The 64,362-nt window shown below is 43.5% G+C and overlaps 1 protein-coding gene across 3 annotated transcripts; it reads right to left on the reverse strand.

The window, feature by feature from the left end:
• Positions 1 to 2,403: 2,403 nt before the first annotated feature.
• Positions 2,404 to 48,764, reverse strand: sepsecs (Sep (O-phosphoserine) tRNA:Sec (selenocysteine) tRNA synthase). 3 transcript variants are annotated; one of them, XM_014207463.2, is made up of 12 exons: positions 48,491 to 48,764; positions 48,138 to 48,262; positions 44,069 to 44,223; positions 43,822 to 43,940; positions 39,493 to 39,651; positions 36,692 to 36,845; positions 36,343 to 36,445; positions 34,865 to 34,994; positions 33,344 to 33,435; positions 7,899 to 7,992; positions 7,064 to 7,154; positions 2,404 to 3,137 (listed from the first exon to the last, which is right to left on the reverse strand). In XM_014207463.2, the coding sequence occupies exons 2-12, from the start codon at positions 48,249 to 48,251 to the stop codon at positions 2,894 to 2,896; spliced, it is 1,455 nt and encodes a 484-aa protein (XP_014062938.1). In that variant the 5' UTR covers positions 48,252 to 48,262; positions 48,491 to 48,764; the 3' UTR covers positions 2,404 to 2,893. The 3 variants fall into 3 exon arrangements, with proteins under 3 accessions (XP_014062938.1, XP_014062940.1, XP_014062939.1); XM_014207465.2 differs by having other exon boundaries at positions 7,865 to 7,992; XM_014207464.2 differs by having other exon boundaries at positions 48,676 to 48,750.
• Positions 48,765 to 64,362: the final 15,598 nt, after the last annotated feature.

Below are 64,362 nucleotides of genomic sequence, written 5' to 3' on the forward strand. Positions count from 1 at the left end.
GTCTTCCTTGTAACGCACAGCGTTGAGATTGCCTGCAATGACAACAAGCTCAGTCCGATGATGCTGTTACATACCGCTCCAAATCAATCCCGCTCCAGAGTACAGGCCTCGGTCTAACGCTCATTCCTTCAACGATAAACGTGAATCCGACCATCACCCCCGGTGAGACAAAACCGTTACTCGTTAGTGAAGAGCACTTTTTGCCAGTCCTGTCTGGTCCAGCGACGGTGGGTTTGTGCCCATAGGCAACGTTGTTGCCGGTGATGTCTGGTGAGGACCTGCCTTACAACAGGCCTACAAGCCCTCAGTCTAGCCTCTCTCAGCCTATTGTGGACAGTCTGAGCACTGATGGAGGGATTGTGCGTTCCTGGTGTAACTCAGGCAGTTGTTGTTGCCATCCTGTACCTGTCCTGCAGGAGTGATGTTCGGATCCTGTGCAGGTGTTGTTACACATGGTCTGCCACTGCGAGGACAATCAGCTGTCCGTCCTGTCTCCCTGTAGCGCTGTCTTAGGCGTCTCACAGTACTGACATCGCAATATATTGCCCTGGCCACATCTGCAGTCCTCATGCCTCATTGCAGCATGCCTAAGGCACGTTCACGCAGATGAGCAGGGACCCTGGGCATCTTTCTTTTGGCGTTTTTCAGAGTCATTAGATAGGCCTCTTGAGTGTCCTAAGTTTTCATAACTGTGACCTTAATTGCCTACCGTCTGTAAGCTGTTAGTGTCTTAACGTCCGTTCCACAGGTGCATGTTTATTAATTGTTTATGGTTCATTGAATAAGCATGGGAAACAGTGTTTAAACCCTTTACAATGAAGATCTGTGTAGTAACTTGGATTGTTACGAATTTTCTTTGAAAGACAGGGTCCTGAAAAAGAGACGTTTCTTTTTTTTTGCTGAGTTTATATATACAAACGTATGTGGACACCCCTTCAAATGTGTGCATTCAGCTATTTCAGCTACACCCGTTGCTGACAGGTGTATAAAATCAAGCACACAGCCATGTAATCTCCATAGACAAACATTGGCAATAGATTGGCCTTATAGCACCGTCATAGCATGCCACCTTTTCAAGAAGTCAGTTTGTCAAATTTCTGCCCTGCTAGAGCTGCACCGGTCAAGTGTAAGTGCTGTTATTGTGAAGTGGAAACGTCTAGGAGCAACAGCGGCTCAGCCGCGAAGTGGTAGGCCACACAAGTTCACAGAACGGGACCGCCGAGTGCTGAAGTGTGTAGTGCGTAAAAAACGTCTGTCCTCGGTTGCAACACTCACTACCGAGTTCCAAACTGCCTCTGGAAGCAACATCAGCACAAGAACTGTTCGTCTGGTTTTCATGGCCGAGCAGCCGTACACAAGCCTAAGATCACCATATGCAATGCCAAGCGTCAGCTGGAGTGGTGTAAAGCTGGCGGCAATTGGACTCTGGAGCAGTGGAAATGCCTTCTCTGGAGTGATGAATCACGCTTCTCCGTCTGGCAGTCCGACTGATGAATCTGGGTTTGGCGGATGCCAGGAGAACGCTACCTGCCCCAATGCAAGTGCCAACTGTAAAGTTTGGTGGAGGAGGAATAATGGTCTGGGGCTGTTTTTCATGGTTCGGGCTAGGTCTCTTAGTTCCAGTGAAGGGAAATCTTAATGCTACAGCATACAATGACATTCTAGATGATTCTGTGCTTCCAACTTTGTGGCAACAGTTTGGGGAAGGCCTTTTCCTGTTTCAGCATGACAATGCCGCCGTGCACAAAGCAAAGTCCATACATTAACGATTTGTCGAGATCAGTTTAGAAGAACTTGACTGGCCTGCACAAAGCCTTGACCTCAACCCCATTGAACACCCATGGGATGAATTGGAATGCCGACTGCGAGCCAGGCCTAATCACTCATCAGTGCCCGACCTCACTAATGCTCTTGTGGTTGAATGAAAGCAAGTCCCTTCAGCAATGTTCCAACAACTAGTGGAAGTCTTCCCATAAAAGTGGAGGCTGTTATAGCAGAAAAGGGGGACCAACTCCATATTAATGCCCATGATTTTGGAATGAGATGTTCGACAAGCAGGTATCCCACATACTTTTGGTTACTTAGTGCAAGTATTCACACCCAAGTCGATACGTTAGAATCACTTTTGGCAGCGATTACAGCTGAGTCTTTCTGGGTAAGTATTTAGGTTTGCCCTAACAAAGGGGTTAAACTTATTGGCTCAACCCTTTCATTTTTTATTAAATTTGTAAAATTGTCTAAAACATAATTCCACTTTGACATTATGGGGTACTGTGTGTAGACCAGTGACAAAAAATGTACATCCATTTTAAATTCATGCTGTAACAAGAAAATGTGGAAAAAGTCAAGGGGTGTGAATACTTTCTGAAGGTACTGTATACAGACCACACTATTGCCTCAATGTCATTATGATCAGTGGTGTCTTTAGTGAATGCAACCAATTCATACAGACATTGGATAAATTATCAGTGTAAATCTGTACAAGCAAATAGCATTAGTCACACAGAACTTGCTTTCCACAGTGCCGCTGGAATGCAGTATTGTCGTGTTAATAATGGTGACATTTTAGAAGACCTATACTTCCATGGACCAAGAATCATTATTTCAGGTTTAAGCTCATATACAGTGTCTTCACACCACAGGTGTCACATTTATTTGCTCCTGAACTTACTTAGATATGCCACAGCAAGAGGTGTGAAGACCTATGCAATTAATAAATCTTTGTTTTTTATTCATTTGAAAAGACTCCTGTAATTGTAATCCTTTTTAAGGTTAACATTTAAGGCAGCAAAATGTGACAACTGTGAAAGGAAGGGGTTTGAAGATTTTCACTAGGCATAAAATGTTACTATCTGAAAAAGTACATGAGCACTTTTTCCCTACATCTTTTTCTTCACTCTCCAGCATGGTCCTCCTGGCCTGTGAGAGGCAATGGTGAACCACTTCTTGTACTGCTTTCCTTCCTGAGGCTCTTCAGGCACTTGTCCAGTCTTTTGATGCACAGTGTCACGTCATCCCGTGTGATGCCAACAGCCGAGGCGGCGTTGAGATAGGGGTGTGGGTACGCCTCCGAGTGGGACATGAAGCCACAGAACATGTGACCGCTCACCATCTGTTTGTTACCAAGGGCAACCACCCTGAAAACAGACATTACCATTACCACACCTTCTGCATGCAGCAATTGTCTTGAAACAAGCAAGTTTAAAAATGCTGCTTGGAAGAAACGCCCACAAAAGAGAAAGGGATAGCAAATGTATCCCATACTACAAAATTGCTTCCTGTTTGAACGAACATGCAAAGCTCATTAATATCTGAAAAGGGGAAAATGTTATTTCAGCTGTACTAGGCTATACGATTATTGTATGACAGATTCATTTCTTTAAAACATTGAAAATGAATGTGTTCACTTCCAGGAAAATAGGAGGTAACCCTGTGGTAATAGGACAAGGTGCTTTGACACTTGGAAGAAAAAAAAAATTCACAGCTGAAAGACCAAATTAATAATTTATGAGGATGTTTAAAAATATGTCCACCTTCCTTTTGTCTTCCTTGCCTCATCACAAACTATTAGGTGGGACCAGAATAAAAAAGAAAATGCATAAAAAGTTGCAATTGAATGTACTCTTGATAAACTCAACTTCATTCCTCCTTATCCAGGAACTGTATTCTAAACACATACAGTTGAAGTCAGAAGTTTACATACACTTAAGTTGGAGTCATTTAAACTAGTTTTTCAACCACTCCACAAATTTCTTGTTAACAAACTATAGTTTTGGCAAGTCGGTTAGGACATCTACTTTGTGCATGACAAGTAATTTTTCCAACAATTGTTTACAGACAGATTATTTCACTTATAATTCACTGTATCACAATTCTAGTGGGTCAGAGGTTTACATACACTAAGTTGACTCTACCTTTAAACAGCTTGGAATATTCCAGAAAATGATGTCATGGCTTTAGAAGCTTCTGATAGGCTAATTGACATCATTTGAGTCAATTGGAGGTGTACCTGTGGATGCATTTCAAGGCCTACCTTCAAACTCATTGCTTGACATCATGGGAAAATCTAAAGAAATCAGCCAAGACCTCAGAAAAATAATTGTAAACCTTCACAAGTCTGGCTCATCCTTGGGAGCAATTTACAAACGCCTGAAGGTACCACGTTCATCTGTACAAACAATAGTACGCAAGTATAAACACCATGGGACCACGCAGCTGTCATACCGCTCAGGAAGGAGACGCGTTCTGTCTCCTAGATATGATCGTACTTTGGTGCGAAAAGTGCAAATCAATCCCAGAACAACAGCAAAGGACCTTGTGAAGATGCTGGAGGAAACAGGTACAAAAGTATCTATATCCACAGTAAAACGAGTCCTATATCGACATAACCTGAAAGGCCGCTCAGCAAGGAAGAAACCACTGCTCCAAAACCGCCATAAAAAAAGCCAGACTACGGTTTGCAACTGCACATGGGGAAAAATATCGTACTTTTTGGAGAAATGTCCTCTGGTCTGATGAAACAAAAATATAACTGTTTGGCCATAATGACCATTGTTATGTTTGGAGGAAAAAGGGGGAGGCTTGCAAGCCGAACAACACCATCCCAACTGTGAAGCACGGGGGTGGCAGCATCATGTTGTGGGGGTGCTTTGCTGCAAGAGGGTCTGGCGCACTTCACAAAATAGATGGAAACATGAGGCGGGAAAATGATGTGGATATATTGAAGTAACATCTCAAGACATCAGTCAGGAAGTTAAAGCTTGGTCGCAAATGGGTCTTCCAAATGCACAATGACCCCAAGCATACTTCCAAAGTTGTGGAAGGGAATTTTTACTAGGATTAAATGTCATGAATTGTGAAAAACTAAGTTTAAATGTATTTGGCTAAGGTGTATGTAAACTTCCGACATCAACTGTATCAATCAGGATTTAGACAGGGACATAGTACCATCTCAGCTGCTTTCTTTGTTGATAATGTTATTGCATGCTCTTTAGATAATTATTTTTTTTTAAAAACATTTAAATAAAACAATTGTACTGTGGACTTTACTGCGTAGATTGTCCTCTAGTGGTACAATAACTACCTCTACGGATAGATCTTAATGTATAGTTGCTGCCATTTACTTTATGTTTGTATTCTTATATTTCATTATATCTTATTGTTGTTGCATTGTCGAGAAGGAACTTGCCTGTATACCATGCACATTCCATACGACTAATAACATTTGAAACTTCACTATTCCTAGAGGTCACAAAAGGTGTTCCTCAGGGGTCCATTTTAGGGACAGTTCTGTCCACGTTTTATATTACCGATATTGGTTCCTTAATGAAGAACTGTAAGCAACACTTTTATGCTGATGACACTGTGCTTCACTCTTCTGCCCCCTCTGTAAACCAGGATATATTTTACAAAGCTCTCCTGCAGAAACTACCATACTACCTCACATCGCTCATGACATACAGGAGAAATACCTCACTCGCGCCCATGAATGGCAATTTCTTTTAAACCCTTTTGTCCCTACTGACCTAGGTAAACCGGCTTTTAGTTTTTACATGCCCATAACTGGAATGTATTCAAAAATACCCTAAAATCAGACTCCCAAGTGTTTTTTGGTCACTTCAAGACATTAGTAAGAGACATGTTGAGGATTGTATTTTCTTTATTAATTTACAAATATGGCTGTTGTCTTGGTTTACTTGGACTGTTCTATCTACCAGTACTTGTTATTTTTATTTATATGCATTTTGTATGTTGTATTTTAAACTTGACAAAGTCTGGAAAACGGCACAAGTCCTCCCCCTACACAAAGATCCTTCTGACTTGGATAACTACCGTCCAATTTCCCTCGCCAACTCTCAGCTTATAACTTTTTTACCTTCTCATTCTATTCTTAATGAGCACCAATCTGGTTTTATCGCTGTTTCAGCGGCTACACTTGTCTTAAATGATGTGCTATAAAAATCATTGTGCAGCCTTATTTATTGACCTGTCAAAGGCGTTTGATACAGTTGACCATTTCATACTTGTTCAAAGGTTGTCTGAAATAGGCCTAGATCAGGCATCTTGCAATTGGTTCAAAAACAATCTAATGGACAGGACACAATGTGTGCTTACTGACGGTATCAAATGCAGTTTCCTCAATATTATAAAAGGTGTGCCGCAGGGGTCGATTTTGGCGATTTATATAAATAATATTAGTCTATCTGTTAAAACCTGTAACATTAATCTCTACCCGGATGATACAGTTATTTACTCCTGTGCCCACTCAGTGCAGCAGGCCATTCATGACCATCATGGTTTTGACTCAAAAAAAGAAATAATTGCATACTAATCTTAAACTAGTTCTAAATCCTAATAAAGCCACATTTATGTTGTCTCTAGGTGTTGTAATATTGACCCTGACGACATGTGTATTTGCACATTAAAGGGAGCCCAAATTGAGTAAGTTCTCCATTATAAGTAGTTCGGTATTTGGATTTACATTGAAAAACTGACTAAAAAAGCACAGAATTAAGATTGGTTTCTTTTATAGAAATAAATCCTGCCTCACTTTGGAAAGTAGAAGGAAGATTGTTCAAGCAATGCTTCTCCCAGTACTTGATTATGGTGATATAATCTACATGCATGCGGCAGCCTCTGTTTTAAAACCTTTAGACTCATTCTATCACTCAGCACTGCGTTTTATCACTGGGGACAATTTTCTTACACATCACTGCATTTTGTATAGTTCTGTTGGCTGGGAGTCTCTGACTACCAGAAGGGCCCCGCACTGGCTACTTTTTGTATACAAAGAGGTTCTTCAGAGACTCCCCCCACTACCTCAACTCACATATTAAATTGTCCCGCTGGTCTCCACTGAGCTGGGGAAAAAAACTTTGTTTGGCACAGCGGTCTAAGGCACTGCATGTCAGTGCTAGAGGCGTCACTACAGACCCTAGTTCGATTCCAGGCTGTATCACAACCGGCCGTGATTAGGAGTCCCATAGGGCGGCACACAATTGGCCCAGTGTCACCCGGGTTAGGACCTCATTGTAAATAAGAATTTGCCTAGTTAAATAATTACCTGGCCCCAGACACCTGCCTGGTGAACAGCATGGAGCCCAGTTGAGTCACAGACTTGCTGCTCTGTGTCTGGAGGCCATCCAGAGACATGGCTACATGAAAACATGCACAAACAAAAAGGTCAACACAACATTGGAATTCACAGGAAATGTACATCTTTTACTTTGTCATAAGTCCCCAATTTTACAGACATAGAAGCAATATTCACCCAGCATGCATCGAGCAGAAAAGTGCTGTGACATGCATACGCTAGCTTGTTTGAACTTTACTGGAGTTAAAGCTTTAGATTAATTGCAAGCTTACAAGGACTGACTATGGAGAGAAAATAGCTACTAATAGACATTTTGAAATATATTACCTTTCACTCTACACACTAAGTTGTAATGTAGAATGAAATTTGCATTGGGGTCAATCAAGCATGTTTAGATTTCGGATGTAGACAGCATTCGTAGAAACTTTCACACCACACAAATTTTGCTCCAATATTCCCATAGGATGCCCCAAACTAAGAATATCGTACCAATATGACATTTCAGGTGAATATTGTGTAATGTGAAAGGAACTTTACTCTGATTTAAGAATTGCAATACCTCAGATCCAGTAATTTAGGGCTAATCCAGAGATCTCTGGATGAACCTCTGGGCTAATTTCTTATCTCTGGATTAGCCCTAAATTACTGGATCTGAGGTATTGCAATTCTTAAGTGTGATAAGGGTTGTGTAAGAGGCATCTTAACCACTGCTATGGAGTTGTGTGCGCTGTATCTTCCCTAGTGATAGGGTTGTGTGAGGGTGTATCTTACCCAGTGATATGGGGTTGTGTGCGCTGTATCTTACCCAGTGATATGGGGTTGTGTGGGGTGTGCAGCAGTCTCTCCCCATGAGCCGCAGCAAGCCTTTTCAGCTCCTGTGCCAGGTAGGTGTACATCTCCTTCAGGCCATGCAAACAGAGATGGATATAAATAGCATTACACTCCCACTCTCTCCCTCAGCCTTATTTTAGCAGAGGGCTGTTTATTACTTATCTAGCAGTTTTCCTCTACGTAGACCAGTGTTTCTCAACCTCTGGTCTGTGACCGGCACCGGTCCCTGGGATGATGCTGACCAGTCCCTCAGATGGTTACCAGACTGATTTAGTCAGTTCTCAACTGCTAGTTTTCACTCCTTTTAACTCCCGTTCCCAAACTGTGCTAGCATTATAACAATAATACATTTATTTTATATAGCGCTTTTCATTACAAACAGAATACAGGTCACTTCAAAATAAATAGACCAATATAAATTTGGGGATCTATGCACCCTGATTAAGACAGTTTAGCTGTCAAAAGATTGTTGAATAGATTAATGCATCGGATCTACTAGTGTGCAGCTTTTCCTTTCTTTATAATGCCCGTTCAGTCTTGCCTGGTCTGACATTAAAGACACAATCCAGCTATTTTTTTTTTACTTTTCCTGTTGAAAAACAATATCCCAAGTATACAGTGCCTTCGGAAAGTATTCAGACCCCTTGACTTATTCCACATTTAGGTTATTTTGTCCCTACTGCCTCTGATCTGGCGGACTCACTAAACACATAAGCTTCGTGTTGGAGTGTTCCCCTAGCTATCCGTAAATTAACAAAAACAAACAAATTGTGCAGTTTGGTTAATATAAGCAATTTGAAATAATTTATAATTTTACTTTTAAAAGTATATTTTCGCAATTGCATTTACTTTTGATACTAAAGTATATTTAAAAGAAAATACTTTTAGACTTTTACTCAAGTAGTATTTCACTGGGTGAGTTTCTTTTCTATTAAGGTATCGTTTACTCAAGTATGACAATTGGGTACTTTTTCCACCACTGGTAGTGGCCAGATGGAAGCCACTCCACAGTAAAAGGCACATGACAGCCCGCTTGGAGTTTGCCAAAAGGCCAAAAGGCACCTAAATGACTCTGACTCTCCATGAGAAACAAGATTGAACTCTTTGGAATGAATAGTGGTGGCAGGATCATGCTGTGGGGATGTTTTTCAGCAGCAGGGACTGAGAGACTAGTCAGGATCCTTGAGTGGCACAGCCAAAGCCCGGACTTGAATCCGATCGAACATCTCTGGAGAGACCTGAAAATTGCTGTGCAGTGACGCTCCCCATCCAATCTGACAGAGATTGAGAGAATCTGCAGAGAAGAATGGGAGACACTTCCCAAATACAGGTGTGCCAGGCTTGTAGCGTCATAGCCAAGAAGACTTGAGGCTGTAATCGCTGCTAAAGGTGCTTCAACAAATTACTGAGTAAAGGGTCTGAATACTTATGTAAATGTGATATTTCAGTTTACTTTTAATAATACATTTGCAAAAATGTGTCATTATGTGGTAATTGTGTATAGATTGACGAGTGCAGTCAAGGGTTCTGAATACCTTCCGAATGCAGTGTATAATGTCCCACAGTTGACAATGTACGTCAGAGCAAAAACCAAGCCATGAGGTTGAAGGAATTGTCTGTAGAGCGCAGAGACAAAATTATGAACACCATCAATCTTATACTTTTTAACTATTTGGTCTTTAACCTTGCAACATCATTGGAACATCATTCCACCTGCCAATCAACATCGTCTCTCAAAGTTTGGTTGTGGCTGGCTAATCCCTTGTTGTACAGACTAGTATGGCAAGCAAGCAATTGTGAGAATGCATTTCATATAATGGAAAGGTTAATGCCTACTGACATGATTGCATCAATTGCCCGACTCTTTGAAAGTAGTGTAATGATTATATATTGCATTTGCGTACGTGATGAATGATGATCACTGGCAATTAACTGCAGTGATGGATTATTACCACATATCATGGAATACCTGTGTGTACGTCTATAAGGAAAAATGGCATGGAATTATATGATATGGATGGTTGAAACAATAGAAAGGTAGGGTGATGTATTTTCATCTGAAAAATGGGTGAAATTTGGAAGTATATATTTCTCTAGCACATCAAAGTTATGTTTGTTGTGTTGAGATTCACACCCGGTAAAAACCCTAGTCTATTGTGCAATATATTCCAAACTTCTAACTAAATACACCAGCGACACCATTTAGGAGATACAGATTGTGAGCATAGTGTTTCTGATCGGTTTGACAATTGTCTTCTAATGTATTTGTCTGGCTAAAATGCAATTTTTTTGCACATTTTGTGTTTGGTTTTCAGAAAAATGTAGCCTATTGAAAATGAAATGAAAAAACGACAAGGTCTAATAGATCTAACTTATGATGCGTGGATTTGATAGATTTATTCAATGTATTTTCGCTGTTATGAAAATAACTAATGTTAAACCCATGTAGTCAGGCAATCCCGCTCGCTTCAGAGCACATGCCTCACTAGGCTACATGACGTGAACGAGCGCGTGTCTCGTGCACTAAATGATGCCAGGTAAAAATGTAAGGATTCTGTGCCTTTCACCGCTGGGAGAGGACTGCAGATGTTTTATTATGTATGTATGAACCATACATTGACACTTCCGAGTCCAAAATAGGATGTAAATAACAAGGTTGTTTGCAATCCTCTGGAACGCCTCTAATAGGCTAGGACCTGGTAAAAAAAAACATTTAAACAAGGCAGAGAATAGTAGATATCCAAGATTTGAAGTTGGCAGTAGTAAACGTGGTGGTCATCCAGTATGTCAAATTTCTATTTTCTTGATCAAAGAAAAGAGTTGTAGGAAATAGTATGAAATTAATTTGTTAGAATGTTTTATCCCTGTTTGAGTTGAAAGTGTACTCTTTAGCTTTAGGATTATGTGTTCGCCATGCATCAATGAGGTTGTAATCAGAGAGTATATGCTGGAGAGCCTTGGTTGTGTATGGAATGCAGTTGGTCTTATTAGATTTGTCTCGCATGTCCAAAATGGCATTCATGTTTTCCCAATAACCAGATGCAATTCAGTTAATTCTAACAATATGCTGTTCAGAGAATCAAAATTATATGAATTCGGAGTGTACACACTAATAAAAGGTAATTGTCTTTCCATTATGGATTCATTTAAGGAAAGTGATTCTGCCTTCTTGGTCTTCGCCTTAACCCAAGATGGTGATTGAGTTTCTTATGTATAATTATGATTACACCTTTAGTTTGGTTTGGGGCTGATGAAAAAGCAGCCAGTTTCTACAAATGTTTCCGCATTCTATGTGCGTCCTTATGGAGCAGGTGTGTTTCTTGGAGCATTACTAAATCAATATGGTTTCTTGCTAGGATATGAAGAAAGCTGGAACGTTTATTAGGAACATTTTGGCCTTTCAAATTCCAAGATAATTTGTATTTTACCTTTCTGCCCCTGAACAAGGCAGTTAACCCACTGTTCCTAGGCCGTCATTGAAAATAAGAATTTGTTCTTAACTGACTTGCCTAGTTAAATAAATAATTCTTATTTTCAATGACGGCCTAGGAACAGTGGGTTAACTGCCTTGTTCAGGGGCAGAACGACAGATTTTTACCTTGTCAGCTCGGGAATTTGATCTTGCAACCTTTCGGTTACTAGTCCAACGCTCTAACCACTAGGCTACCTGCCGCCCAGCAAGTGGGATTGCCTGACTACATGGGAATAGCATTAGCATTGTTTTTCATAAAGGAACGTTATATTAATTATATAATTGTTATCTTTAGTGTTGACAAGCCCATGGATGTGTAACAAAAAGCAGGGCCCACAGGGAAACACACCCATTTTTTAAAACTTTATTTAACTAGGTAAGTCAGTTAAGAACAAATTCTTATTTTACAATGACGGCCTACCACGACCAAACCCTCCCCTAACTCGGATGATGCTGGGCCTGTTGTGCGCCTACAGCTACAGTATCCTATTTGACTGTTTAGGCTTGCATATCTGTTGTTATATTTACTTTTTCGGGTTGTTTTCTTCATTACCCACCCCGACTTATCCAGGTCTAACATTTTTTTGGTTATTTTGTTTTAGTTAATTTTGTAATACCTGCTAAGAGACTCCATTACAGGGAGGGAGGGGTCTTCTGGGTGGGGAACGACCAATGGAAGAATTTTTATTTAAGAATTTGTTCTTAACTGACTTGCCTGGTTAAATAAAGGTTAAATAAATATAAAAATGAGCAATAGCTCTTAATCCATTGTAATTTACTATAAGCAATATGGTTTATATGACAAAGATACATTTGCCCTCCATTTTTATTAAGCATTTAACACTAGAACCGCTAAGACGGTCAAGAACTTAATTTAAATAAAAACATTGAACCCACCTGTCCTTGACTCTTCCTAAATATGTGTATTTTACACTCTAGCAGTGCCTTGAGACAAATATCATAGAACACAAAAACGTTGAGCATTTCATCCTCAAAGCAGCATGAAGTTGGACCCCCTGCCCTCCCCCCCTTCGTGCCAATGTCATTTGGTTGTGTTTATATAGGTCTTAGGAAACAGAATGTTAAATCTAAATATTTGAAAGAACATTACATTTTCCTTACTTTGTTACTGTAGGATATACAGCATGTAAAAAGGTTGGATGCCTTTGTTACAACTATGAAACAAAAAGCATGTGCGTTGGAACACAGTAAGTGTATTTTTGACAAATAAAATACCCAAACCACCGAGACGCACGGTCAGTAAGATGCGCGGTCAATTAAGAAAATATCAGTAGCCTAAACATCGAAAGCCAAGTGAACAAACAGATCACCGACCATTTCGAATCCCACAGTACCTTCTCCGCTATGCAATCTGGTTTCCGAGCTGGTCACGGGTGCACCTCAGCCACGTCAAGGTCCTAAACGATATCATAACCGCCATCGACAAAAGACAGTACTGTGCAGCCATCTTCATCGACCTGGCCAAGGCATTTGACTCTGTCAATCACCGTATTCTTATCGGCAGACTCAACCGCCTTGGATTCTCTAACGACTGCAATGCCTAGTTCACTAACTACTTCTCTGAGAAAGTTCAGTGTGTCTAATCGGAGTGCCTGTTGTCCGGACACAGTGTTCCGTGTCCGGACACAGTGTTCAATTCTCGGGCCGACTCTTTTCTCTGTATATATCAATGATGTCACTCTTGCTGCGGGTGATTCTTTGATCCACCTCTACGCAGACGACACCTTTCTGTATACATCTGGCCTTTCTTTGGACACTGTGTTAACAAACCTCCAAATGAGCTTCAATGCCATACAACACTCCTTCCGTGGCCTTCAACTGCTCTTAAAATGCTAGTAAAACGAAACCCATGCTCTTCAACCGATCACTGCCCGCACCCGCCAGCCTGACTAGCATCACTACTCTGAACGGTTCTGACATAGAATATGTGGACAACTATAAATACCTAGGTGTCTGACTAGACTGTAAACTCTCCTTCCAGACTCACATTAAACATCTCCAATCCAAAGTTAAATCGGCTTCCTATTTCGCAACAAAGCCTCCTTCACTCATGCTGCCAAACTTACGCTCGTAAAACTGACTATCCTACCGTTCCTTGACTTCGGCGATGTCATTTACAAAATAGCCTCCAACACTCTACTCAGCAAATTGGATGCAGTCTGTCACAGTGCCACCCGTTTTGTCACCAAAGCCCCATATACTACCCACCACTACGATCTGTATGCTCTTGTTGGCTGGTCCTCGCTACATATTTGTCGCCAAACCCACTGGCTCCAGGTCATCGATAAGTCTTTGCTAGGTATAGTGTTATATAGTGTTCCGGAACTCCAATTTGAGCAGCAGCAGCTGAAAAATGAGCTCCTACAAATATTGAAATTTACATGGTTTTTAGAGTGAAGTACATCGGAAAAAAGCAAAAGAAAACTGCAAGACTGAATAGGAGAAAAAACAAGCAACAAACAAAGAAGATAGGCTTTTGAAAAATAACTATTTTTCATAAAATTGTAGTTATCTTAGCTAGCTGAATTGTTTACCAGTTGCTAAGCAGTTGCTAGGGACTCTTTTGGAAGAAGCTAGCTAGCTAACGAAGAACAACAAAGAATATCTAGTTAACAGAAGAAAAGAAAGAGAAAATCAGGACAGAAGAAAAAGGATATCAAAGTGAAACAGTTCTCTAAAGACACAGGAGACAATAATACAAGAAACAACACTTCTGTAGCTTGTCAACTATGTGTCTGTCTATCCCTGTTCTCTCCTCTCTGCACAGGCCATACAAACGCTTCACACCGCGTGGCCGCTGCCACTCCAACCTGGTGGTCCCAGCGCGCACGACCCACGTGGAGTTCCAGGTCTCCGGCAGCCTCTGGAACTGCCGGTCTGCAGCCAACAAGGCTGAGTTCATCTCAGCCTATGCTACCCTCCAGTCCCTAGACTTCCTGGCGCTGACGGAAACATGGATTACCACAGATAACACTGCTACTCCTACTGCTCTCTCTTCGTCTGCCCACGTGTTCTCGCATACCCCTAGAGCATCGAGCCAGCGGGGTGGTGGCACTGGAATCCTCATCTCTCCCAAGTGGACATTCTCTCTTTCTCCCCTGACCCATCTGTCTATCTCCTCATTTGAATTCCATGCTGTCACAGTTACTAGCCCTTTCAAGCTTAACATCCTTATCATTTATCGCCCTCCAGGTTCCCTTGGAGAGTTCATCAATGAGCTTGACGCCTTGATAAGTTCCTTTCCTGAGGATGGCTCACCTCTCACAGTTCTGGGTGACTTTAACCTCCCCACGTCTACCTTTGACTCATTCCTCTCTGCCTCTTCTTTCCACTCCTATCCTCTTTTGACCTCACCCTCTCACCTTCCCCCCCTACTCACAAGGCAGGCAATACGCTTGACCTCATCTTTACTAGATGCTGTTCTTCCACTAATCTCATTGCAACTCCCCTCCAAATCTCCGACCACTACCTTGTATCCTTTTCCCTCTTGCTCTCATCCAACACTTCTCACTCTGCCCCTACTCGGATGGTATTGCGCCGTCCCAACCTTCGCTCTCTCTCTCCCGCTACTCTCTCCTCTTCCATCCTATCATCTCTTCCCTCTGCTCAAACCTTCTCCAACCTATCTCCTGATTCTGCCTCCTCAACCCTCCTCTCCTCCCTTTCTGCATCCTTTGATTTTCTCTGTCCCCTATCCTCCAGGCCGGCTCGGTCCTCCCCTCCTGCTCCGTGGCTCGACGACTCACTACGAGCTCACAGAACAGGGCTCCGGGCAGCCGAGCGGAAATGGAGGAAAACTCGCCTCCCCTGCGGACCTGGCATCCTTTCACTCACTCCTCTCTACATTCTCCTCTTCTGTCTCTGCTGCTAAAGCCACTTTCTACCACTCTAAATTCCAAGCATCTGCCTCTAACCCTAGGAAGCTCTTTGCTACCTTCTCCTCCCTCCTGAATCCTCCTCCCCCTCCCCCCCTCCTCCCTCTTTGCGGATGACTTCGTCAACCATTTTGAAAAGAAGGTTGACGATATCCGATCCTCGTTTGCTAAGTCAAACGACACCGCTGGTCCTGCTCACACTGCCCTACCCTGTGCTTTGACCTCTTTCTCCCCTCTCTCTCCAGATGAAATCTCGCGTCTTGTGACGGCCGGCCGCCCAACAACCTGCCCACTTGACCCTATCCCCTCCTCTCTTCTCCAGACCATTTCCGGAGACCTTCTCCCCTTCCTCACCTCGCTCATCAACTCATCCTTGACCGCTGGCTACGTCCCTTCCGTCTTCAAGAGAGCGAGAGTTGCACCCCTTCTGAAAAAAACCTACACTCGATCCCTCCGATGTCAACAACTACAGACCAGTATCCCTTCTTTCTTTTCTCTCCAAAACTCTTGAACGTGCCGTCCTTGGCCAGCTCTCCTGCTATCTCTCTCAGAATGACCTTCTTGATCCTAATCAGTCAGGTTTCAAGACTGGGCATTCAACTGAGACTGCTCTTCTCTGTGTCACGGAGGCTCTCCGCACTGCTAAAGCTAACTCTCTCTCCTCTGCTCTCATCCTTCTAGACCTATCTGCTGCCTTTGATACTGTGAACCATCAGATCCTCCTCTCCACCCTCTCCGAGTTGGGCATCTCCGGCGCGGCCCACGCTTGGATTGCGTCCTACCTGACAGGTCGCTCCTACCAGGTGGCGTGGCGAGAATCTGTCTCCGCACCATGCGCTCTCACCACTGGTGTCCCCCAGGGCTCTGTTCTAGGCCCTCTCCTATTCTCGCTATACACCAAGTCACTTGGCTCTGTCATATCCTCACATGGTCTCTCCTATCATTGCTATGCAGACGACACACAATTAATCTTCTCCTTTCCCCCTTCTGATAACCAGGCGGCGAATCGCATCTCTGCATGTCTGTCAGACATATCAGTGTGGATGACGGATCACCAGCTCAAGCTGAACCTCGGCAAGACGGAGCTGCTCTTCCTCCCGGGGAAGGACTGCCCGTTCCATGATCTCGCCATCACGGTTGACAACTCCCTTGTGTCCTCCTCCCAGAGTGCTAAGAACCTTGGCGTGATCCTGGACAACACCCTGTCGTTCTCCACTAACATCAAGGCGGTGACCCGATCCTGTAGGTTCATGCTCTACAACATTCGCAGAGTACGACCCTGCCTCACACAGGAAGGGGCGCAGGTCCTAATCCAGGCACTTGTCATCTCCCGTCTGGATTACTGCAACTCGCTGTTGGCTGGGCTCCCTGCCTGTGCCATTAAACCCCTACAACTCATCCAGAACGCCGCAGCCCGTCTGGTGTTCAACCTTCCCAAGTTCTCTCACGTCACCCCGCTCCTCCGCTCTCTCCACTGGCTTCCAGTTGAAGCTCGCATCCGCTACAAGACCATGGTGATTGCCTACGGAGCTGTGAAGGGAACGGCACCTCCATACCTTCAGGCTCTGATCAGGCCCTACACCCAAACAAGGGCACTGCGTTCATCCACCACTGGCCTGCTGGCCCCCCTACCTCTGAGGAAGCACAGTTCCCGCTCAGCCCAGTCAAAACTGTTCGCTGCTCTGGCACCCCAATGGTGGAACAAGCTCCCTCACGACGCCAGGACAGCGGAGTCAATCACCACCTTCCGGAGACACCTGAAACCCCACCTCTTTAAGGAATACCTAGGATAGGATAAAGTAATCCTTCTAACCCCCCCCCCTTAAAATATTTAGATGCACTATTGTAAAGTGGTTGTTCCACTGGATATCATAAGGTGAATGCACCATTTTGTAAGTCGCTCTGGATAAGAGCGTCTGCTAAATGACTTAAATGTAAATGTATAGCTCCACCTTATCTCAGCTCACTGGTCACCATAGCAACACCCACCCATAGCACACGCTCCATCAGGTATATTTCACTGGTCATCCCCAAAGCCACCTCTGCCTTTCCTTCCAGTTCTCTGCTGCCAATGACTGGAACGAATTGCAAAAATCACTTAAGTTGGAGACTTACAGTTGAAGTTGGAAGTTTACATACACTTAGGTTGGAGTCATTAAAACTCATTTTTCAACCACTCCAGAAATTTCTTGTTAACAAACTGTCGGTTAGGACATCTACTTTGTGGATGACAAGTAATTTTTCCAACAATTGTTTACAGACAGATTATTTCACTTATAATTCACTGTATCACAATTCAAGTGGGTCAGAAGTTTACATACACTAAATTGACTGTGCCTTTAAACAGCTTGGAAAATGCCAGAAAATGATGTCATGGCTTTAGAAGCTTCTGATAGGCTAATTGACATCATTTGAGAAGTCAATTGGAGGTTTACCTGTGGATGTATTTCAAGGCCTACCTTCAAACTCTGTGCCTCTTTTCTTGACATCATGGGGAAATCAACCAAGACCTCAGAAAAAGAGGAACTTGGTCAAGAAGGTGACCAAGAACCCGATGGTCAGTTTGGAAGCACCAAGACTTCCTTGTTCTGGCCGCCCGGCCAAACTGAAAAATCGGTGGAAAAGGGCCTTGGTCAGGGATGTGACCAAGAACCCGATGGTCAATCTGACAGAGCTCTAGAGTTCCTCTACGGAGATGGGAGAACCTCCCAGAAGGACAACCAGCACTCCAGCAATCAGGCCTTTATGGTAGCGTGGCCAGACGGAAGCCACTCCTCAGTAAAATGCACGACAGCCCGCTTGGAATTTGCAAAAAGGCACCTAAAGGACTCTGAAACAAGATTATCTGGTCTGATGAAACCAAGATTGAACTCTTTGTGACGCTTTGCATTGCCATCTGGAGGAAACCTGGCACCATCCCTAACGTGAAGCATGGTGGTGGCAGCATCATGCTGTCGGGATGTTTTTCAGCGGCAAGGATTGGGAGACTAGTCAGGATTGAGTGAAAGATGAACGGAGCAAAGTAGAGAGAGATCCTTGATGAAAACCTGCGCCAGAGCAATCAGGACCTCTGAATGGGGCGAAGGTTCACCTTCCAACAGGGCAATGTCCCTAACACACAGCCAAGACAAAGTAAGAGTGGCTTCGGGACAAGTCTCTTAATGTCCTTGAGTGGCCAAGCCAGAGCCCGGACTTGAACCCGATCGAACATCTCCGTAAAGACCTGAAAATAGCTGTGCAGCGTCTTTCCCCATTCAACCTGACAGAGCTTGAGAGGATCTGTAGAGAATAATGGGAGAAACTCCCCAAATATAGGTGTGCCAAGCTTGTAGCGTCATACCCAAGAAGACTGAAGGCTGTAATCACTGCCAAAGGTGCTTCAACAAGGTAGTGAGTAAAGGTCGGAATACTTATGTAAATGTGATTTCAGTTTCTTATTCTTAATTCATTTGAAAAAAAATCTAAAAACCTGTTTCTGCTTTGTCATTTTGGGGTAGTGTGTGTATATTGATGAGGGAAAAACAACTATTTAATCAATTTTAGAGTAAGGGTGTAACGTAACAAAATGTGGAAAAGTCAAGGGCTCTGAATACTTTCTTAATGCACCGTACCATCTTCAATATTTGTAAGAAGGTGAAGCTGACGCCGGAAGAAATGGCAGCTGTTTTATGGGCGCTTAACCAATTGTGCTATGTTGTTTTTTTTGTTGCGTTATTTGTAACTTATTTTGTACGTAATGTTTCTGCCACCATATCTTAAGGCAAAAAAATTGTTCTGGATATCAGGACAGCGATCACACACCTCGGATGAGACAAAGATTTTTTTTTTCTTCAACAAGCAGGACGCACAGTATGTACTTCAGACACCCAACAAGGCCGAAATCCCCATCATTGGCAAGAGAAAGAAACGCGGTATAGGACACAGGGCGGTGCCTCTTAAGGATCCGCCGACGGCGAGTGGGAAAACTGACTTTACCATCAATATTACTTGCCAACGTACAATCATTGGACAATAAATTAGACGAGGTACGATCACGAATATCCTACCAACGGGACATCAAAAACTGTAATATCTTATGTTTCACCGAAACGTGGCTGAACGACGACATAGAAAACATTCAGCCAGCGGGATATACGCTGCACCAGCTAGACAGAACAGCACACGCCGGAAAGACGAGGGGGGGTGCATATTTGTAGACAACAGTTAGTGCACAAAATTGCTCGACTAAAGTAGAGAATCACATGATAAGCTGTAGACCACACTACCTAAAACACAGCGAGCAGGCCTTTCTAATCGACCTGGCCCGGGTATCCTGGAAGGATATTGACATCATCCCGTCAGTAGAGGATGCCTGGTTATTCGATAAAAGTCCTCACCATCTTAAATAAGCATGCCCCATTCAAAAAATGTAGAACTAAGAACAGATATAGCCCTTGGTTCACTCCAGACTTAACTGTCCTTGACCAGCAAAAAAACATCCTGTGACGTACTGCATTAGCATCGAATAGCCTCCGTGATATGCAACTTTCAAGGAACTTAGGAACCAATATACACAGGCAGTTAGGAAAGCAAAGGCGTTTTCAAACAGAAATTTGCATCCTGTAGCACAAATTCCCAAAAGTTTTGGAACACTGTAAAGTCCAGGATAAGAGCACCTCCCAGCTGCCCACTGCACTGAGGCTAGGAAACACTGTCACCACCGATAAATCTATGATAATCGAGAAGTTCAATAAGCATTTTTCTACGGCTGGCCATGCTTTCCACCTGGCTACCCCTACCCAGGCCAACAGCTCTGCACCCCCCGCAGCAATTTGCCCAAGACCCCCTTTTCTCATTCACCCAAATCCAGATAGATGATGTTCTGAAAGAGCTGCAAAATCTGGACCCCTACAAATCAGCTGGGCTAGAGAATCTGGAACTTCTCTTTCTAAAATTATCCGCCGCAATTGTTACAACCCCTATTAGTAGACTGTTCAACCTCTCTTTCGTATCGTTTGAGATCCCCAAAGATTGGAAAGCTGACGCGGTCATCCCCCTCTTCAAAGGGGGAGACACTCTAGACCCAATCTGTTACAGAGCCATATCTATCCTGCCCTGCCTTTATAAAGTCTTCGAAAGCCAAGTTAACAGATCACCAACCATTTCGAATCCCACCGTACCTTCTCCGCTATGCAACCTGGTTTCCGAGCTGGTCACGGGTGCAGCTCAGCCACACTCAAGGTACTAAATGATATCATAACCGCCATCGATAAAAGACAGTACTGTGCAGCCATCTTCATCGACCTGGCCAAGGCTTTCAACTCTGTCAATCACCACATTCTTATCGGCAGACTCAACAGCCTTGGTTTCTCAAATGACTGCCTCGCCTGGTTCACTAACTACTTCTCAGATAGAGTTCAGTGTGTCAAATTGGAGGGCCTGTTGTCAGGACCTCTGGCAGTCTCTATGGGGGTGCCACAGTGTTCAATTCTCGGGCCGACTCTTTTGACTACATATATCAATGATGTCGCTCTTGCTGCTGGTGATTCTCTGATCCACCTCTACACAGACAACATTCTGAACACAGGGTCCAAAGAAGGGCCAGAAGTGTAAACAAACTTCCAAACCAGCTTCAATGCCATACAACACTCCTTCCGTGGCCTCCAACTGCTCTTAAATGCTAGTAAAACTAAATGCATGCTCTTCAACCGATCGCTGCCCGCACCCGCCTGGCCGACTAGCATCACTACTCTGGACGGTTCTGACTTAGATATTTGTAGTTGACCACATATTCTAGGTGTCTGGCTAGACTGCAAACTCTCCTTCCAGACTCACATTAAGCATGTCCAATCCCAAATTAAATCTAGAATTGGCTTTGTATTTCGCAACAAAGTTTCCTTCACTCATGCTACCAAACATACCCTCGTAAAACTGACTATCCTACCGATCCTTGACTTCGGCGATGTCATCTACAAAATAGCCTCCAACATTCTACTCAGCAAATTGGAGTCTATCACAGTGCCATCCGTTTGTCACCAAAGCCCCATACACTACCCACCACTGCAACCAGTATGCTCTCATTGGCTGGCCCTCGCTTCATATTCGTCGCCAAACCCACTGGCTCCAGGTCATCTATAAGGCTTTGCTAGGTATAGCTCCGCCGTATCTCTTATCTCCCGTCTTTCCTTACAGTTCTCTGCTGCCAATGACTGGAACGAATTGCAAAAATCACTGAAGCTGGAAACATATCTCCCTCACTAACTTTAAGCATCAGCTGTCAGAGCAGCTTACCGATCACTGCACCTGTACGTTTGTTTATCCCATGTGTAAATCGTGTTGTTTTTGTCGAACTGCTCTGCTTTATCTGGGCCGGGTCGCAGTTGTAAACGAGAACTTGTTCTCAACTGGACTACCTGGTTAAATAAAAAGTGAAATAAAATGTTAAAATGTAAAAAGAAAATTGCCAAGAGAGTTTATCTATTTTTTCGTGGCTGTTTATTTACCACCACAGACGGACGCTGGCACTAAGACTGCACTGAGTCAGCTGTATAAGGATATAAGCAAACTGCTCACCCAGAGGCGGCGCTCCTAGTGGCCAGGGACTTTAATGCAGAGAAACTTAAATCAGTGTTAGCAAATTTCTATTAGCATGTTAAATGGGCAACCAGAGGGAGAAAAAACATCTATATCACCTTTACTCCACACACAGAGACACGTACAAAGCTCTCCCTCGCCCTCCACTTGACAAATCTGACCATAATTCTATCCTCCTGATTCCTGCTTACAACCAAAAAAATTAAAGCAGCAAGCACCAGTGACTCGGTCTATAAAAAAAAGTGGTCAGATGAAGCAGATGGTAATCTATAGGACTGTTTTGCGATGGCATGGAGGAGTACATCACATCAGTCACTGGCTTCATCAATAAGTGCATCGAGGACATCGTCCCCACAGTCACTGTATGTACATACCCCAACTAGAAGCCATGGATTACAGGCAACATTCGCACTAAGCTAAAGGGTAGAGCTGCCGCTTTCAAGGTGTGGGACTAACCCGGAAGCTTATTCGAAATCCTGCTATGCCCTCCGACAAATCATCAAACAGGCAAAGCGCCAATACAGGACTAAGATTGAATCGTACTACACCGGCACCGACACTCGTTGAATGTGGCAGAGCCTGCAAACTATTACAGACTACAAAAGGGAAGCACAGCCGCAAGCTACCCAGTGATATAAGCCTACCAGACGAGTTAAATCACTTCTATGCTCGCGTCGACATTTAACATTTAAGTCATTTAGCAGACGCTCTTATCCAGAGCGACTTACAAATTGGTGGATTCACCTTATGATATCCAGTGGAACAACCACTTTACAATAGTGCATCTAAATCTTTTAAGGGGGGGGGTTAGAAGGATTACTTTATCCTATCCTAGGTATTCCTTAAAGAGGTGGGGTTTCAGGTGTCTACGGAAGGTGGTGATTGACTCCGCTGTCCTGGCGTCGTGAGGGAGCTTGTTCCACCATTGGGGTGCCAGAGCAGCGAACAGTTTTGACTGGGCTGAGCGGGAACTGTGCTTCCTCAGAGGTAGGGAGGCGAGCAGGCCAGAGGTGGATGAACGCAGTGCCCTTGTTTGGGTGTAGGGCCTGATCAGAGCCTGAAGGTACGGAGGTGCCGTTCCCCTCACAGCTCCGTAGGCAAGCACCATGGTCTTGTAGCGGATGCGAGCTTCAACAGGAAGCCAGTGGAGAGAGCGGAGGAGCGGGGTGACGTGAGAGAACTTGGGAAGACAAGCAACACTGAGGCATGCATTTCAGCATCAGTTGTTCCGGACGACTGTGTGATTACGCTCTCCGTAGCCGTCGTGAGTAAGACCTTAAACAGGTCAACATTCACAAGGCCGCTGGGCCAAAAGGTTTACCAGGACATGTGCTCCGGGCATGTGATGACCAACTGGCAGATGTCTTCACTGACATTTTCAATCTGTCCCTGATTGAGTCTGTAATACCAACATGCTTCAAACGGACCACTGTCGTTCCTGTGCCCAAGAACACTAAGGTAACCTGCCTAAATGACTACAGACCCGTAGCACTCATGTCCGTAGCCATCGAGAGCTTTGAAAGGCTGGTAATGGCTCACATTAACACCATTATCCCAGAAACCCTAGACCTACTCCAGGGTTTCTCAAACAGATCCACAGATGATGCAATCTCTATTGCACTCCACACTGCACTTTCCCACCTGGACAAAAGAAACACCTACGTGAGGAATGCTATTCATTGACTACAGCTCAGCGTTCAACACCATAGTGCCCTCAAAGCTCATCACTACGCTAAGGATCCTAGGACTAAACAGCTCCCTCTGCAATTGGATCCTGGACATCCTAACAGGCTGCCCCCAGGTGGTAAGGGTAGGTAGCAACACATCTGCCACACTGATCCTCAACACTGGAGCCCCTCAGGGGTGCGTGCTCAGTCCCCTCCTGTACCCCCTGTTCACCCACAACTGCATTGCCAGGCACAACTCCAACACCATCATTACGTTTGCAGACCACACAACAGTGGTAGGCCTGATCACCGACAACGACGAGACAGCCTATAGGGAGGAGGTCAGAGACCTGGCCGGGTGGTGCTAGAATAACAACCTATCCCTCAACGTAATCAAGACAAAAGGAGATGATTGTGGACTACAGGAAACTCAGCACACCCCCATTTTCATCAACAGGGCTGTAGTGGCGCAGGTTGAGAGCTTTAAGTTCCTTGGTGTCCACATCAACAAACTAGAATGGCCAAACACACCAAGACAGTCGTGAAGAGGGCACGACAAAACCTATTCCCCCTCTGGAGACTGAAAAGATTTGGCATGAGTCCTCAGATCCTCAAAAGGTTCTGCAGCTGCAACATCGAGACCATCCTGACTGGTTGAATAACTGCCTAGTATGGCAACTGCACGGCCTCAAGGCACAACAGAGGGTAGTGCGAACGGCCCAGTTCATTACTGGGGCTAAGCTGCCTGCCATCCAGGACCTCTTTACCAGGCGGTGTCAGAGGAAGGCCCTAAAAATTGTCAAAGACCCCAGCCACTCCAGTCATAGACTGTTCTCTCTGCTACCACATGGCAAGCGGTACCGGAGCACCAAGTCTAGGACCAAAAGGCTTCTCAACAGCTTTTACCCCCAAGCCATAAGACTCCTGAACAGGTAATGAAATGGCTAACCGGACTATTTGCATAGTGTCCCGCCAACCCCCTCTTTTACGCTGCTGTTACTCTCTGTTTATCATCTATTCATAGTCACTTTAACTATACCTACATGTACATATTACCTCAATCAGCCCGGTTAACCGGTGCCCCTGCATGTTGACTCTGTACCAGTACCACATGTATATAGCCTCGCTACTGTTATTTTCACTGTCATTTTACTGTCTTTATTTATTTACTTATGTCTTATTTATCTATTGTTTACCTAATACCTATGTTTTCCTTAGAAATTGCACTGTTGGTTGAGGCTTGTAAGTAAGCATTTCACTGTGAGGTCTACACCTGTTGTATTCAGAGCATGTGACAAATAAACTTTGATTTGATGATGTTGTTTGGCAAAAACAGGTTCATTAGAAACCTTGGAATCTGCTCTTTTTGATAGGGTATAGCAATCAAAACGTCTGGCCTGCATGGACCTCTGTCAGATGATATGGAAGAGCTTACTTGGTAAGCTCCATTCTTTTCTTTGTCAATGAACACAGCGCTGGTCATCAGTCTCTTCATTCTCAATTTTACAATTGATAATATTGACACACATCACACTATTGTTAATTTAATCTCGTCTTTAGGCCACATCTATTATAATACAGTTCCAGTCATAAGTTTGGACACACCTACTCATTCAAGGGTTTCTCTTTGTTTTTACTATTTTCTACATTGTAGAATAATAGTGAAGAAATCAAAACTATGAAATAACACATATGGAATCATGAAGTAACCAAAAAAAGTGTTAAACAAAGATTCTTCAAAGTAGCCTCTTTGCCTTGACAGTTTTGCACACTCTTGGCATTCTCTCAACCATTTTCACCTGGAATACTTTCTAACAGTCTTGAAGGAGTTCCCACATATGCTGAGAACTTATTGGCTGTTTTTCCTTCACTCTGCGGTCCAACTCATCCCAAACCATCTCAATTGGGTTGAGGTCAGGTGATTGTGGAGGCCAGGTCATCTGATGCAGCACTCCATCACTCTCCTTCTTGGTCAAATAGCCCTTACACAGCCTGGAGGTGTGTTGGGTCATTGTCCTGTTGAAAAACAAATGATAGTCCCACTAATATAGGATGGTGTATCGCTGCAAAATGCTGTGATATCCAGCATGGCTAAGTGTGCCTTGAATTCTAAATAAATCACAGACAGTGTCACCAGCAAAGCACACCATCACACCTCCTCCATGCTTCACGGTGGGAACCACACATGCGGAGATCATCCGTTCACCTACTCTGCACATCACAAAGACATGGCAGTTGGAACCAAAAACCTAAAATTTGGACTCATAAGACCAAAAGGACAGATTTCCACCGGTCTAATGTCCATTGCTCGTGTTTCTTGGCCCAAGCATGTCTCTTCTTATTATTGGTGTCCTTTAGTAGTGGTTTCATTGCATCAATTCGAACATGAAGGCCTGACTCACTCTGTCTCCTGTGAACAGTTGATTTTGCCATATTCCTTGACCACAGGAGGCTGGTGGCACCTTAATTGGGGAGAACGGACTCGTGGTAATGACTGAAGCGGAATAAGTGGCATGGTATTAAATACATCAAACACATGGTTTCCAGGTGTTTCATGCCATTCCATTTGCACCGTTCCGGACATTATTATGAACCGTTCTCCCTTCAGCAGCCTCCTGTGGCCTTGACCTCTTTCTCCCCTCTCCCTCCAGATGAAATCCTGCGACTAGTGATGTCTGGCCGCCCGACAACCTGCCCACTTGACTACATCCCCTCCTCCCTTTCCAAATCATCTCTGGAGACCTCCCATTCCTCATTTCGCTCATCAACTCATCCCTTGATCACTGGCTGCGTCCCTTCTGACCTCAAGTTGGCCCCTCCTCAAGAAACCAACTCAACCCCTGATGATGTCAAAAACTACAGACCGGTATACCTTCTTTCTTTTCTTTCCAAAACAATTGAGTGTGCCGTCTCTGACCAACTCTCTAGTTATCTCTCTCAGAACGATCTTCTTGACCCTAACTAGTCCCACTTCAAGGCAGATCACTCAACTGAGACTCCTTTCCTATGTGTCACAGAGGCTCTCCGCACTGCCAAAGCTGACACTCTCTCCTCTGTTCTTATCCTCCTAGATCTATCAACTGCCTTCGACACCGTGAACCATCAGATCCTCCTCTCCACCCTCTCAGGGTTGGGTGTCTCAGGCTCTGCACACTCCTGGATTGCATCCTACCTGGCAGGTCGTTCTTACCAGGTGGCTTGTAGAGGATCTGTGTCTGCACCACTTGCTCGTTCTACTGGTGTCCCCCAGGGCTCGGTTCTAGGCGCACTCCTCTTTTCACAAAGTCACTTGGCCCTTCATATCCTCACATGGTCTCTCCTATCATTGCTATGCGGGTGACACTTAACTATTCCCCCCCCCCTTCTGACACCCAGGTGGCGACACGCATCTCTGTGTGCCTGGTAGACATCTCAGCTTGCCCAGGACCTAACCATCACAGTTGACGACTCCATGGTGTCCCCCTCTGAGAGTGCAAAGAAACTTGGCGTGACCCTGAACAATACCCTGTTGTTCTCTGCAAACATCAAATCAGTGACTTGTTCCTTCAGGTTCATGCTCTACAACATCCGTAGAGTATGACCTTTCCTCACACAGGAATTCATCACCGTCCAACACCATCCCTACCGTGAAGCATAGTGGTGGCAGCAACATGCCATGGGAATGCTTTTCAGTGGCAGGGACTGGGAGACTGGTAAGGATAGAAGGTACAATGAATGGAGCCAAGTACAGGCAAATCCTTGATGAGAACCTGCTTCAGAGTGCAAACGACCTTAGACTGGGGGTGAAGATATGTGTTCCAACAGGACAATAACCCCAAGCATACAGCCAAAGAAATGCTGGAATGGCTTCAGAACAAGAATGTGAAAGTCCTTGAGTGGCCCAGACAAAGCCCAGACTTGAAACCAATTGAAAATCTGTGGAAAGTCTTGAAGATTGCTGTTCACTGCTGATCCTAACTTAACAGTGCTTGAGGAAATATGCAATGACGAATGGGAGAAAATCCCCAAATCCAGATGTGCAAAGCTGATACAGACATAACAGCTTTGAGTCGTCTTCGGTATCACCGTCAAAAGGTGCTTCTACAAAGTATTGACTCAGGGGTGTGAATACTTATGTAAATAAGATATGGCTGTATTTAATTTTAAATACATTTGCAAAAATGTCAAAAAACATGTTTTCACTTCGTCATTATGGGGTGTGTGTGTGTAGATGGGTGAGAAAAAAATCTATTTAATCAATTTTGAATTCAGTCAAGGGTTATGAATACTTTCTGAAGGCGCTGTACTTCCTCCAAGTTAGCTAACCGCTGCAGCTAGTATTGACATAATTAAGTCACTATAGATTCATTTCTATGAAACAGCTGCCTGTGTTAGCCAATAATGTCTGTCTATCTGCAGACTGCGGTTACTACATGCCGCACCCACTGCCATTGAGGCTACTAGCGCCGTCTCTGGCCCACACTCAAAGCACAGTAGGTGGCGGTAATGCACCAACTGCTGAAAAACCCCACAGAAGGAGGCTGCTAGCTTGCTACACAGTGTCCTTTGTCCCCGCCAGCTGAGCACTGCTTTCCCATAGTTCTGTTAATGTTACTGCGAGGGAAGTAGCTAGCTATAGCACGATGCTTGGCATTGCGCATGGTGATCTTAGGCTTGTGTGCGTCTCCTCGGCCCATAGAAACCCATTTCATGAAGCTCCTGACGAACAGTTCTTGTGCTGACGTTGCTTCCAGAGGCAGTTTGGAACTCGGTAGTGAGTGTTGAAAACATGGACAGAATTTTTACGCTCTACAGGGTTCAGCAGTCCCATTCTATGAGCTTGTGTGGCCTACCACTTCGTGGCAGCACTTACACTTCACAATAACAGCACTTACAGTTGACCGGGGCAGTTCTACCAGGTCAGAAATTCTACAAACTGACTTGTTGGAAAGGTGGCATGCTATCAGGGTGCCACGTTGAAAGTCATGGAGCTCTTCAGTACGGACCATTCTACTGCCAATGTTGGTCTATGGCTGTGTGCTCTATTTTATACACCTGTCAGCAACGGGTGTGGCTGACATAGCCGACTCCACAAATTTGTAGGGGTGTCCACATACTTTTGGCCATGTTGTGTCGCTAGCAGCCTCAATGGCAGTGGGCGCAGCATGTAGTAAGTGACGCGCGTACTGGGCGCAGCACGTTGTGGGCACGGCATGTAGTAAACAAGGTCTGCAGATTGACCCTTCTCGTGTTCACTGCCGAGTTAGTCCAGCGTCCTTAAGCTAACTATGTTGTGCTAGCTAGCGAATATGCTAACATTAGCTAACTAAACATTTGGCTACGGACTGGCGCTGGCAGTATGGGACTATGGCGAGTGAACTAAATTGTTTCTTCGCCATCTTGCTAGGTAGTTATCTAGCTGTGGCCATCTGGCTAGTATGAACAAGGGTGTTATACAAAATAGCAACATTAGCATAGTTAGCTAGTTAACATTGGAATATAGACCATTAACTAAGCCAGTAATCTGTATATAATGATGAGATGCTCATGTCTCTGCCCTAACAATGGGAGTCGTTGTCCCAAAGGCAGGAAGGCAGGCAACAAGCTTAGGTCCAAAATAAGCCCACAGAAACGCATTGGGCTTATTTTGTACAGATTTTGGCGAGACTGAAACCTCTCACTTTGCCTCTTCCTCTCTGACTAAGAAACACACGCGGACATGCATTGCCAAACGACGCTACTGACTCCTGGTTTGGAGTATATTAACAATGACTTCAAGGTCTTTGCTGTATGAACACAAAAGAGATTGACTGCTGACACTCAGGGGGTGGTAAGTATTGTTGGCAGGCAAACTTTTGATAATCTTACTGGTGTGTCTGATCTTTTATGGTAACGCCTACAGTCTCTGTACTGCCCAATCATATTCATTTAAGACAATCATAAAAAAGTATTCCAATTACAGCTATTTAGCTGCAAATACACTACCCTATTCTCGGTCATTGCAATAATGCTCCAAAAGACTAGTAATAAAGATATGGTGATAAAAGGGCCTCCAGAGTGACGCAGCAGTCTAAGGCACTGCATCGCAGTGTTGCGGCTCCACTACAACCTGGGGTTCGATCACAACCGGGCGTGACCAGGAGTCCCATAGGGCGGTGCACAATTGGCCCAGCGTCATCCGGGTTAGGGGAGGGTTTGGCCGGGGGGGCTTTACTTGGCTCATCACGCTCTAGCAACTCCTTGTGGTGGGCCGTACGCCTGCAGGCTGACTTTGGTCGTCAGTTGAACGGTGTTTCCTCCGACACATTTGTGCGGCTGGCTTCCAGGTTAAGCGAGCAGTGTGTCAAGAAGCAGTGCGGCTTGGCAGGGTCCTGTTTCGGAGGTGCATGTCTCTCGTTCGCACGGGAGTTGCAGCAATTGGACAAGACTAACTACCAATTGGATATCACGAAAAAGGGGTAAATAACATTTTGTCATAGAGTGAGTCTCATCCAAAACTGAGTTTTGCGAGACTTGTGGTCATGACTGTGTCACAATGTAAATGAAGGTTGGGTTGGTTTCAATCCTGCCCACATGCTGACAGCTGGTAGCACACAAGTAACCATTATTTCAGAGTGCAGCTACACACGATCCGACCATAATACTTATGGTAAATACGGGTATACTTTGGATATCCCTATGGTGCTAGTTTGGGACTAATCGGTAAATTACACAATGTACATGGGACAATATGTTAAAATTCAATAGCTACAAATCTCAATGACTTAACCTTAAACCAACTATACATTTTATAAATTGATATAGAAACATTTAATGAGAAAACTAAAAGGTGTGCAACATGAAAATTGTCTCATTTACATTTTGTAACTTATTGATGGTCCCCAACTAGCCCAGGAGATCCAAAGTCAAACCAATTTTGCCACGGTTGCTCACTAGCAGGCTGAAGGTAATTGCAACAAAAGTACACCTTGACTTGAGGTTTACAAAATCCCTCTGGCGACCCATTTTAAGAAATGCCATTGACTTGTGGAGAAAAAGTTTAACGTCTTTGATAGGCTGATGAGGAAGTTGTTACAGGAAATCAATCACTGCCACCTGGTGATGTTAGCATAGGGCTAACGTGTGCCAGGTTCTCTGATGGGACCAGCTACAACGTAGTGTTCTATCCCGTGACACTATGCAGACTAATTGGCTAATGCTTAAAGTTAACCTTAATCTTTTTCTAATGTTGGCAAGTATGGCCCCAAAGAAATTAACAAAGGCAAACCAAAAGGATTCAGCACTGGTCGGCCAGATGTTTTTTTGGATGTCTTTTCACACCGAATGCTAACCAAGATTGTTGAATCAACAAAGTCAGCCAACCACTGGGAATGGTACGGAACACAAACCCTGGGACTGTGGGCGATGGTCTGTTTTTGACCAATCATTAGTCCTGTGTGTCCCCTACTTTACAGTGCTTACTTCCTTAGCTAAAGGTATACCAGCTCTTAATGAGAGAGAGTCCTTTTATGACAAATTATTCAAAGCTGTTGACTCGCAAGGGTATGTTATGAAATCAGTAAGCTGCAGATGGTATTAACGGGCGCGTTCAACATTGCAGCCGTCTTTGAAGGAGAGTCAAGACTGACTGATCTACAAAACATCTTGCATCGTAACTACTCATTATTATTTGTAGATCAGTCAGTCAGAATTTATCCATGATACGGCTTTGATTCATTCTAACATGGCCATAATCTGGTTCAGACATAAAAAAAATGTATTATCAGAATCAACTGAAATCAATCAACTCTGGCAGTGCCGGGTCATATGGTGGCAAGAGGTATCTCCTGGGAGGATTTCAGCAAACATTAAGCTGATAGCATTTTGGTCATTGTATGGAATACCATAGGAATCAACCTTTTATGGTGACACAGAAGAACCACGTTTGAAGTAACCAAATACTGTCTGGGAAGACCAGCGCACCATTTCCAGTGCAAAATACAAGAGCTAAACTCAGCAAAAAAGAAACGTCCTCTCACTGTCAACTGCATTTATTTTCAGCAAACGTAACATGAGTAAATATTTGTATGAACATAACAAGATTCAACAACTGAGACAAACTGAACAAGTTCCACAGACATGTGACTGACAGAAATTGAATAATGTGTCCCTGAACAAAGGGGGGGGGGGTCAAAATCAAAAGTAACAGTCAGTATCTGGTGTGGCCACCAGCTGCATTAAATACTGCAGTGCATCTCCTCCTCATGGACTGCACCAGATTTGCCAGTTCTTGCTGTGAGATGTTACCCCACTCTTCCACCAAGGCACCTGCAAGTTCTCGGACATTTCTGGGGGGGGAATGGCCCTAGCCCTCACCCTCTGATCCAACAGGTCCCAAACGTGCTCAATGGATTGAGATCCGGGCTCTTCGCTAGCCATGGCAGAACACTGACATTCCTGTCTTGCAAGAAATCACACACAGAACAAGCAATATGGCATTGTCATGCTGGGGGGGGGGGGGTCATGTCAGGATGAGCCTGCAGGAAGGGTACCACATGAGGGAGGAGGATGTCTTCCCTGTAACACACAGCATTGAGATTGCCTGCAATGACAACAAGCTCAGTCCAATGATGCTGTGACACACCGCCCCAGACTATGAAGGACCCTCCACCTCCAAATCGATCCCGCTCCAGAGTACAGGCCTCGGTGTAACACTCATTCCTTTGACGATAAATGTAAATCCGACCATCACTCCTGGTGAGACAAAACCACGACACGTCAGTGAAGAGCACTTTTTGCCAGTCCTGTCTGGTCCAGCGACGGAGGGTTTGTGCCCATAGGCGACGTTGTTGCCAGTGATGTCTGGTGAGGACTTGCCTTACAACAGGCCTACAAGCCCTCAGTCCAGCCTCTCTCAGCCTATTGCGGACAGTCTGAGCACTGATGGAGGGATTGTGTGTTCCTGGTGTAACTTGGGTAGTTGTTGTTGCCATCCTGTACCTGTCCTGCAGGTGTGATGCAGTTGCAGTTGTTACACATGGTCTGCCACTGCGAGGACGATCAGCTGTCCATCCTGTCTCTCTGTAGCGCTGTCTTAGGCGTTTCACAGTACAGACATTGCAATTTATTGCCCTGGCCACATAAGCAGTCCTCATGCCTCTTTGTAGCATGCCTAAGGCACGTTCACGCAGATGAACGTGTGTCTTCTGGTTTTTTTTCAGAGTCAATAGAAAGGCCTCTTTAGTGTCCTAAGTTTTCATAACTGTGACCTTAATTGCCTACCGTCTGGAAGCTGTTAGTGTCTTAACGACCGTTCCACAGGTGCATGTTCATTAATTGTTTATGATTCATTGAACAAGCATGGGAAACAGTGTTTAAACCCTTTACAATGAAGATCTGTGAAGTTACTTGGATTTTTACGAATTATCTTTGAAAGACATGTTCCTGAAAAAGGGACGTTTTTTTTTGCTGAGTTTATTTTTATCCCTTTTGCAAGTCTGATTTTCAGCATATATTGCCTAGGAGTGTCTGGGAATGGTGTAGTGCATAACGTGTTTTAGTATACTGTATTGTTAGCTCTATTTTAGTAAATGGAGCCAACAGGGGCTATATTTTGGAAACTCCTCACCTTCACTTGAATGGATCTCTTTGCTGTCGCCCTCCCCCTCTACTTAAATTTAATTTTTTTCTCTGGAGTTTACATGTAGAGAACACAGTGCTGACAATCGGCCAAAAAACGGATAACGGCCGACTTACACCCTTGTTGTACTAAGATGTTTCACTAAATTAAAATACATGCTAATCAGTTTCACTTTATTTCCTAAACTGAATGAATATTGAATTGGGCCCCAACCTTCTGCTCTGCCAGGAGTTTCCTGTAGCCGCTGGCTCCCAGGGTGAGCAGGGTGATGAGCACATCTAGGGAGGGTGAGGCTGATGCGCGACCTGGAAACGGAGGGAAGTCAGTGTCATACTAAAGGGGACAGACAAACAATTTCAAATCTGAACCCTTCCTAGGATTGTATCGATTTCGGTATCAATATCAATTCCTCAACGATTTGGTTCCTTAATGGTTCCAATTCATACAATAATTTAAATATAAGCTCATTATTATGGCTTTGAATGCTTAAAATCTAACTCCAATTCAGGGAGAACTTTATTATAGCTAAATGGAAGGAATGTGCTCAACTCTATATTCTTGCATAAACAGAAAAAGGGTGCTTGAAGTCAACAGTCGATCACAAAGAAAAAAAAGAGGATAAGCACTCACTTGATATAGTTGGAAATGGAAGTCTGTTTATTCTATTCTCATCTTTTAGGCAACATATCCTACTACAACACATACTAGCCACATGCAGGTCTTTATTATAGCCTCGCACAAGCATACCTGATTTCATGACATGTTGATTATTTTAAACTGGTGAGTTACTTCTGGGCTGGAATACAATACTGCACAACAAGTAGCTCCCCAGGATTGGAGTTGGATCGAGACCGTGAGCTCCCAAAATTAATTAACTTTCAATATTCCAGAGGGGAAACAGAATTTGTCACCAACATCAGAGACAGTATAAAATACTGCTGGCAGAACAATTGCTGGCAGAACAATTACCGTAATTTCCGGACTATTGAGCGCACCTGAATATAAGCCGCACCCACTGAATTTAAAAAATATATATTATTTTGAACATAAATAAGCCGCACACCTCGGCCGTCTGCTCTCTGTGTGTTGACCCAGTCTTTGAGCTCATTTTCTAGTTCGGGCCATCTGCTTTTCTTCCCTCTGAAAGCTTTAGTTGTCTTTTTACACTGAGTCAATTCCTCACGCTGCTGTTTTCAACGTCTTATCATCGACTCATTAAGACCAAGCTCCCGTGCAGCAGCTCTATTTCCTTTTCCAACAGCCAGATCAAATCGCCTTCAACTTGAAAGCTGCATCATATGCATTTCTCCGCGTCTTTGCCATGATGAGGGTGACAAAATGATCAGAATGATGGGAAGTTTGAGAGCGCTCGATTTAATCTAAACAGTAAACAAAAAAGTTGTTTGACCTTAACCCGTTCGGCAATTTCATTGGTCTAATGAAAGCTTCATGCCGCCAAAAAACTGAGCACGTCACAGAATGTGTTTTTTTTGAATAAAAAATAAATTGAAAGCGGGAAAAATCCATATATTAGCCGCATCATTGTTTAAGCCGCGAGGTTCAAAGCGTGGGAAAAAAGTTGCTGCTTATAGTCCGGATATTACGGTACACTACATGAGCCTCACATGATAACAATAAACTAGTAACAAATCCAGATAATGGCAACTTTACACAAAAAGGTTGCAGCCCTGGTTCAAACACATATGGCCCTTAGGAATTTTAAACAGCACTAACCTGGATACATTCTGCTGATCTCCTGAATGAAAGACTCATTGAAACCAGCAATTATGGCACCACCTACTGGAACCATGAAGTTTTTGTCCAGGCTTTGTACAAAGGCATCGATTCTTCCAACACGAGCCCCCTAATGAGATTATAGAAATAACCAAACTTTGCTATGTATAAAAATAATATACAGTGCATTTGGAAAGTATTCAGACCCCATCCTTTTTTCCATTACAGCCTTATTCTAAAATGTATTTCATAATTTGATTCCCTCAGTTATCTACACACAATACCCCATCATGACAAAGCAAAAACAGTTTTTTTTTTAATTTATGCAAATGTATTAAAAATAAAAAACTGAAAAACCTAATTTACATAAGTATTCAGAGTCATTTGTCATGAGACTCGAAATTGAGATCAGGTGCATCCCGTTTCCATTGATCATCCTTGAGATGTTCTACAACTTGGAGTCCACCTGTGGTAAATTCAATTGATTGGACATGATTTGGAAAGGCACACACCTGTCTATATAAGGTCCCACAGTTGACAGTTAATGTCAGAGCAAAAACCAAGCCATGAGGTCAAAGGAATTGTCTGTTGAGCTCCGAGACAGGATTGTGTGGAGGCACAGATCTGGGGAAGGGTACCAAAGAATTTCTGTAGCATTGAAGGTCCCTAAGCACACAGTCAAGACAATGCAGCAGTGGCTTCGGGACAAGTCTCTGATGCTCTAGATATTCAACTAGTCTAAAGGAAAGTTTTATTGCTTCTTTAAATCAGAACAAGTTTCCAGCTGTGCTAACATAATTGCAAAAGAGTTCTAATAATCAATTAGCCTTTTAAAATGATAAACTTGGATTAGCTAACACAACGTGCCATTGGAACACAGGAGTGACGGTTGCTGATAATGGGCCTCTATATGCCTATGTAGATATTCCGTAAAAAAATCTGCCATTTCCAGCTACAATAGTCATTTACAACATTAATGTCTATGCTGTATTGCAGATCAATTTGGTATTATTTTAAATGGACAAAATGTTTTACTTTTCTTTCAAAAACAAGGACATTTCTAAGTGACCCCAAACTTTTGTGGCAGGGTGGCAGGTAGCCTAGTGGTTAGAACATTGGGCCAGTAACCGAAAGGTTGCTAGATTGAAACCCCGAGCTGACAAGGTAAAAATCTGTCGTTCTGCCCCGAACAAGGCAGTTAACCCACTGTTCCTAGGCCGTCATTGTAAATAAGAATTTGTTCCTAAGTGACTTGCCTAGTTAAATACAGGTTACATTTTTTAAAAACGGCAGTGTATGTAAATGTGATATCAGTTTTTTATTCTCCATAAATGTGACAAAAAAATCTTTAAAAAATGTTACATTTGCAAAAAATGTCCATTTGGGGTGGGACTGATGAGACTGATGAGGGAAAAAAACGATTTAATCAATTTTAGAATAAGGCTGTAATGTAACAAATTTTGAGTATGAGTTGGTACCTGCTGAATAAGGTGCATACACTTGGATGACTGCACTCCATAAGCATTGTTGACAACATGAGGGATATCATATTTGGCAGACATAGTGGCTAGCTCCTCCAATCTGCAAGTACAGAGAAAAGTCATCAAATAATGCCCTCATACTCTTGACTTAACATACACTGCAGTAATGTAGATGTATGTTTGTCAATAATGTCATGAATTAGATATAATAAACAACATGCAGATTACACAAATAACATTTGTTTCCAGTCATACCATTTATTATAGCACATGATAATTGGACATGCACATCTACCTTTCACAGCTCTACTGAACCATGATTGGATGGCTTGAGGACAAGGCATACCTGTCGGGGACACGTGGGGCAAAGCAAGAAGTAGTGGAGTGGACGCAAAGGATGTTCTCTGCTCCCAGCTCTTGCACCTTACGTTCCACAGCTTCCATATCTGTTCTCAGCTCATCACCCTCCAAAATGTTCTCAACCACCACTGGTTCAAACCCTGTCCATGGTTACAAGGAGCAAGAGAGTTGTCAATGTTGGGGTTGGACAAGAGTTGCCTCATGGTGAACTACACTGGGGCAGCGCAAAAACAGTAGGTTTTTAGCTGCCACAGTGGATGCATAAATTGAGCAAGAGAGCAAGATACTTGATTAAGCAATCACAGGCGTGAGCTGTGAGTAGGGTTGCAAAGGGTCGGAAACTTTCCGGAAATTTTCCATGGGAAGTTAAGCCTGGGAATTTTGCTTAAATTCATCAAAAAAGTTTGCTTATAATAGTGAACCGTTTTTTGTGGGATATACATAAGGCAATTCTAAGTCATGCGGCATATTTTGGTTAAACTATCACCAAGTCAATGGAATTGCAACCCTCTGCATGCAGTGCATTCTTCCATCACATGTGCACTCTTCCATCACATGTACAGCTGATTCTCAAGATCTTGCACACTAATGAGCTCACACTACTACACTGTCTGAGCCAAGGACTACATACTTTCTCGTAAGTTTTGATTACAATACTGGGTGGGGTGAATATATTGTATATGACATATGTTTTTTTGTTAACTAGTAAATAGTAGCCTACAGTAAAGTGTGTTTAAATCATTTCTAACTTGTTAACAATTTCTGCTAGTTAGTTTTTGCTACCATGTGGGTTTTAGCTTGCTTGAGCCTACTAACTGAGTGTTCATTCACCTGTTTCCATACATGTTTAATTTTAAAACATTTATCAAACAAAGGAAATGTTTAATCTAACTGCTTAACTGTTAATCTGTACATGGAATTGTATTTGTTCTTTTTTTACTCATTTTTTCCTAATCTTTACACGAAAATGTCACAGGCACTATCTGATGTGTGGAGACATTTCACTGCAGCTAATGTAGAAGGAAAAGCTGTGTACATTTGCAAATACTGTGCCAAATCATATGTGAAGAATGCAACAAAGATGCAGAATCATCTGGCCAAGTACATAAAGTTCCCTCAGCGTTCACAACAAGCAACCTCGGACAAAAGTCCCTCTACTTCTATTCGAGGTGAAAATGATGAATCAGACACCTTATCAATAGCAACAGCTCATGGTCCTCCTGGAATCATGTGTTTTTTTGACTCAATGGAAGAACAGTCAGAGAAATGCTGATGAATGTCTTGCTCGGGCTGTGTATGCAACTGGTGCTCTGATGCTCACAGGCAATGTGTATTGGGTTTCCCCCTCTGAATATTCCCCAAAATGTGCAACCCTAGCCATGAGACTTATTCTTGAAAATAGAAACCAAGAGTAATTTTGTGCTGAGCAGGGCGAGCCTCTCATTGACCCATGCTGCTCATGCCCAGGTTTCATTGTAATTAATGGGAGCATGTCACACTCTGCAAAAGTTAGACCCTATGCGTCGAGTATAGCATGCATGTTAACCCTTTCACACGTACAATCACACAGGGTGTGATCGTTCTACAGTGGTCCCTGAAGCGTACGATCACACCCCGTGTGATTAGAACACTCATTTAGAACGGCCAGTTTCGAATGACGCAACAATCAACATTTGAGCTGGCCACACTTTTTTCAGAAACTATTTACACAAACACAGTCCTTACAAAGTTATCTCCAGAATGTGAGCAGTTTATTTTTGGATGCAATGTTCAGATATTCACAGAAGTATCTATAGCATAACACAATCATCCTAACCGGAAAAATGTAGGCTACATTTGTCCTGTCCTAGCGCTGAGGAAAGATTGACGCAACACAAGCGGTCATATTTTCTAACTCTCGGCTGACATAAACTACACTATGAATTAGCTAATAGCAATTAATCACATCACGGGTGAGCTCACCGTTGATCAAAATAATTGAGTTAAACACTTTCTAGAAATCGAAAGTAATCCGACGATTAGTTTCAGCGCGCAGCCATGCTATTTTACCTCACAGAAACCAAAGATAATAAGAGAAGACAAGATGAGTTGTTGAAGGGGTGTGGTCTACCATCATTCACATCCCACATTCACTTCCTGAAGTTCTCAAAAAATGAGTGAACCCTTACTCACCTATTTTGTTATAGCATCTTTGGTCCGACAGACGATCAAGTGAAACCCAGAATGCATTGTATGTCAACAAACATGGCTCCATACACAAAGCTGGAATTAGCTTAGCTCATCATAATCAGTACAACCTTCAAAACATTATTTTACACACATACTATGCGCCCTTTACAATTTATGCAAAAATCGGAACACATGATTTATCACGGGTAATTGAAAAACGTAAATAAAATAGTAAATATATCAATAATACCACACAAAACATTTTCTGATAGTGATTTATTGATACAAATTGCGCGTTTAGGCAGTCAATCACGGTAACCTCTCACTCCCACTCTGAGCCATTCAGTGTTGTTGTTTATGTAACAATCATATCCTGGAATGGAGAGAACGTTCGAACATCACGTGCATAAAAAAACTCACGCTGGGGCGACCGTTAGAGATATTTGGAACTCACGCGTGAAAGGGTTAAGCAGCTCTTAATTTTTTCAAACCCAACTGAACTGATAGGTAAATCTATTGCAAGAATAACAAATCAGAGCATGAATGTAGAGTACAATAAACTGTTGATGGATCATTTTAGGAACAGAACATACTTTTATGTTAATGTTAGTGCCTAACCTGCAGTGATCATGGCTTTGAAACAGGACTTCTGGTCAATGCGGGGCCAGATGATGTAGCGCCCCTTTGGTCTCTTGTGGCGAAGTGTTAGGAAGCACAGTGTCAGGCTCATCCCTGTTGCCATTGGAACTACGAAACAACTGGCCACACTTCGCACACCTGCAAACACACACAATTAAGTGATAATGCCCGAGAAGCCGGTGTTGAGGATATATTGGCATGGGTTTTGTTGGTCGGCAAACCGAGCCAATATATCCTCCAAACACTGGCTTTGAGGGCATTATTACTTTAATACAACAGGTCTCCAACATATTCAAACAATGATTGACATAACATTATTTTGATGAATTTATTGATACTATTTCATACTTCCACAAGATATAGTCCTGACACAAATCTAGGGTTGCTACCCATGCCGGCTGGTCGTTCGTTCTAATAGGTTACCAGAGACAAGACAGTTATTAAGCAACCCAGTCATCCGTTCTAAATTTTCCATTGCCATGATGGCTGACAATGTTCTTATGCCTTGCTTGCTAGCTAGCCAACTTTGGCTATGACAGTCACATCAAACAAAACAGCCAGAACAACAGCAAAGGTGCTGCATTCACGTTTAACCTGTTGGGGCTAGGGGGCAGTATTTGCACGGCCGGATAAAAAAAACGTACCCGATTTAATCTGGTTACTACTCCTGCCCAGTAACTAGAATATGCATATAATTAGTAGATTTGGATAGAAAACACTCTGAAGTTTCTAAAACTGTTTGAATGGTGTCTGTGAGTATAACAGAACTCATATGGCAGGCCAAAACCTGAGAAGATTCCATGCAGGAAGTGGAAATCTGATTTGTGGAATCACCTTCAACACTTTGCCTATGAAACACACCGTGAGTTAGGATTCATTTAGCACTTCCTAAGGCTTCCACTAGATGTCAACAGTCTTTACAAAGTGGTTTCAGTCTTCTCTGGTAAACACTGACCGAACGAGAGGCCTGGAAAGTTGGTCATAGGGGGAGGGCCATTACTACTATGACGCGGGCGACCGTGGGTACCCTTTTGTTCCGAAACGTTTAGTAAGACAATGCAATCGTCCGCCTTGAATATTATTGAAGCTCTGATTGAAAAAGGCCCTAAAGATGTTATACAACGTTTGACATGTTTGAACGAACGTAAATATATATTTTTTGCACATTCGTGACGACAAGTCCCGCGCGCCTCATACATTATGAGTAGCCTTTGGAACGCGCTAACAAGAAGGAGCTATTGGGACATAAATTATTAACTTTTTCGAACAAAACTACATTTGTTGTGGACCTGGGATTCCTGGAAGTGCCTTCTGATGAAGATAATCAAAGGTAAGGGAATATTTACAATAGTATATTTGATTTTAGATGGTTCCAAGATGGCGCTAACCTGTATCGCCTAGCCTATTTTTTCTGAGCATAGCACCTCGTTTATTGCAAAGTGTGATTTCCCTGTAAAGTTATTTTTAAATCTGGCAATGCGGTTGCATTTACGAGATGTTAATCTATAATTCTTTGAATGACAATATTAAATTTTAACAATGTTTTTGAATAGTAATTTTGTAAATTGTAGCGCTGTTTCACCGGAAGCATTTGAGGGAAAATATTTTCTGAACGTCACGCACCGATGTAAAATGCTGTTTTTATATATGAATATGAACTTTATCGAACAAAAAATGCATGTATTGTGTAACATGATGTCCTAGGAGTGTCATCTGATGAAGATTGTCAAAGGTTAGTGCTGCATTTAGCTGTGTTTTGGGTATTTGTGATGCATGCTAGTTGCTTTGAAAATGGCAGTGTGATTATATCTGGCAGGGTACTCTCCTAACATAATCTAATGTTTTGCTTTTGCTGTAAAGCCTTTTTGAAATCGGACAACGTGGTTCGATTCAGGAGAGGTGCATCTATAAAATGGTGTAAAATAGTCATATGTTTGAGAAATTGAAGTTATAGCATTTATGAGGTATTTGTATTTCGCGTGACGCGATTCCACTGGCTGTTGACTTGGGTGGGACGCAAACGTCCCAGGTTCCCAGACAGGTTAAGCGGTTTTCTATAGATTTTTTGGGGATACCTCCATAACAATGAGCTAATGCGAGATGTTGCCTGGCATAGAATATTTGCTCTCTTAGATCGAGGGAAAGATGAACGGAGAAAATTAAAGGGAGATCCTTGATTAAGTCCTGAGCACTCTGGAGCAGGTTATCAGAATGGGGTGAAGTTCACCTTCCAATAGGACAACGACCCTAAGCACACAGCCACAATAACGCATGAGTGGCTTCGGGACAAGTCCCTGAATGTCCTTCAGTGGCCCAGCCAGAGCCCGGACTTGAACACGATCTAACATCTCTGGAGACCTGAAAATAGCTGTGCAGTGACGCTCCCCATCCAACCTGACAGAGCTTGAGAGGATCTTTATGATTCTTTTTATTTAACTGAGAAGATATGCAGAGAATGGGGAAAAACTCCCCAAATACAGCTGTGCCAAGCTTGTAGCGTTATACCCATACCCAAGGGTCTGAATACTTATGTAAATATGATACAATTTATTATTTTTTGTCATTTTTTTGCAATCATTTCTAAAAACCTGTTTTGCGTTGTCATTATGGGTGGTATGGTGTCTAAATTGATGAGGGGGAAAAAAACAATATAATCTATTTTAGAATAAGCCTGTAATGTAACAAAATGTGGAAAAAGTCAAGGGGTCTGAACACTTTCCAAATGCAATGTAGGTGCAGATAAAATAAATTATTCTAAGGATATTTCAAATCGATACTGCCATTTTATTGCGATTTGATGTTCCAAACATATTGATCTGTATACGTCTGCTGCAGCAAGTCATGGAAATAAGTGCTGAAAACATGTTTGCTCACTACTTAAAAAGAAGATGGAGAACAAGCTATAGGACACTAAAGAGGCCTTTCTAATGACTCTGAAAAACACCAAAAGAAAGATGCCCCGGGTCCATGCTCATCTGCGTGAACGTGCCTTAGGCATGTTGCAAGGAGGCATGAGGACTGCAGATGTGGCCAGGGCAATAAATTGCAATGTCAGTACTGTGAGACGCCTAAGACAGCGCTACATGGAGACAGGACGGCCAGCTGATCGTCCTCGCAGGATCGGTACAGGATCGGTACATCCGAACATCACACCTGCAGGACAGGTACAGGATGGCAACAACAACTGTCCAAGTTACACCAGGAACGCACAATCCCTCCATCAGTGCTAAGACTGTCCGCAATAGGCTGAGAGAGGCTGGACTGAGGGCTTGTAGGCCTGTTGTAAGGCAGGTCCTCACCAGACATCACTGGAAACGTCGCCGCCTATGGGCACAAACCCACCATCGCTGGACCAGATAGGACTGGCAAAAAGTGCTCTTCACTGACGAGTCACGGTTTTGTCTCACCAGGGGTTATGGTCGGATTTGCGTTTATCGTCGAAGGAATGAGCGTTACACCGAGGCCTGTACTCTGGAGCGGGATCGATTTGGAGGTGGAGGGTCCGTCATAGTCTGGGGCAGTGTGTCACAGCATCATCGGACTGAGCTTGTTGTCATTGCAGGCAATCTCAACGCTGTGCGTTACAGGGAAGACATCCTCCTCCCTCAAGTGGTACCTTTACCGCAGGCTCATCCTGACATGACCCTCCAGCATGACAATGCCACCAGCCATACTGCTCGTTCTGTGCGTGATTTCTTGCAAGACAGAAATGTCAGTGTTCTGCCATGGCCAACAAAGAGCCCGGATCTCAATCCCATTGAGCACGTCTGGAACCTGTTGGATCGGAGGGTGAGGGCTAGGGCCATTCCCGACAGAAATGTCCGGGAGCTTGCAGGTGCCTTGGTGGAAGAGTGGGGTAACATCTCACAGCAAGAACTGGCAAATCTGGCGCAGTCAATGAGGAGGAAATGCACTGCAGTACTTAATGCAGCTGGTGGCCACACCAGATACTGACTGTTACTTTTTATTTTGACCCCACCTTTGTTCAGGGACACATTATTCCATTTCTGTTAGTCACGTCTGTGGAACTTGTTCAGTTTATGTCTCAGTTGCTGAATCTTGTTATGTTCATACAAATGTTTACACGTTAAGTTTGCTGAAAATAAAGTTGACAGTGAGAGGACGTTTATTTTTTTGCTGAGTTTATAATAATCATACTATTAAAAAATAAATAACAAACAAATAGATACTTGGGAGTGAAAGTATCGATATAATATTGTCCAAAATAATATTGTGATATGTTGGCTTACTATCGATTTTTCCCCACATCAATTTATCAGTAGGCTGAATGGAAACTTAGTTACATACCTGAAAGTTTTAAAATGTCCAGCACAACTGAATTAGTCAGCTTGTTCAGCAGACTGGAACCTGTAGCCTTGGGTTGAATTGCAGCAATGTCACCAGATCGTCCTATCCCATGGATTAACCTGTGTAAAGCAATAAACACAGATCTCATGATCATGACATGTATGACAAAACTGAAGGCTACTTGGAATTTAGCAAAGCTAAAGTAAATATGTCTATTTTGAAAATGCTACAAGTAACAGCTGATAACCTGTAATGTCGTCGGGCCACCAGACTAGAGGCCACTCTGCCCTCCCTCTCGCCAACACCACAATTTCCCAAGAAGTTGTTGCTGTCCATCACAGCCAGTTCATTCAGGAAGAGTTCTATTGTGCTCTCGCTCCATCCCTCCTCAGGACATTTGCCCTATAAGTTACAGGATACGCAAACAACGTACATGCTTCAGCCACAACACCTGAATTATGTAGGCTAAATAGAACTGTAAACAAATGTATGTGTTGTATCCATCTAAATTATGGTTGTTGTGCACTCCATCTCCATTCACATCATGGATGTAATCATTAGTCCAAACTGTTGCGTTTTGCAATAAAAATGAGTTTCTATTGGATAAATTTAGATAGAAACAAATGAGGGACCTGTTTGGTTCCATTACGTCTTGCAACGGAAATCGTTTAAGAACCAAACGGAAGTAAACAGAACGAAACGGGGAGGGACCTACCTGAATTTGTCCAATACTAGTAGTGCAATCGAACATTCAAGCTGCTGTACAGACTATGGATCTGTAGTCTAGAGGACCCAGTTAAAAAGTTTTTGAGAGCATTTCTAAACACTCTACATTTTTTGACAAATAGGTGTAATTGTTGCAATAGCTTGTGAGTGGACAACATATACCATCATCCTAAATTGACGTTAGATTTTTTTGTCAAGATTATTTTACATTGCGCTAATTTCCCTAATGTGGACAGTTTGTGTTACTACCTTACACAAGCTTGCATTTGTACCACATGAATTGAGTGGAATTACACATCCTTTTAACCTCAGATTGGTGATGTTAATATAAAAAGTTTATAGTCATCAAGATGATACTAAATCGATTGCTTTAAACAGATTCATATATTTGGTTTGGTACTGTTCATTTTATTATACGCGCCTGTCCATCTAACTCAAATGGCAAGTTCAAATCAGGTCCACAAACAAATACACATATGACAGTGAAGCTATTACTCAAATGAAAGCCAACCCCATGTCACTATGTAGAACTACCTGTAAGGTGATGATTCGTTGACATTATCCAGTCAAAAAAAAGTGTTTGGTTTCCTTTTTCGCATTGGCCTTCTACCATATACATTGGCACAAAGAGATTAGTACAGATTCTCATCAAGGGAATTGGATGCCCAGGTAAAAGAAACACACCTCAAGATTATAATGGAGCTGAATGGACAGCACGTTCTCCGCTGAGTTTATAAATCTGTAAAAAGAGCGGCACGGTAGCACTGTTTTATATAAATTGTTGTCAACAAAATTAGGTTGCTGTTACTCCCATCTCGATCGCAGAATGAAGACTTGACAGCATATACAAGAAAATGTTTTACCACACTTGCAATAATCCCCTCGTTTGGAGATTGGCATTTAGGCTGTGCCAATGAAAAAGGCAGCAGACAGACCTACAGTCAGTTTTAGCAGGGACTTTTTCTAGCATGACCTGATTTGAAAATCTTTTTGTAAACAAAAATTGCTTTGTAGTGATTCAGATGTTGATGATGTAAAGAATATTTGCTGGTCTGTGGTGTGTAATGAGGAGAACCCAGATGCTGCACTTTACGCATTAATGAAACTACTTATTCCAGTTACTAATAAGCACGCACCCATTAAGAAAATGACAAAACTGTTAAATCCCCTTGGATTGATAAGAAATTTAAAAATTGTATGGTTGAGGGATGAGGCAAAAGGTATGGCAATTAAGTCTCGGCAGCCCAACTGATTGGCAAACGTACTGCAAATTAAGAAATCATGTGACTAAACTAAATAAAATGAAACTACACTATGAAACAAAGATAAATTATATAAAGAATGATAGTAAAAAGCTTTGGGGCACCTTAAATAAAAATTAAAAAGCCAACTGGGCTCCTTCATTCATTGAATCAGATGGCTCATTCATCACAAAGCCCACTGATAACTCAAACTACTTTAATGACTTTTTCATTGGCAAGATAAGCAAACTTAGGGATGACATGCCAGCAACAAACGCTGACACTACACATCCAAGTATATCGGACCAAATTATGAAAGACAAGAATTGTACTTTTGAATTCCGTAAAGTCAGTGAAGAAGAGGAGAAAAAATGATTGTTGCCTATCAACAATGACAAGCCACCGGGGTCTGACAATCTAGATGGAAAATTACTGAGGATAATAGCAGACGATAACGCCACTCCTATTTGCCACATATTCAATTTAAGCCCATTAGAGAAAGTGTGCCCTCAGGCCTGGAGGGAAGCTAAAGTCATTCCGCTACCAAGAATAGTAAAGCCCCCTTTACTGGCTCAAATAGCCGACCAATCAGCCTGTTATCAACCGTTGGTAAACTTCTGGAAAAAATGGTGTTTGACCAGATACAACGCTATACAGAATTTCAGCATACTTATAGGGAAGGAAACTCAACAAGCACATCACGTACACAAATGACTGATGATTGGCTGACAGAAATTGATAAAATGATTGTGGGGGATGTCTTGTTAGACTTCAGTGCAGCTTTTGACATTATCGATCATAGTCTGCTGCTGGAAAAACTTGTGTGTTATGGCTTTACACCCCCTGCTATAATGTGGATAAAGAGTTATTGTCTAACAGAACACAGAGGGTGTTCTTTAATGGAAACCTCAAATATAATCCAGTTAGAATCAGGAACTCCCTACGGTAGCTGTTTAGGCCCCTTGCTTTTTTTCGATTTTTACTAACGACATGCCACTAACTTTGAGTAAAGCCAGAGTGTCTATGTATACGGATGACTCAACACTATACACGTCAACTACTACAGCAACTGAAATGACTGCAACACTCAACAAAGAGCTGCAGTTAGTTTCAGAGTGGGTGGCAAGGAATAAGTTAAAACTAAAAGTATTGTATTTGGAACAAAACATGAACTAAACCCTAAACCTCAAGTGATACTTGTAATAAATCTTGTGTAAATTGAGCAAGTTGAGATGACTAAACTGCTTGGAGTAACACTAGATTGTAAACTGTCATGGCCAAAACATATTGATGCAGTAGTAGCTAAGATGTGGAGAAGTCTGTCTATAATAAAGCGATGCTCTGCCTTAACAGCACTATCAACAAGGTAGGTCCTACAGGCCCTAGTTTTGTCACACCTTGACTACTGTTCAGTCAGCTTGAGGTAGTCACATCATACACGTACTTGGGAGTATTGCCGGACGGTACACTGTCCTTCTCTCAGCACATATCAAAGCTGCAGGCTAAAGTTAAATCTAGACTTGGTTTCCTCCATCGTAATTGCTCCTCTTTCACCCCAGCTGCCAAACTAACCATGATTCGGATTACCATCACCTGCTCTTCACAGTCCCCAAATCCAGAACAGACTATGGGAGGCACACAGTACTACATAGAGCCATGACTACATGGAACTCTATTCCACATCAAGTAACTGACGCAAGCAGTAAAATTAGTAAAACAAGATTAAAAAAAAGAAAACACCTTATGGAACTGCGGGGACTGTGGAGCAACACAAACATTGGCACAGACCCATGCACACACACAATGATAACATACGCTCTATACATACACATGGATTTAGTACTGTAGATATGTGGTAGTGGTGGAGTAGGGACCTGAGGGCACACAGTGTGTTGTGAAATCTGTGAAGGTATTGTTATGTTTTTTAAATTGTATAAACTGCCTTAATTTTGCTGGACCACAGGAAGAGTATGGGGATCCATAAAAAATACAAATAGAAACACCAATCTGAGGTAAAAAGGATGTGTAATTCCCCCCAATTCGATGTGGTCATAACGTCAGTTTGTGTAATTTAGTGTCCACATCATGGAAAGTAGAGTAATATACATTAATTAGATATGGTAAAATAATTCAATATCTTAATTTAGGATGATAGTAAATTAAGCAAATTCACACATTTGTTCAATAATCACATAGGTCTTAGTATTAACCATTTAAATAGTTTTTAAATGCTCTTAAACAGAATTTAACCAGGCGCTCTAGACTAGATTGTCAATAGGGTCTGTGTAGCAGGCTGAACGTTTGACGTCCCTATTCAGAGAATTCTAAGGTCTGTAAATCGGATAATACCTGTTCCAAAAGCAGTCGAATCAGTTGCTCATGACTGCGACGTGCCTGGGACCCCTGGCGAATGTATGATGGCGACACAATCTTCTCACTTATGGAAAAGTTTTCACTATTCATCTCAACAATTGCTGTCAAATAGATGTGTAGATTAACATATGCAATTCGTCAGTATAAACTTGTGCTTTAGCGAACGTGTTCCTCACGAAACTCAAATACAACCTGCTTCTAACGCTATGCAACGACTAGCTTCGTCGCGCAACTAGTCATTTAAATGACCATTTACATTAACAATTTAGACTTTACTTTTATGTTACAGATGGCTATCTGTAAATCAAACGTGTTAATATAAATGGTACCTTAAATGGCTAGTTGCGGGACGAAGTTATTCGACGACTAATCCAGAATCTGGGTGTGGTGTGTAGGCTAGAACGAGTGGTTTGTTCAGTTCAAACGCCGAATCCAAGTGACGCTCAGCACCGTTTCTGAAAATCTTGATTTGGCTACTGGTTATTGTAGCGTTTATCTTTTTAATCTGCTTTACCTTTCTTTCTATTTTCACTGTCACTAACTAGTCGCTAGGGATCTCCTTCTCTGTCAGCGACACTAAAAAAAAAAGTACTTCCGGTTCACAGAATTTCGGAAACGTCCTAAATAAAGTCCCACGTAATAGTAGAAAACATTTATTGTCGAAACATTAACAATGATTCATATTTGTTCATATTTAAGTGACATTTACCTTACATGTGATATTTAAAACATGTTCCAATGTCAAATAAATGGCCACAATGCGAATCACTGTATATGGAATACATTGGCTTATAGAGCAAAAAATATTATTGGAGCTGCAGTAAAAGTATTGTTATGAATACTTAGTTGGGTCTGTGGAATGTATAAATGGTGTTATGTCATGGCGGACTGAGGTCTAAATACCCAGAAACACTTTCTTCTCCATCCACTTCATTCATGCAATACACTTGGACCTCCTGGATGGCGCAGTGGTCTAAGGCACTGCATCGCAGTGCTAGCTGTGCCACTAGAAATACTGGATTCGAGTTCAGGCTCTGTCGCAGCTGGTGGCGACCCATGGGATGGTACACAATTGGCGCAGCATTGTCCAGGTTAGGGGAGGGTTTGGCCAGCAGGGATGTTCTTGTCCCATTGCGCACTAGCTGACACGGTCTCTGACACATTGGTGCTTCTGTGTTTAGTGGGCATTGTATCAAGAAGCAGTGCAGCTTGGTTGGGTTGTATTTCGGAGGACGCACGGCTCTCGACCTTTGCACTCTCCCGATTCCGTACGGGAGTTGCAGCGATGAGACAATACAATACACTGTAGGCCTATAAATTTCATATTGGCTTATGTAAAAAAAACGCATTTATTTACAATTTAAACATAATGAATGTCACCAATTTTGTAAAATGTGTCAGTTAAAGTTCATGGTCAAACACACACTAGGATACATTCATTCATTTCAATTAAATATTTCATAAAATTTGTCAGTAAAAAATTCATGGTCTGACGTTGTCATTTCAATCTCCCATCAAATAAATCCATTAAATTATGGATGGGCACTGATTTGGAAAATGTATGTGTAACTCTGTGTTGTTGTATGTGTCGAATTGCTATGCTTTATCTTGGCCAGGTCGCAGTTGCAAATGAGAACTTGTTCTCAACTAGGCTACCTGGTTAAATAAAGGTGAAATAAAATAAATAAAAATATCAGTAGCATTTTTTGAATCGATATTGATATTTAAATATAATTTCATTATTAAGCATATAGCTTAATTTCATCAGTCTGCTGTATTGGTCAAGCTTAAAACCTTAACTTCTTTCAACTAAGTAATTTCCTCTCCGATAACGCATGTAAAACATTGTCTCGCATGCCATTGTGAAAAAAAACTACTTTAGAGAACAAGCACACATAAACACTACAACTGCTACTGTTTTCTAAAAGGTCGAAGCAGAGGATTCAACTTTTCTGGACCCCGCTTCTCGGGGGTGCAAATAGGCCTACCAATGAGAACTTTTTTAAATATCTACCACTTTTTTTCTGAGTGGGTGGAGTAGAAAGTGTTGCTGGGCATATTAACCTCAGTCCCCCATGAAATTACACTATATAGATTCTGCCTATCCTACTGAGTACTCCCTACCCCACTTGTACATTGGCACAAATAATAGTTTTTTCTCCATAAGCCAATATGTTACAGTAATTTGTATTGTGTCCATTGTAATGAGCGAAGTAAAAGGCCAGCAACACTCCGCATTATTCAGAGCCCCTGTGAAATGACACCATAATATAGATTCCACAGATCCTACAGAGTACTCCCCACCCCACTTTTACATTGGCACAAATAATTGTTTTTCCTATAGTGTCCAGGCACCCCATTTTAAGCTGTTTGACCACAGTAAAAGGCCAGCAACACTTTGTATTATTCATAGCCCCATGAAATGACCCCATATACTGAGTATTCCCAACCCAACTTTTACATCAACACATAATAGTTTTTTCTCTATAAGCCAATATGTAATTTATTACACTGTATTGGATTGGGACAAATGGAATGGGTGGACCATAGTCCCTCAAGAAATAACACCATATATCAATAGGGTCTGTAGAATATTATGTTCTTGACATGCATTACCTTAAGCTCCAACAATTTCTCAATGTGCTCCACCTTATATAAAGTAGTAACTCTCTTTAGTTTCGATTTTCCACTGATGTAGTTACGTAAATCTGGTAACATTATGTACTATGCAAAGCTGCAAAAAGTATTGATTCCGTATCATACGCATACCGTTCGACCGCATACTTTTATTTTGAAGGCAACATCGGAAAACCCGAAAAGTCTTAATGTTGCTGCCGTGATGTTAATATTGCTGCGGTAATGCTAATTTCTTCTCTCACATTTTTAATACTTCTTAGGCATTTTCTTCTGAGTTTATCAGCAGGTGGGGACTGGGAGCCCAGAAATACAAAATAGCGCTCCTGGCAGCATAAAGTTATACTACAGGGTACAAACCAGTAATAAGGCCACACCAAGCGTTTGTACAGTGGTTCCTCCTTTAAAAGTTGCGAGTTTACACCGCGGGACTCAAAGGTACCCAGCGTCACGGCTTCATTGCTCCAGACCACCACGAGGGGAAGTTAGAGCACTCATTATGCATTTGGGTCCCAAGGATTTTATATGACCAATCATACCGAGTGGTTCCAATGACGAATTTAACGCGGGCCACCCATCCATGGTGACTTCAGCAAAAATGGCTGACAAAACATTACGGGGAAGCTCATTTAAGTAGTTATAATGTCATAACGAGTCAATCAAAACATGTACAATTGAGAGGAATATGTTAGTTAATGTAGAGACAAACGATGGTGCATATTTTTTGGTCACAAAGTTAATTTACGAAATTCGTTATTTAGCGAGTTTTTTTCCAGCCATATCCAATACCAGGTGTATCAAATTCATTCGTTATAGCAAGCAGGGAGCAGGTTTCAAACCCTCAACATTCTAGCCAAATGTCCAGCACAGAATAGACTGTGCCCAAATTTATTAATTGAGGTTGGGGCCGATTGAGGCAGCTCCGTCTTGCCGAGGTTCAGCTTGAGGTGGTGATCCGTCATCCACACTGATATGTCTGCCAGACATGCATAGATGCGATTCGCCACCTGGTTATCAGAAGGGGGAAAGGAGAAGATTAATTGTGTGTCGTCTGCGTAACAATGATAGGAGAGACCATGTGAGGATATGACAGAGCCAAGTGACTTTGTGTATAGCGAGAATAGGAGAGGGCCTAGAACTGAGCCCTGGGGGACACCAGTGGTGAGAGCACGTGGTGCTGAGACGGATTCTCGCCACGCCACCTGGTAGGAGTGACCTGTCAGGTAGGACGCAATCCAAGAGTGAGCCTCGCCGGAGATGCCCAACTCGGAGAGGGTGGAGAGGAGGATCTGATGGTTCATAGTATCAAAGGCAGCAGATAGGTCTAGAAGGATGAGAGCAGAGGAGAGAGAGTTAGCTTTAGCAGTGTGGAGAGCCTCCATGACACAGAGAAGAGCAGTCTCAGTTGAATGACCAGTCTTGAAACCTGACTGATTTGGATCGAGAAGGTCATTCTGAGAGAGATAGCAAGAGAGCTGGCCAAGGACGGCACGCTCAAGAGTTTTGGAGAGAAAAGAAAGAAGGGATACTGGTCTGTAGTTGTTGACATCGGAGGGATCGAGTGTAGGTTTTTTGAGAAGGGGTATATATATCAAAAACCAGCTTTTTACATTAGCATGTGACGTTCAGAACTAGCATACTTCCAGTGAATTTACTAAAAATTTACTAAATTACTCACGATAAACGTTCACAAAAAGCATAACAATTATTTTAAGAATTATCGATACAGAACTCCTCTATGCACTCAATATGTGCGATTTTAAAATAGCTTTTCGGTGAAAGCACATTTTGCAATATTCTAAATAGATAGCCCGGCATCACAGGGCTAGCTATTTAGATACCCAGCAAGTTTAGCACTCACCAAAGTCAGATTTACTATAAGAAAAATATTATTACCTTTGGTGTTCTTCGTCAGAATGCACTGCCAGGACTTCTACTTCAATAACAAATGTTGGTTTGGTCCCAAATAATCCATAGTTATATCCAAACAGCGGTGTTTTGTTCGTGCGTTCAAGACACTATCCGAAAGGGTAAAGAAGGGTGACGAGCACGACGCATTTCGTGACCAAAAAATTCTAAATATTCCATTACCGTACTTCGAAGCATGTCAACCGCTGTTTAAAATAAATTTTTATGCCATTTTTCTCATTAAAAAAGCGATAATATTCCGACCGGGAATCTGCGTTTAGGTAAAAAGAGGAAAGAAAATAAAGCATGGGGTTGACTCGTGCACGCGCCTAAGCCCTTTGTCCTCTGATCGGCCACTTGCCAAAAGCGCAAATGTGTTTCAGCCTGGGGCTGCCTCGATATCATTCAGCTTTTTCCCGGGCTCTGAGAGCCTATGGGAGCCGTAGGAAGTGTCACGTTACAGCAAAGATCCTCAGTCTTCAATAAACAGAGACAAGAAGAACAAGATCTTGTCAGAGAGGGCACTTCCTGTAAGGAATCTTCTCAGGTTTTTACCTGCCATATGAGTTCTGTTATACTCACAGACACCATTCAAACAGTTTTAGAAACTTTAGGGTGTTTTCTATCCAAAGCCAATAATTATATGCATATTCTAGTTACTGGGCAGGAGTAGTAACCAGATTAAATCGGGTAAGTTTTTTATCCGGCCGTGTCAATACTGCCCCCTACCCCCAACAGGTTAATGTCGTCATAGAATGGATGTTTCATCGGTCTTCGCATTCAATGATATAATTTCTAGCTGCAGACTATTAATTAATATCAAAGACTTGTTCTTACTCTGTCGGTATCGATAGTCTAAAAGTTAACCACGTGGTATAGTTCACTTTCAGTAGAGGAATTGGATGGTCAAACCTATTGGCCAACTCGCAATGGAGTGGAGGCCTGGTCTAAAGAAATAACTTCTAGGTGGGGTTTTATAAGTGAACATAGAACAGGCTTGTCACATGACGCCTTGTCCTGTCCATGTCCCTGGGGGGCGTGCCGATGACTGATCTAAGCTTTTGAACAGAAATACATTCTATCACATTAACATCAGTATATTGCATCTCAACGTATTACAAATAGCTTTATCCTTATTAATACATTTTATACCACCATTTGGATGCAAGTCCCATAGCTGAGGCTTTTATATAAACAGTTTTATGGTAATATGGCTATATTGTCTCTTCTGAGTATCACAAAATTGTACCAAGCGGACCAGTTCGTAGCTGGATTCTTCACCAATCTTCCATACCTTCTCCAGAACATAAATGTCGTTCGGTTCCCCAATTCTGTGAGTTGGAAGAATTTCCTGTGTCTCTCTATGAAACCCCTCTGTGTCTCAACTGGGCCATGTGGCAAGAGATTCTCCTCTAGAATTTTACAACCCCTTCACACAGGGCCTGGGTGGGGGGAGGTAGGTTGGGGGATGGTGCAAGGGGGAGGGGGTCAACTGTCCTCCCTGTACTCAAAGAGGGCAACGTCATGACAAGGCTTAACAGCCTAATAGAAGTAGTGTTTTTTTATTAGGCCTACTTAAAATTGCAACTGGACAAAAATTTTGCATCCTACATAAAACAATCATTTATAGAAAAAAAGTCTGCACATTCGAACTAAAACAATGTAACTAAAATAAAGTGCACATTTGTAATTCCCAAACTCTAAAAGTAATTGGAAAGGTAGATACAAATTATGTGTGACATTGTGCTTACAATAAAGAATGTGACCCATCATGCAAATTATTCCTATTAGCAGGACAATAGACTTTTTATATCCCGGCTACTGTTGTGAAAATCCCTCAACTTGCAAAGTATTCGATGCTTAAGGACTGTGTTACATTTGTAACTCAAAACAGCATTTCTTCATCAACATCTTTATGCTTTCGTTAATCTTTCTGTAGCAATTTTGAGCAAATTGCTCAAGGGCCACGGTTGATTCGTCTGTGAAGATGACATTGTTGGATGTCTCGCCAGCTTTGATCCATGCCTGGGCCTGCAAGAAGCAAATCATTGGGTCGAAACTACAGAACAGTACAAAACATGCGAACACACATGGTTAATGTTCTGAGAGTTAAAAAAATATATATATTTATAAAACATTTCTTACCGAGCTGTGATGCCCGCAGATTACAGATTGCCTTTGGCGATCACTCATCATCTTCATTCATCAGTGAGTCAATGGCTTGAATAGTCATTGACTCACTCACGCGTTGAAAAGGAACGAGATGGAGTCCCAATCCATGCCAGGCACACCTGTGAGCTATGGAACTCCACCTCCAACAGGCAGAGTCAACATACAGTACGTGGCGGGTTTGTCAGGTTTTCTCTTCACCCTGACATTTCCATTCCTCTTCTGACAACAGAACATGACCAACTTGACCACCAGGCACAGCTAGGGCCGCCCGGACCGTTATGCTGTTCTGCTATTCCAAGGATGTGTAACTGAAAAGAGATACCATGAGTGGGCACAGAATTCATATGTCACGGAATTCTAGGACCAGTGGAGATGCGGAATCAGGCGCAGGAGACAGAGGGCCGGAGCAACAGTGTTTTAATGCCACGGTAAACAAAACACAATAGCCGAAAGGCACAGGGCGCTTAATAATGTCCGCCAGGGAAACACATTCCCAAAATAAAAACACGAGGAAAAGCGCACGGGGCGCAGCCCGGCAATAAATCTTACACAAGCCAGCGAAACAGGCCACACACACAACTGTCCTGAGTGGACAATAAACAATCCCGCACGAGAACCCAAACTGAAAATACACACTAAATAACCCCCCACTAATGACAGACACGAAACAGGTGCGGGATAGACAGACAAAACCAAAAGACACAGAAACATAGATCGGTGGCAGCTAATAGGCCGGCGACGACGACCGCCGAGCGCCGCCCGACCGAGGAGGGGCGCCACCTTCGTTGGATACTGTGACAGTACCCCTCCCCTGGAGAGTGAGGCGTCGGCCGATCCGGACGGCGACGGTGGAATTCCTGCAGCATAGGTGGATCCAGAACGTCCACTGCCGGAACCCAGCACCTCTCCTCCGGACCGTACCCCTCCCAGTCCACGAGGTACTGCAAGCCCCCTACCCGACGTCGGGAGTCCAGGATGGCTCGGACTGTGTACGCCGGGGCCCCCCCGATGTCCAGGGCGGGCGGGGGGACCTCCAGCACCTCATCGTCCTGCAGCGGACCAGCTACCACCGGCCTGAGGAGAGACACATGAAACGAGGGGTTAATGAGGTAATATGAAGGGAGTTGTAACCTGTAACACACCTCGTTTATCCTCCTCAGGACTTTGAACGGCCACACAAACCGCGGACCCAGCTTCTGGCAGGGCAGGCGGAGGGGCAGGTTCCTGGTCGAGAGCCAGACTCTGTCCCCTGGGTTAAACACGGGGGCTTCACTGCGGTGGCGGTCAGCGCTCTCTTTGTGTCATTCACCAGCCCTCCTTAGACACTCCTGGACCGCATTCCAGGTCTCCTGAGAGTGCTTCACCCATGCCTCCACCGCAGGAGCCTCCGTCTGGCTCTGTTGCCATGGCACCAGGACCGGCTGATACCCCAATACAACCTGGAAGGGTGACAGGTTAGTAGAGGAGTGGCGCTGAGAGTTCTGGGCCATCTCGGCCCATGGTACGAACTGCGCCCACTCCCCTGGCCGGTCCCGGCAATACGACCGCAGGAACCTTCCCACATCCTGGTTAATGCGCTCTACCTGCCCATTACTCTTGGGGTGGAAACCCGAGGTCAGGCTGACCGAGACCCCACAGCCTCTCCATAAACGACCTCCACACCCTGGACGTGAACTGGGGACCCCGATCAGATACGATGTCCTCGGGCACCCCATAGTGCTGGAAGACATGGGTGAACAGGGCCTCCGCGGTCTGCAGGGCCGTAGGAAGACCGGGCAAAGGGAGCAGACGGCAGGACGCGGTCCACAACGACCAGGATCGCAGTGTTCCCCTGGGACAGGGGGAGATCCGTGAGGAAATCCACCGAGAGGTGAGACCAAGGCCGTTGTGGAACGGGGAGGAGCTGTAATTTCCCTCGAGGCAGGTGTCTAGGAGCCTTGCACTGGGCGCATACCGAACAGGAAGAGACATAACGCCGAACATCCTCAACCAAGGTGGGCCACCAGTACCTCCCCTTCAGGCCCCGCACTGTCCGTTCCACCCCAGGATGACCCGAGGAGGGTAGAGTGTGGGACCATCGGATCAGGCGATCGCGAACACCAAGCGTAACGTATTTCAGGCCCACGGGACACTGAGGTGGAGTGGGTTCTGACCGACCCGCCCGCTCGATGTCCGCATCCACCTCCCATACCACCGGTGCCACCAGACAGGAGGCGGGAAGTATGGGAGTAGGATCAATGGTCCGCTCCTCGGTGTCGTAGAGACGCGACTGTTCCGGGAACCTGGAATGTACGAGAGGGTAAAGTGAAACCTCGTAAAGAACATGGCCCACCTTGCCTGACGGTGATTAAGCCTCCTCGCTGCCCGGATATACTCCAGGTTACGGTGGTCGGTCCAGATGAGAAAAGGGTGACGTGCCCCCTCAAGCCAATGTCTCCACACCGTCAAAGCCCTGACCACGGCTAACAGCTCCCGGTCCCCCACATCATAGTTGCACTCCGCCGGGCTCAGCTTCTTGGAAAAGAATGCACATGGGCGGAGCTTCGGATGAACGCCCGAGCGCTGCGATAGCACAGCTTCTACCCCAGCCTCGGACGCGTCCACGCGTCCACCTCCACTATGAATGGCAAAGAGGGATCCGGATGTGCCAGGACAGGAGCATTGGTAAACAGCACCTTCAGACGATGGAAGGCTCTGTCCGCCTCTGCTGACCATCGTAGCTGCACCGGACCCCCCTTCATCAGTGAGGTAATGGGAGCCGCTACCTGGCCAAAACCCCGGATAAACCTCCGATAATAATTAGCGAACCCCAAGAACCGCTGCACCTCCTTCACAGTGGTTGGGGTTGGCCAATTACGCACAGCCGTAACGCGGTCACATTCCACCACCACCCCCGAGGTGGAAATGCGGTATCCCAGAAAAGAGACGGCTTGTTTGGAGAACTCACATTTCTCAGCCTTGACGTATAGGTTATGCTCCAGCAGCCGCCAAGCACTTTACGCACCAGGGACACATGTTCGGCGCGTGTGGCGGAGTAGATCAGGATGTCATCGATGTACACCACCACACCCTGCCCGAGTATGTCCCTAAGGACCTCGTCCACAAAGGATTGGAAGACAGCGGGAGCGTTCTTTAACCCATACGGCGTGACGAGGTACTCATAATGGTCCGATGTGGTACTAAATGCGGTTTTCCACTCGTCTCCATCTTGGATACGCACCAGGTCTATCAGGGCCCGCTTCTTCCACCCCGATCCAGCGGCGAGAGTCCGGAATTCCAGGGCGAAATCCTGAGCACTCCTCGTCTCCTGTCTCAGATAAATAGCTGCTCACCCGCCACCCTGCCCTCCGGGGGATGATCGAAAACCGCCCAGAAGCGGTGGGTGAACTCAGGGTAGTCGCCCCGAGCCGAGTCTGGACCATCCCAGACTGCATTGGCCCATTCCAGGGCTCGACCCATGAGACACGAGACGAGGACGCTCACCCTCTCTTCGTCGGAGGGTGGGGGGGGCGGACGGTCGCCAGGTACAGTTCCAACTGGAGCAAGAACCCCTTGCACCCAGTGGCCGTCCCATCGAACTCCCTGGGAGGTGTGATCCGGATACCGCCGGCGCCCGCTTCAGTGGGTGTGGGTAGGGGCGCAGGGTGAGGGACCGAAGCTGGTCTGGCTGGGGAAGCACCTCTCTCCCAGCTCTCCAACCGGGCCAACACCTGGTCCATGGCCGAGCCTAGGCGGTTGAGGAGGCTGGCGTGTTGAGAGACCTGCTCAGCCATGGACGGCGCTTCTGCTCCTGCTGACTCCATGAAGGTGCGGGATTCTGTCACGGAATTCTAGGACCAGTGGAGATGCGGAATCAGGCGCAGGAGACAGAGGGCCGGAGCAACAGTGTTTTAATGCCACGGTAAACAAAACACAATAGCCGAAAGGCACAGGGCGCTTAATAAAGTCCGCCAGGGAAACACATTCCCAAAATAAAAACACGAGGAAAAGCGCACGGGGCGCAGCCCGGCATTAAATCTTACACAGGCCAGCGAAACAGGCCACACACACAACTGTCCTGAGTGGACAATAAACAATCCCGCACGAGAACCCAAACTGAAAATACACACTAAATAACCCCCCACTAATGACAGACACGAAACAGGTGGGGGATAGAGGATAGACAGACAAAACCAAAAGACACAGAAACATAGATCGGTGGCAGCTAATAGGCCGGCGACGACGACCGCTGAGCGCCGCCCGACCGAGGAGGGGCGCCACCTTCGTTGGATACTGTGACAACATAGCCTTCCCGCTGTGGCCGTCCATTTCAGCACCGTTTCGCGCTGCTCTGAGACAAGCATGGATAAACAAAAATGTTCAAATATTCCATGATATTCTTAAGATATGTGTTGACTGAATATAAGCAAGTGATGTCTGCTAAATAATCAAGTTAGGTTTCTCCAGAAATAAATAATTCTAAATAACTGGCTTTATTTACAAATTAGTGAGAATGTCTCATCCTATGTTCAAGAATTGCTTTTTTCTCGCTTACACTAGGTTCAATTAAAACGAAATCTCCAAAATAGTGTAACTTTTTAAACAAAGTGATTATTATTATTAATTCATTTAGAATGATATAAAAGCCCCTTAGATATTGTCACAGAGCCTAACGGAAAATGCCCCTTCGATATTAATATAGAGTCCTCCAATCCTCTAAATGTAATTATTGACGGAGAGTCACATCATTAAAATGTTAGTTTTTTTAGATATACTGTTAAAAATTGTGTAGGTGTTATTTATTTAAAGAGCATATTGAAGTTAGAAGCAAAAGCCTACAACAAGTTTAGGACTGTTTCGCGCTGCTGTTCTGAGACAAGCACTACACAGGGATTCTTTAGCTAAATAGCCCAGTACTGTACTGCCGGACATCACGTTGTACAGCGCCTTATTTTCCGTTCTATCCTAACAGAAACCCAGAGGGTTTTTCATTTTTCATGGAATAGAAACACCATAATATTAATCAAATGAATTAAGCAAGTACCAGTAAAAAGTTTGGACACCTACTCATTCCAGGATTTTCTACATTGTAGAATAATAGTGAAGACATCACACCGGTCTCCCACGTTCTGTAGTACAGACATGGCTTTCTATTTGAAGAACATATCAAGACTGTTTCAAGGACAGCTTTTTTCCGTCTACGTAACATTGCAAAAATCAGAAACGTTCTGTCCAAAAATGATGCAGAAAAATTAATCCATGCTTTTGTTACTTCTAGGTTGGACTACTGCAATGCTCTACTTTCCGGCTACCCGGATAAAGCACTAAGTAAACTTCAGTTAGTGCTAAATATGGCTGCTAGAATCCTGACTAGAACCAAAAAATGTGATCATATAACTCCAGTGCTAGCCTCCTTACACTGGCTTCCTGTTAAGGCAAGGGCTGATTTCAAGGTTTTACTGCTAACCTACAAAGCATTACATGGGCTTGCTCCTACCTATCTTTCCGACTTGGTCCTGCCGTACATTACATTTACATTTACGCTATGGTCACAAGACGCAGGCCTCCTTACTGTCCCTAGAATTTCTAAGCAAACAGCTGGAGGCAGGGCTTTCTCCTCAATTTTTATGGAATGGTCTGCCTACCCTTGTGAGAGACGCAGACTCATTCTCAACCTTTAAGACTCATCTCTTCAGTAGGTCATATGATTGAGTGTAGTTTGGCCCAGGAGTGTGAAGGTGAACGGAAAGGCACTGGAGCAACGAACCGCCCTTGCTGTCTCTGCATGGCCGGTTCCCCTCTCTCCACTGGGATTCATTGCCTCTAACTCTATTAAAGGGGCTGAGTCACTGGCTTACTGGTGCTCTTCCATGCCGTCCCTAGGAGGGGTGCGTCACGTGAGTGGGTTGAGTCACTGATGTGATCTTCCTGTCCGGGTTGGCGCACCCCCTTGGGTTGTGCCGTGGCGGAGATCTTCATGGGCTATACTCGGCCTTGTCTCAGGATGGTAAGTTGGTGGTTGAAGATATCCCTCTAGTTGTGTGGGGGCTGTGCTTTGGCAAAGTGGGTGGGGTTATATCCTGCCTGTTTGGCCCTGTCCGGGGGTATCGTCGGACGGGGCTACAGTGTCTCCCGACCACTCCTGTCTCAGCCTCCAGTATTTATGCTGCAATAGTTTATGTGTCGGGGGGCTAGGGTCAGTCTGTTATATCTGGAGTATTTCTCCTGTCTTATCTGGTGTCCTGTGTGAATGTAAGTATGCTCTCTATAATTCTCAATCTCTATCTTTCTCTCTTTCTCTCTTTCTTTCTCTCTCTCGGAGGACCTGAGCCCTAGGACCATGCCTCAGGACTACCTGGCCTGATGACTCCTTGCTGTCCCCAGTCCACCTGGCCGTGCTGCTGCTCCAGTTTCAACTGTTCTGCCTGTGGCTATGGAACCCTGACTTGTTCACTGGATGTGCTACCTGTCCCAGACCTGCTGTTTTCATCTCTAGAGACAGCAGGAGCGGTAGAGATACTCTGAATGATCAATTATGAAAAGCCAACTGACATTTACTCCTGAGGTGCTGACCTGTTGTACCCTCGACAACCACTGTGATTATTATTATTTGACCCTGCTGGTCATCTATGAACATTTGAACATCTTGGCCATGTTCTGTTTTAATCTCTACCCGACACAGCCAGAAGAGGACTGGCCACCCCTCATAGCCTGGTTCCTCTCTAGGTTTCTTCCTAGGTTCTGGCCTTTCTAGGGAGTTTTTCCTAGCCACCATGCTTCTACACTTGCATTGCTTGCTGGTTGGGGTTTTAGGCTGGGTTTCTGTACAGCACTTTGAGATATCAGCTGATGTAAGAAGGGCTATGTAAATAAATTAGATTTGATTTGATGTAAGGAATTGGGCACTTTCCCATGTTTACTACAATATTTATTGAAGACTGCACAGTTGCCTAATAAACAAATAAACACATTTCGTTAAAATAATGATAAAAAATACTCTTTAAAAATGCAGATGTTGATTTAGTTATGGATCCATAACGAATTACTATGGGAATAAATATCACTGATTTACTGAAATATCGGAACACAGTTGTTTAATGAAGGCAAAGAATTTAGAATCATCCGATCCTGTAGCCTACTTCCGACGTCACGTTGTACAGCGCCATAGAAACCCGGAGGGTTTCGGTTTTCATTTTTCTCTGAATAGAAACACCATAATATTAATCAAAACAATTAAGCCATATTTCTTAAAATCAATCCCATATTTAAATGTATTTTATTTTACCAGGTAAGTTGACTGAGAACATATTCTCATTTACAGCAACGACCTGAGGAATAGTTACAGTGGAGAGGAGGGGGATGAATGAGCCAGTGTTTACTTGATAGCTACCTACCAAATAGCTAGCTTGAACAAAGTGTTAATAAGATAAAAATTAATAATAAAAAAGATTTAAAAGCAATACAAATAAAACTGACAATGATTAGGTGACCGTATACTATGTTATTACAAAAAAGGTTTTAAATTCTCTGGTAATGCCGATACGGAATACTATCAAATGCTTCTCAAAGATGCCCTCTGGTGGTCAAACTAGCAATAGCTTGCAGTAACACAAGAAATGGCTGAGAATTAAATGACGTGCCACAGAATGCTGAGGCAGCACGCAAGGTGTGCCACAGTATGACGCAACTTTTAACGGAGGAACCACTGTACATGCACACTGCCAAAACAGTACACAGTTAGTCTTTCACCCTTCTAGATAACTTAAAACAGTCTAACCAGGTCTTGTATCTTGAAATTGCCTATGCTAGAAAGTGCTAGCCTACGGGCTTGTTCGACATTGCAGCCGACAGTGCAGGCGACTGCCGACTGACTGACCTACAACTCACCTTGCATCATAAAACGCATCATCCAGAACGCCGCAGCCCGTCTGGTGTTCAACCTTCCCAAGTTCTCTCACGTCACCCCGCTCCTCCGCTCTCTCCACTGGCTTCCAGTTGAAGCTCGCATCCGCTACAAGACCATGGTGATTGCCTACGGAGCTGTGAAGGGAACGGCACCTCCATACCTTCAGGCTCTGATCAGGCCCTACACCCAAACAAGGGCACTGCGTTCATCCACCACTGGCCTGCTGGCCCCCCTACCTCTGAGGAAGCACAGTTCCCGCTCAGCCCAGTCAAAACTGTTCGCTGCTCTGGCACCCCAATGGTGGAACAAGCTCCCTCACGACGCCAGGACAGCGGAGTCAATCACCACCTTCCGGAGACACCTGAAACCCCACCTCTTTAAGGAATACCTAGGATAGGATAAAGTAATCCTTCTAACCCCCCCCTTAAAAGATTTAGATGCACTATTGTAAAGTGGTTGTTCCACTGGATATCATAAGGTGAATGCACCATTTTGTAAGTCGCTCTGGATAAGAGCGTCTGCTAAATGACTTAAATGTAATGTAAATGTAAATAAAAAATGACTCATTATTTGTAGATCAGTCAGTCACAATTTACATGATACATCATAGTTGATGCTTTCGAACACGGCTAACTTCACCAATTAGCTTCATCGCTTAAAACGATTTTAACTATGAACATGAAACCAAATGGCAATAAAAGGGCCATAGACTGACTTACAGTGCCTTCAGAAAGTATTCACACCCCTTGACATGTTCCACATTTTTTGTCTTGCAGCATGAATTTAAAGTGGATTCAATTGAGAGTTTGTGTCACTGGCCTGCACACAATACCCCATAATGTCAAAATGGAATTGTGTTTTTGCAAATGCTGACAAATTAATTTAAAATAAAAAGCTGAAATGTCTTGAGCCAATAAGTATTCAACTCCTTTGTTATCACATGCCTAAATAAGTTCAGGAGTAAAAATGTGCTTAACAAGTCACATAACAATGTGTGCAATAGTGTTTCACCTCATCTCTGTACCCCAGACATATAATTATCTGTAAGGTCCCTCAGTCAAGCAGTACATTTCAAAAGCAGATTCAACCACAAAGACCACGGAGGTTTTCCAATGCCTCTCAAAGGGCACCAATTGATAGATGGGTAAGAAAAAAAAGCAGACATTGAATATCCCTTTGAGCATGGTGAAGTTATTAATTACACTTTGGATGGTGTATCAATACATCCAATCAATGCTAAGATACAGGCGTCCTTCCTAACGCAGTTGCCGAAGAGGAAGGAAACCACTTAGGGATTTCATCATGAAGCCAATGGTGACTTTAAAACAGTTACAGAGTTGAAAGGCTGTGATAGGAGAAAACTGAGGATGGATCAACAACATTGTAGTTAGGCTACAATACTAACCTAAATGACAGAGTAAAAATAAGTTAGCCTGTGCAGAAAATATATATTCCAAAACGATGAGAAAAAAATTATTTAATCAATTTTGAATTCAGGCCGTGACACAAAATGTGGAATAAGTCAAGGGGTATGAATACTTTCTGAAGGCATAGGAAAATGTGAAAATGTAGGCGTGCATCTCCTCCTACAACATTTAAGCT

The sequence above is a fragment of the Salmo salar genome, chromosome ssa07 (assembly GCF_905237065.1).
Source record: "Salmo salar chromosome ssa07, Ssal_v3.1, whole genome shotgun sequence".
NCBI lineage: Eukaryota > Metazoa > Chordata > Actinopteri > Salmoniformes > Salmonidae > Salmo > Salmo salar.

What these genes read in the sequence shown, in the direction of transcription:
- sepsecs (XM_014207463.2), bottom strand. Translation starts at nt 48,251, where the DNA reads ATGAATAGTGAAAACTTTTCCATAAGTGAGAAGATTGTGTCGCCATCA. An exon ending in CAAAGCCATGATCACTGCAG is followed by an intron (nt 36,846 to 39,492) that starts GTTAGGCACTAA and finishes AACCATGGACAG; the next exon opens with GGTTTGAACCAGTGGTGGTT. An exon ending in ACACAACCCCATATCACTGG is followed by an intron (nt 7,155 to 7,898) that starts GTAAGATACAGC and finishes GTTTTCATGTAG; the next exon opens with CCATGTCTCTGGATGGCCTC.